Source organism: Lytechinus variegatus, chromosome 1, assembly GCF_018143015.1.
Source record: "Lytechinus variegatus isolate NC3 chromosome 1, Lvar_3.0, whole genome shotgun sequence".
In the NCBI taxonomy this organism is placed as follows: domain Eukaryota; kingdom Metazoa; phylum Echinodermata; class Echinoidea; order Temnopleuroida; family Toxopneustidae; genus Lytechinus; species Lytechinus variegatus.
Genome location: NC_054740.1, coordinates 31,709,306 through 31,781,394, shown reverse-complemented (window position 1 = coordinate 31,781,394; position 72,089 = coordinate 31,709,306). Strand labels below are relative to the sequence as shown.

General features: G+C 34.8%; 3 protein-coding genes across 5 annotated transcripts in view; all 3 read right to left on the bottom strand.

The window, feature by feature from the left end:
- Positions 1–4,731: 4,731 nt before the first annotated feature.
- LOC121406414 (somatostatin receptor type 5-like) lies at positions 4,732–7,572 on the bottom strand. Its single transcript, XM_041597440.1, has one exon. The coding sequence runs from the start codon at positions 6,491–6,493 to the stop codon at positions 5,327–5,329; it is 1,167 nt and encodes a 388-aa protein (XP_041453374.1). The 5' UTR covers positions 6,494–7,572; the 3' UTR covers positions 4,732–5,326.
- Positions 7,573–18,500: 10,928 nt separating this feature from the next.
- On the bottom strand, positions 18,501–50,925 carry LOC121411466 (cyclin-dependent kinase-like 5). 2 transcript variants are annotated; one of them, XM_041604221.1, is made up of 16 exons: positions 50,848–50,925; positions 45,878–45,959; positions 43,232–43,286; positions 41,992–42,047; positions 41,488–41,552; positions 40,594–40,653; positions 38,313–38,403; positions 36,228–36,417; positions 35,326–35,406; positions 34,671–34,837; positions 32,284–33,523; positions 31,356–31,491; positions 30,770–30,902; positions 27,765–27,843; positions 24,061–24,207; positions 18,501–23,467 (listed from the first exon to the last, which is right to left on the bottom strand). In XM_041604221.1, the coding sequence occupies exons 1-16, from the start codon at positions 50,876–50,878 to the stop codon at positions 23,123–23,125; spliced, it is 2,958 nt and encodes a 985-aa protein (XP_041460155.1). In that variant the 5' UTR covers positions 50,879–50,925; the 3' UTR covers positions 18,501–23,122. The 2 variants fall into 2 exon arrangements, with proteins under 2 accessions (XP_041460155.1, XP_041460163.1); XM_041604229.1 differs by having other exon boundaries at positions 31,356–31,488.
- Positions 50,926–64,441: 13,516 nt separating this feature from the next.
- Positions 64,442–72,089, bottom strand: part of LOC121411453 (myotubularin-related protein 8-like) — a 46,645-nt gene continuing 38,997 nt past the window's right edge. For both annotated transcript variants that reach the window (XM_041604203.1, XM_041604211.1), the window contains exon 15: positions 64,442–71,651. In XM_041604203.1, the coding sequence (XP_041460137.1) occupies positions 71,391–71,651 (261 nt within the window). In that variant the 3' untranslated portion in view covers positions 64,442–71,390. The remainder of the gene's footprint in view (positions 71,652–72,089) is intronic.

Sequence of the window (72,089 nt, the reverse complement as noted above, 5' to 3'; positions counted from 1 at the left end):
GCCCCCACCCCCGTTCTGTGACATCTGCCTGGAAGCGTTTAATGATTGTAAGTAGAGAATCGATCAGAGCTCAAAAACAATCATTCCATGAGCGTGCTGAGAGCTTCATGAAAGCATCCCAAGGCAAGACGGCGACATCTTCCAATAGACTTGCCGCTTCTACAAACTATCCAGTTATTGTTTGAATACCATCTAAACTAATTAAGTTTATGGGCGCCGCTACATTGCGAACTCATAATGCGCACCTGACCCATATTCCACTTTCAATAAATGTAACCAGAAAATGAACATTCTACCTTTCTCTTCTCCTCATCGATTATGGATGAGACCAATTGCTTTTTGCAATTAGTTTTTTTTTAATCGTTAAGGTTTAAGCGACATGCGTTTTTTTCAAAGATCAGTTTGTATGCATGTGGCTAAACTAATTCCATTTTGAAGATATCTTTAACTTCGCTTTCTTTGTCACTCCTTCGTCTGCAATTCAACAAGCCAAAACAAATCGCAAATTATACATCTATGGATCTCAAAGATAGAACTGTCGTGGAATAAAGAGATACCGGGATCAACCGAGAAAATGTATGAGATGAAAAGAGACGATAATACTCATTTTGTAATCCCCTTTCAAATCACGGCGTCATCATCAGTTCCACCCACATGACAATGTTCCCTCAACATGGTCGTGCTTTTACTATGTCACCCCTTAAAAAACGATGGTTGTCTCTCAAAAATCATGTGGCGTTTGGTTAATTCTGACTGCGCTTTCAATTTGAAAAGAGAATGACGACCATACCAAGACTACAATTTAAAAGAGAACATCGCAACTTATTTAGCATCATAAAGCTGCCGGTTACGAGTATGTATACTGAACTCAATTACTTACACCATGATTGTGTTTGCGCTATTAATTTTCACGCGACTGAAATATGCAGTACTAGTATTGTGAAGTCTCATTCATCGTTTCGACTTCGTGAGGTAAATTAATATTAGATCCATAATTGTGGTTTCATTATAGTCAGGAGTAGTCTGGCTGCATGTGAATAATAGAACGTTGATTTTAAGACCTTGGCTATTGTGTTATTTGAAAACGCCCAAGTACTTATATTTGAAGCAAGTTAACCTTGGCTCGATATAAGATGAAAATTCACCTTTTTCCTTTTAAACCTTAATCATATCAATTTTATCCAGGTGTATTTTGGCACACGCTTATTTAAAATAAAAGAAAGGATTGACGTTGTCATTGCTATAGGGATAGAGGTGTTAGTATAAAAAATCAAATTTTGAGCAACTGATTATTATCACATGCCAAGATAACAAAAACAACGTTTGTCTTTATTATGAGCTGTACGAGAAATGGCAAAAACAAATAATCAAGTTATTGATCGTAAAATAATAAAAACAGACTCTATATTCACCAACTTACAAACGACCAAAGCCGGTTAAAATTTGACAATATAGATTGATAATTTGATGTACGGTTGCATAAGTCATGATAAATCTTTTGGCCTTATGAACAAAATAATGTACAAAAAATATTTCGCAATATATAATTTCTGAAATTGGGTACAATAACCATTCACCATTTATGGTGAATGGTTATTGTGCTGCCCTGTCGACATTAATTCATCATTCAGCCAAATTATTTCCCTGATATCTCTCTAAGTTTTCTTTTCTAATTCAAGATTTAAAAAAATAGCAATGAAAAGAAGACAAAACGTAACAAAATTAGATTACAAAACGTGATGACGATTAAGAAATGATTACTCATCGCACAAACCGCTTTTATTTAATACTTATATGCATACAGTGGTTTTAATTCCAAACTGGGCGTTGTGGCGTGCGCCTGTAATCCAAGCTGTGGGGAAGTTACACATTGATGCAGAGGTTCGAGCCCTGGTCACGTCTTTCGGATGGTGACGTTAAAGGTCGGTCCCAGACGTAAATAATCATATCTGATTGATACACGTCTGACAAAACTAAAATACACACACACACTCATACAGACACAACATGTAACTGTGAATAATCATTAAAAAATTATTTCAATTAATTTGATACCATTCATCATAGTGAGTATTAATGGTTTGCTTTCATATCTGGTTAGAACTGAAACGAATTTAACATTACTCACAGGAAGTAAGTTCGTATACAAAACAATCCTTGCCTTACCGTTGTCATTTGAAACAGGTTTGCAGTTGATAACATTCAAGGTAAAGAGGTAAGAAAAGTAATTTTGAAGAGGATTAGTAACTATGAGTAACTATCTTAAACTTTTTTTTATTTGTAGGGGTAGATTTACTATAGTAAGACTTATAATAAGTGACGACAGCATAGAAGCCGGATACAAATACTTCCTCTTCCATTTTTAATAAGTAAAACTTTTTCTGTTTAATGAAAAATAATGATTTAAGAAACGCAGTACATCCTGATCTGCTTTTATAATAACACAGCTGAATAGTACATTCTTACTGTTTTATTCACACTATTTTTTTCAACAGACATGTTTTCCATCTGAATATCTCTGAAACCACAAATTCCTTCACGCCATCATGAAGTATATTTATCGTTTCATGAGTAGACTTGCCGAGATTATAATATATACCTGCTGAAAATAAGTTCACGACTTTTCGTTTCTATTTCTGAGTGGTATTTCAAAAGGAATCATCTATATCAAGATAAGTAAGATGACAAGATCTTTCGTAGATCGGCATACCAAGCACTTGAACAACTAGAATACCATATAAATATTCTGTTCATGATGTATCTGTTTGTGGCCATTAGCGTACCTAAGGGGGGGTAGACTGCTCCCCCCTGACGAGTCACAACAAATGCAAGGTATGTATCCCTGCCCCCCCCCCCCCCCGACGAGTCGAAACTGATCCCTGATCAGAAGAGTACCCCCCTCCTTTGAACTTGAAGACATATTTTTTTGCTTGTCAATTTTTTTATGGTGCGAAATTTCCTTTACTTGAGGTTGAAGTCCTTTTTTTTGCTTGTCATTTTTATTTCTGGTGCGAAATGTCCTTTACATGAGGTTGAAAATTTTTGGCGGAGAAATTAGCCCCCACCCCTTTGGAAAATATCCTACCTAAAAATCGTACCTAGGATTTTCCACACGGGAAGGGGGCAAAACCGTCCGCCGAAAAATTTGCCAAGCAAAAAAAAGGTCTTCAATCGTGCCAGAAAAAAAATTTGACAAGCAAAAAAAAGGTCTTCAATGATCGAACCAGAAAAAAATTTGATAAGCAAAAAGGAAACAAAAAACAAAAAATCAAAAAAAAAGGTCTTCAATCGTACCAGAAAAAAATTGACAAGCAAAAAAAGGTCTTCAATCGTACCAGAAAAAAATTGACAAGCAAAAAAAAAAAGTTCTTCAATGAAAAAGGTCTTCAATCGCAGGGGGGCACACTGCCCCCCCCCCGTAGGTACGCTAGTGAATTTGATAGATTCGGCTATACTTCAAACACCTCACTTCATATTTATGATTTCAGGAAGGAATATAATACGACCACACTTAACACGGTGATTATAATCATGGTAATGCAACATGAGCATAGAAATAGTGGTGGTGGTATTTATGAAGACTGAAATTTGAAATCTGTTTCTTGTGTGGGCGTTCGATTTGGCTCAGTATTAAACTTTAAACACTTTTTTTTACTCAAATGTATACATTTCGTTAAAATCTTAATACAGGAAATTTACATTATTGCACATATCCTTTCATTCCCAAAGTACGTATTGACTTCGGCGTTTTGTTTTATTTTTTAACATGTTATACCAATATTGGCATTTTTTTCATCGATTTCCGTCGATATCAAATCGAGTTTCTTTCTTTCTTTACATTTACGACAGCTCACGTGCAAATATTTCATGAATGAAAATCTGACATTTGCAATCAAGTTCGAGCAATATAAAGAATGGCGTAATCCAAGTAGCGTTAACGTTTGCGCCATTTCCATATTCCTACGACGACATTAATGTGAACAAAGCGGATTTTTTTTTCTCTCGTTTGTTCAGTTGCTAGTAATCACTAACACAATTGAGTGAGACATATATAATACACTGTATCCATGACATGAATTAAGGAAAATAAAAAAAATCACACTATGTTTCCCAGTATAATTATAACAGGATATAAGAAATGCACTGCATTCTTGCCGTTACTCACTTAAAATATTAGGCAACATACTGTCCACTGCGTTGGGTAATGTATGTTGGTAAAAAAAATATGTATATTCTGGGCAGTTATTATCCAATCGAGAAAATTTATTACCCAATTTTTAGTTTTCATTACCCAATTTGAACAGATTTTAACCAATAGTTGTGTGGAAACTATGTTGCCTAGTCATGATTAATTTTTTTTACCCAACCTTTTTAAGAGGGTATTTTAAAAGTATGGTGACAAATTGGATGGTAATAATTATGTGCACTCTCCAGTGCATAATAAATAACAAAATCATATTGATGATACTCATTTTAATTCCATTATATTTGTTCATTAACACTGTTCATGTATGGGGATTTCCTCCGCACAAATATAACCTACACTCTATAAAATGAAGTGCTAATTTAGCTCTTAAAGAGCGTATAGTGACTGCACTTCGGAGTGCTGATTTGTCTAGTTCAAATTTGAACTAGACAAATCAGCACTCCGAAGTGCAGTCACTATATGCTCTTTAAGAGCTAAATTAGCACTTCATTTTTTTAGAGTGTATAAACATTTCTGTTAATATAATCAAATATTATAGGCCCTATGTTACAGAGTGCCATATGAATATTTTTTAAACCCTCGAAAATAACAACGGGTTTTCGCCCCTTATTAGCATGAGCATTTCTGATAAAGAAAATAACGTATTTTGTTGCAGTTTAATCTTTGTGTAGTAGAACTACACGACAAGTTGTAAATGCTTTTACAAAGTATGGAAATCAAGTTAAATACACCGTGAAAATGTCCTGCATATCTGGTCGGTCGTTTGTTCGCTGTAATGGATTCGATAAAGAAATTTGTACAATGACGTCCATGCAACATTTGTTCGCATAATTTTTCGTCAGTTTCAAGTAAATCAAACATCGAAAATAATAGAGATATCCTCTAGTTTCGTGATGTAATTGTCTGAAATCCCGAACAAGGCGTTCACAAAATAAAACGTTCCTTTAAAATGGCGCTTGATATAGGCGAAGCGTTCAAAATATTCCGCGAGCTTCATCGGTATAAGCATGCGTTTATATTTTTTCTTTGGTATTGACTAACAAAATTGTGATATTCAAGAAACATAAAAACTCCTATGTGGCCACGGTGGCATGGTTTGATGTGTTTCTTAAGTGATATCTAGACTCTGGTGTCAAGGGAGACCCGAAGGTACTCATTAGTCGTGCTTCCCACGAACTTGGTTGCTGTTGATGTGCACACCGGACTTGCTGCAGCACCTAGGTGAAACGCTTGCTTGAAGGCCAGTCTATAACGGTGGCTCATCACTGTATATATGATGGGATTGATAACACAATTGATATAGGCTAAAGAACGACTGAAGTAGAGAAGTCCGGCCTGGGCATCGCTGGACATTGGGTACGCATCACCTCTTACACTCGATATCATATCCGCGAAGGAGATTATTTCAAAAGGTGCGAGACACACGAAGAACGCGACACCGTTGATGACAAGCATTCGTGCTATTCGATCACGCATGTGGGTATCGACCTCAGCCTCCCCTTCAGAGTGTGACTGCAAACGCTCTATGGATCGATTTAGACCTCGAACGATCAATACGAACATGGTGACATTGACAATGAGCGTGGAGAAAAACGGAATCGTCTGCATGCCGTTCGCATACGCTTTCATCCATGGCTTTGTAGGTGTGCATATGCCCCACCGGGTTGGCCAGTCCACAAAGACGCCACTATCTGAATGCACCAAACATACTTGAGTTAAATTCGTATTGGATGGGATGAGTGCTGAGGAAAGGCACATAGATGTCAACCATGATCCAACGGTCAACATAGTAGTCTTCGGTTTGCATTGAACGTACCGTTGACGAGGTCTGCAGACGGCACAGTATCGATCAATCGATACCAAACTTACAAAACAAAGTGAAGCGAAGTAAGCTGTATCCATGACAAGATAAACCCACACGCATCCCCCTTGTCCTAGCGGGTTATCATCTCCAAGGATAGGAGAACCGCGAAACCGCCAGATTTTCTCTCCGATACCTGATAGCAGAAAGACGATATCCGCAACTGCTAGGTTCAGAAGGTAGCAGTTGATGGAGGTCTGCATTCGAGGTACGCGGAACACTACATAAATAAATGCTGAGTTATCAAGAACTCCTAAGGTCAGAACCAGTGGGAGAAAGGCGGTTACGTAGAACGTCTCTCCTCGACTATAGCCGTACGACTCGGCATCATCTTCTTTGGTTAGATTGAGCACCTCTGTACATTGCATCTCACCATTCGATAGGTCGTCAGTTGATATGCTGATTTCAAGAGGTGGAAAACTCATCTTGATAACAATAACAATAATTGTATTTTAACCGCATTCACATAAAACTGTTAAAAAGGTCACGGAAGGTGTCATCTAATCAGTGAGTAATACTTAATACCCTCCTTTTTATGTATCGGTTCTAGAATGTTCACACTGAAATAGTTTCAGTGACGGACACTGTTCTTGTCTACCTCAAAATTTGGTAACCGTTTAATTGTCAAGATGAAAGCTCAAATTCCATGAAATTTTCACCGATCATCAAATCATTGACAAAGGAACGTCTATCGTCAAAAGAGGTCTTCGCAAATTTTACAATTAAATCAAAGCAGTGGAATTGATACTGCTCTTTCAAGTGGACGAATGTCATTTGCCTTTAAAAATAAAATGAAAGTTAAGGTTAAGATACATTCAGAAAATTTCTGACCACTAATAAGATGCTTTTGCACTTCAACTTCGCTGTTTCATGAGCAGCTTTGGAACGGTAAATGAAAAATCACCTCTAATGTCTAAAGTCCCGAAAGAAGAGCAGTCAAAACTCAGAGGTCATATCCAACACACATCAGATAAAAAATGAAATCCCATTAGTACCAAAGCTGTCAAAAGTGGCGAGCAAAAGCAATATTCTCCACAAAGCAAACCGAGAACTCCATCCGTCTGACGGCACCCGCCACTCAATCAAACCTTAATCACTGCAAACTCAGTTCTTATGAAATGCCGAGGAATACTTTCACTGCAGCTTAGATTCAATATTCCATCGCATTTAATATGTAGCACCTGACACCATAACAGATCCCTCTGCTAGCTCAGGTTATTCGATAGTTCACCTGTCAAATGTTAACATTGAAGTGAAGTCGTCTTATTTTTCACTCTTGATTTAGTTGTCATTAACAAGGTAAATGAAATTTACGAACCTGCGAATATCTTGATATCGAATCCTGCAATTGCGATATAAAACATTATTCTGCTGTCGCCTGCTCGTTGTTGTTTTCGATGAAACTTAATGTTGTTCTCTCCCCAATCCTTGCTAGATGCAGCGTTTATCGACACAGCGTGCTACATTCGTCTTTCGTTTGTGTCAATCCTAAACTCTACCTCGATTGACTGATGAGTCCGATGTTTCGCGCGCAGATTTATACACATTTTGTTGAGTGCTCGCGAGTGATTCTGCGCATCTTCGAGACCCTCAACGGCTGAGGGGCAAATCTATTCCACAGTTAATGTATTGATGCGAGTGATTGAATAGTATAAAACCTCCTTAAATTCTAATCAACTCACTTCATCTGAAGTAACCTGAATTTACAGAATGTCGTTGTTGTTCTATTTTTATAACTAGTAACCAACGTATCCGCAGGGCGTTTCATAATCATTGTTTACAATCCTCTATTGGAATAGATCAGGTTTCATTCATACAAGGATAATGGAGAGTCTTACCCAGAAAAAAGTTTTTATTATCCTTGCTCTATCACCTATCCTTTGAATTAAATATGGATTTGTGATAGTTTGATATTATCAAAAAATGCTGTCAATCTTAATAAGTACTTGCACTCGATTCTACACCGCTGGCTCCGAATATGCACAACAAAATGGTGATATCCGTGCAAGATAGATATCTGACGCTTCCTTTTTGGCACTCACTGACCAGGGGCGGCGGAGCGAAGTTTAAAGGGGGCACAGGGGAAAAACACCTTTTTTCGAAAAGGGCACTTTCTTCAAACAAAGAAAAAATGACTCATGTACAGTGGTGTACTGAGCAAAAAATCTTGAGGGGGCTAAATATATCGCATCACGTAAAATTTATTAGCTGCAAGCGAGCGAGCAAAAATGTCGACATTTTTCAAACGAAAATCCAATTTTGTGATAGATTTCAACGAAATATTCAGAATAATAATTTCACAGTTTACCCCTTTCTCTAACCTTACAGAACACGTTCGTAAGGGACACTTTTCTTGGGGTAAAAAGGGGCACTGTTTCGAGAAAGGACACTTACAAGAAGGCAGGGGGCAATTTCTTACACATAAAACGGGCCTTCTCAGGTGAAAGGGGCACAGAAGAGGTTCGTGGGGGCACTTTTCTTGGATTAAAATGGGTACTGATTCGAGAAAGGGCACTTGCAAAACGGCAAGGGGGCACTTGCTCACACATAAAACGGGTCCTCCTCAGGTGAAAGGGGCACAGAAGAACTTCGTGAGGGGCATTTTTGCGAAAAGTGATACTTTTCAGTGCTTCAAAAAGTGGTGGGGGGCACTGTGCCCCCGGCCCCCAGGATCGCCGCCCCTGTCCCTGACCACTTGTTTGTCAGCAAATTAATCTTCGTCAATTTATGAGATTCGTAAAAGCATTGTCAGTCCATATCACAAGAAAGTCAGAGAGGAATATGGCAGGGAAGCTTTTTTCTTCAATTGATTTGTCTGAAAGTCCATTAGCTGATACAGTTGAATCACGGTAAAATGTAACAAGTAGATATTGAATTGAAGGTTGGCGAATATGGTAAATAATCTTATTACAAAATTTAAAAATCGGGTTAACAGTAAATGGGTTTCAAGAAAGATGTTGATTGACATAGGCGGATCCAGGGGGAGGGCCCCCCCCCCCATTGGCGGAGCAAAAAAAAAACGGGGAAAGAAAGAAAAAAACGAAAGAAAAGGGGAAGAAAGGAGGAAAAAGGTAGAGCGAAACAAGAGGAGGGAGACGAATGAATAAAATAAGGTCAGGGGAAGACTTGAAAAATTATTTAAAAATATATATTTCATGTGACTTTGTTGAATTTTCGCTCGCGCTTCGCGCTCGCATAGCCTGTTCGATGATTATCTTGCTGATATGTAGCTTAAAATATCAGCAATAGGCTGATATATAGCTTCAAATATCAAGTTTTGAAGTCAATGTACAAAACATATTTCAGCTCGAACATCGAGCTTTTATCATTTTATTTGATTTACCAATTGATTTCTGAAGAGCTCTGTAAAATGTTCGTTTTATGGTGAGAATATCAATTGCAGCTTTTTGCGCTGTGCGCTTGCATTGTTTGAATTGCCAGGTAGGCCTAAATATTGTATTTGTTTATTCCATAAGATTCTTTATTCTTTAACAAACTACTTAAAATCCCCCTTTTATGAAAGTTTATCAATAATTTCGTCTCGTACTACGAAAGACCATTAGTGCCACGAAGAAAAAAAAACACTATTTCTACTAATCTGTATATACAGATTTAGCAGAACTACCGTAATCTGTATATACAGATTAGCAGAAATGCCGTAATCTGTATATACAGATTAGTAGAAATAGTGTGTTTTTTCTTCGTGGCACTAAAAGTCTTTCGTCATATGCCGTATCAAGCGCCCTCAAAATTTGTTGGCTCATTACGCCACTGAGACAACACCCCTTTAAATAAACAAACAAAAAAATCAACTTTGAGCGGCCGATCGGGTAAAATATGGGTGAAAAAATCGACCCCCCCCCCCATTGGCGGGAGCTGGATCCGCCCCTGATTGATATGTTATAGGCATAAAAAGAAATCTTGATTAAAATCAAGTACAGTACATGATGGAACATAATCACAATGAAACGTTATCATGCCGTTTAGTTCGGTTAATTCGGTATTGAAAATATATATCTAATTAATGTTAATATTAAGCTTGCATTAATATCATTATATCAAAAGCAATTATAATGTACATATTATGACATTTTGATAATTCAAAGACAAGTCCTTGTAGTTGCAACCTACTGATGATGGTTCTCATCAAAGTTTGTTCAGTAACTAGATTAGGATAATGATCGATTTTACATAGTCTACTGAGAAATCAAAGAAAATCTAATGGAGATATGAAGTTCGGTTGTTTTATACCATAATACAATGTTTGTAAGGAGTTTTGTCAAATGAGGTGTCACAAAAATATAATATGAAATATTGTTAATATAGTTATTGATATCAATAAGTACTTTATGGTTATCTAGGACCATCTCAAAGTCGGATATGGTGGGAGCGGAACCCTAGCCCCGGAGATCTCTACCGTGCATTCGCAACGTCACCCACTTCGTAATCTACGAAGCTGTGCAGTTAACCAATGAAGGGTCTTAAAGCATCAAAAAGGCTCTTCTGCGTTTCGAGACTACATGTTAGATTCTTATACAATTGTCTTCATTTCATTTTCATTTGTGTGTGTGTATGCGTGTGTGTGCGTGTGGGAGGGTGTGTGTGTATACTTCTTTGATATTCGACCATTTTTTCGTGAAAATCGTCGCGACGCGTCACGCTAGAAACTCTATTTCAATCAACATGAAATTGATTAACTTTAATCAGCAAAGGTGAAAGTAATTATACAGTTTTGAAATTATGGTTAGAAACACAACCTGGATTTGGTCACAAAACCACATTTATGAGTGATTTTGGGGTCTGACATGCACTAACGAAATATTGCACAACTCGGGGAGCGTTTCCTGAAAGGACTTATCGGACGTTATCAACAAGACTTATTTTATCCGAAAGTAGCTCTTGCCGCCAATCAAATCCAAGGAAAGTTGTAACATCTGACAGCTTGTCGGATGAAAAAATTTGTGCAGTCTTGCTAAAAAAAGTTATGAAACGAGGTATGTTTTTCGAATTGCGAACAAATTTATTGAAACGTTGAGAAGGCGTGGAATCTGCCCCATACTAGGTCCTTTTAAGGATCAATTTCGATGAGTAGAAAACTCTTGTGGAAATTTCGTAAACACTTATATCTATCGATTGATTATGAAGCACAATATTGATTGATTTTTTTTTGCATTAAATTGTGTAGAAGAGATGGCGTTTGATTTATATACATAGCTGATTACAATGCATCAATAAGAAATCAAATGTTAACATGAATTTACTGTGTGAAGTAAAAAATAAAATCAATTAATAATTATTGAAATGACCAGGTATATCAATTGCTTCTCTTTCTCTCTCTCTCTCTCTTTCTCTCTCTTGCCATCATTTCTTGAATTAAGAATTTATATTACATCATGTTCAGTCATTTAAATTTTGCTATGTATTTAAAAGTTAGATTATTAGGTTAATATTTCCATCACAAAGGAATAAAATTATAGGTATTTCGATGAAATAAGGTATACTATGCGAATACAGATATACACAACATAAGCAAAGTCACACCTCATTGTGTTTTCACTCAATAGCATCAATGTTTAATATATCTAGACAATGTCAATGTACAAAGGTATACAAAAAATATGTGAATAATACAGGACTGTTCAAATTAAATACGAAACATCAAAGTCATCAATAATAAACATCAATAAACATGTTTAGACATATTGTGAAGACAAAATGGACGGATGTTGTCAAGAGTTATAGAATGCTGTCAGTGGGTAGCGAGGTGAGGTATTATAAAATATCCAATATATACAAGGGCAATACCATTCACAGGAGACTGTTACATAAATAATGATTACAAAGATGTGTCCATATATTTATAATTCAATTAGACAAACAATATGATTATGCATGGATAAGTTTCTATATTCTTTTCACATTACTTCATTTAATTCAGACATGTTAATTGTGTACAGACAAAACATTAAAGAATGTGCTCTATTCATCTAAGGTTGTCTTTGTTCAATCATATTTGAAGCACTGTCATTCAATTTTTGTGACATATCAGAATTTACTCCTACATTGTTTCATCCAAGTTCATCAATCAAGGATACTTTGCAAAAGAAAGCAAATCATGCACTTTATTTTCATCACTGACTCAATCAGGATAACCAAACTTTTAAAGCCCAGTTGGAAATTGATGAAGTTGAATGAAAAGGTGACAAATATTGGTGTGAAAAGGATCATTTCAAAATGAAATAACACAAGATACTAACATTACTAAAATGGAGAAACATACAAAAACACCCTGCATGGGAAAGCAACATAATATATCAATACCATGATAAATATTTTCCTAAATCATTCGCCCTTTCCAATATTTGGTGAATTCTATTTTGATTAAACTGCAAGTTATCAGAAAATGTTTATTCAAAAAATGACGCGTGCTATAATTCCCCCCCCCCCAAAAAAAAAAAGAAGAAAAGAAGCCTTTGTACTCTACAAAAGTACTAATCGTGCCACAACCAATGTTTGCAATATAATATTACATATTAAATTCAATTCAAGGTAGAATGAATACTGAACATTCCTCTAAATCCTCTAAAAAGTGAGTGGCGCAAAAAAATAGGCATTAAAAATATACACATTCCTTGTTCATTAATCTAGTAAAGAAATTGTGCAGGTTGAGCTTAGATATAAATGTCAAGATCTATAATAAACTTTTATTCTCATTTCAGGGAGGATAATCATAACCTATTTTTTTACAGCGTCAGACTCCACGCTATATGGTTATTTGTAAAAAAAAAAAACATTCATTCCATGTTTATAAATTGAGCAAATTGTAATTTCTCTGCTACACTAATGCTTGGCAATAATGCTTTCTGTATTCATCCACCCATTACCTGAAATTATTATTTCTGTGCAATTTAGATGAGAAGTGATGGCATATAATGAAATTATTTGGGAACCAAAGTGAAATTATAGAACACACCTACTCAGAATTTTAATATTCTGACTGTGTCATCAAAATAATAATTCCTCAGAGGGAAATACAGATAAGGTCATGCTAAATACAAGATCTTTCACATTAATGCCTCCACCCACTCTTGAGGTAAAAAAAATTGTTGAACTCTTAAGAATATAAGTCAAGGAAAATGAAAAGTCTAATTATAAAAAATATTTAAATTTGGATATGAACATTGTGAGAGATAGAAATCTTATGAACATTGTGATAGTATGGTTAGATCAGTATGATTTCTTACAATGTCTAAAATTCCATGAACACTGTAATACATCATTCTTACTGCATAAATCAATACCAGAATTGCCAAACTTTAAGGCCAGAATTCACAAAGGTGGTTTTGAAAACCCACGGTTGAGTCCATGGTTTATGCAAATTTCCTGTATAAATTACGCTTGATTTAGAGCGTATCAGGCGCGTGTATAAAATAATCCAATTCTGATGCACGCTGAACTGACGCCCGTTACCATGGTTAGATACGCTATTTCATTCATGAGTCCACTGTTTTTTCTTCACGAGTCCACTCTTCAAACAAAGGACTCATGAATAAAATAGCGTATCTAACCATGGCAACAGGCATTAATTTGGCGCACTGTGACAAAAGCGCGCATCAGAATTGGACATTTTTTATACATGCGCCCGATACACGCTAAAATAAGCGTAATTTATACAGGAAATCTGCATAAACCATGGATTCACCGGTGGGTTTTCAAAACAACCTTTGTGAATTCGGGCCTAAAAGTAAAAAGTAGTATTCCAGAAGCTAAAAAGTCATGATTTTTAGATAAAAGTAGTAATTTCATATGCACAGTACAGTAATTGAAATTAATTTTAAGAGGTAATAGAACAGCATCCAATGTGCGGAGATGCCTACAGGATTATCGTCAGGAACATTTACCTAGGGTGCTACATAACTTTTTGAAGCACTTGCAAAGTCGAGAAGTAAATTTTCAAATTGGAAAAAATATATGTCAAGAAAATATTGAGCATGTCATAACTTGCCCAGGGATGAAAACAAAGATACATGATCGTGCATGAAATGAACATTATCACCAACCCTACGGATGAGTTTGCCACTGTGCAATGTATTTAAATGTGTGTAGTAAATATGTTCAAAGACATGATAATAAAGGTCAAAAGTGTTATTTGACATAAAAATCATAGTAATTATGACCTTTTTTTAATAGTTGGCAGCTTTGCAATATTCTTATAAATTACTTTGTGCAATGAGCACCACAAGAACACCTTCACTTATCCTATCAGTCTATGTAAATTAAAATCAGTCAATTCTTGGTATTGTGTCCAGCTTGCCAATTTCTTCAACTGAGGAGAGGCTTCCGCTTTACAGCCAATAAGTATCAAGTGCAAGGAGTCTGATCCTGAATGTATTTGGTTTCTCAAATTAGGGACTAATGGGTTGACGTCACTTTCGTTTCTTCGATTTAAACAGGAAAGGCAAGCTGAGTAAATGAGAAGAGGCCATGAAGATTTCAATTATCTCAATTGCAGATGGAGAAAAACACTTATTGTTGTTCAGTTGTCATGCAGAATTCACGTTCACAGGGATGAGTGACACATCATTTCCTTTACTACTTTTGATTCTTTTCTCTCTCTTTCTTTGGCTCTTCGTTCTTTTACCTATTCTATTTGTTCTTTTCTATCTTCTATCAAACTTAAAGGACCCGAGTTATCAATTCAAGAAAGTGATCAAAATCCTTCAGAGTGAAGATGTAGACATACACACAATTTTTTTAAACACATTCAAGAGATCCTGAATTGATTTTAACATGGACTCAAGCATAGATTATATAAATACATAAAGCGACACTCATTGCCATGAGAAGTCAAATGCTGGCACATTTCCATGATGAACATCCAAGGATGTGGTAAAGGTCTTAATGACGGAGTCTAAAGCAGGCCTGCCAACCTTCTACAACTAAAAAGAGTATTCTTAGAAGGAAAATACGAATTTTTGACTAACTCAACGTAACAATCGCCAGCCTGTTGTAGTGAGATCGGTGAAAAAACATGTGAAATGACTCTACTTGAAAACTTGACAATTCACCCTTTTAAACATGTGCTCATAGGCGAGAATTTACTTGTTCTTTACATACAACAATTTACTGGCCTGACAGTGATTTTTACTGGTCTGAGACTGTCGGACCGGAGCTAGTGTCACGTGCTTTATATAGGTGGTTTCAAACCGCCTCCATCATAAGAATCCCTGTTAGATTACAAGAACTTTTATAGGCTAAAAAATACCCATTAATTATTCCTGCATTCACATCGCCGTGAAACATACATACCCTTCGGGATAAGTTCCTGAAGTTGCGAGCATGCGCAGTTATGGTCTGATAAGCAAGCGAGGAGCGAGATTCAAAATCACTAGCCCAGCAGCCACCCAATTTGTTTTCACATTGCCAAAATACCTGCGACCTTGGAAAAATTCCCGCGAAATTTCTCGTAATTTCGCCAACTACCTACTATTTAGCGGGTATTATCTCTCGGGGAAATTACGCGTAGTTTGCTTTCACATTACCAAAATACCTGGTATTTTCTGATCGGGTAAATTTCCTGATCAAAGAATACCTGGAACTGACAAACTTCGAGGCAGTCTGAATCCACCTTATGATACATAATCCATGATCAGAAATTTAACAAAAAAAGTAACAAATCATACAAAAAAGTATTGTGTATTCATAGCAAAAAAAGAGGAAGAAATAATCTAAAAAGGGAACGGTTGGCATGTCTGCTGAAGCCAAATCAAAATTTTGCCAAGCTCTCAATATCCTTCACACCCTCTTGGTGAATACGACTGACAGCTTCCCAAACAAATGATATCTCTAATTTCAAACAGCAGAACCTCTGATGAAAATGATTTTCAAAACCTGACAGCCCTTTATACATGGGTATGCTTGGAAGTATAAAGACACAACTTGCTCTGGTGACTAGGCCTACTGCAATACTGCCTATCCATTTTTACACAGAATGTGACTTGTCATGACATCCTTCAAACCTTTACAGCTTTGATTTGAAGATTATTATATTTCTATTTTTATCTGGCCAATGTTTGTCATAATGTTTGATGTCTCTAATCCTATCTTGTGTAGTCAACTCAAATCACAATATCTCTGAACAGTTACATGAAAAAAAATAAGAAAGCTGCTCATTTCTCATAAACTGGAAAGATTCATTTCATGTGGCCTATAATGCTTCAAGAATGTTGCTTCATCAGACTTTACTTTTTAAATTGGCTAATTTCCATATTTATGACTTGTCTGATTGCCGAATTAAGCACAAATCCAAACTGAAAGTGGCATTATAATAATAATACCAACATACTGTGTAGCATTCAGAAAGTGCAAATTATCTAGTTACCAGGCAGTAGCTCCAACTGAGTGATCAAGTTATATAATTCATGACCATACAGTACGTAACCAAATTACATTTTAATCATGGAAATAATAAGGATGTGAATGGAGGTTGAAACCCCCCCCCCCCCCCTTATCAAAATTAGCCTTATTTTTCAAGTTGAAATAGTATCCATTAATTTTTTTTTTCAATGAATAGAATGAACAGAAGTAGAAGAAATTCCCTCAAACAGATTTGTTGTCTTGCTCCCAGCACTAGTTTTTCCTCATAATGATTCATTCCAAGAACTACAATATATACTTCCATCAAAAATTTTTTCAGTCATCCCCCACCCCATCCTCGTCTTCCATTCATCAATGTCCTTACCCCACCCCCATCAACATCAATTATTAAGGTATCGCAGGGAGAGACCATTTGAAACATTTACTCGATAGCTGCAAAGCAAAGTACTCTATCTGAAAAAAGGTCTGTTAATTTAACCGATGGCAACATGGTCTTGTTTGACAGGCAAATACCGCAGCAGAGGAAACATCAAAAGCACTTCCCTGGGCACACATTTACATCCTGAGATTTTTTTTAAGAGGAATAGCCTGGTTTGAATGAGCAGAACAGGTAAATGCTCCGAAACTTCAATCTCCTGATTAAATATTTCATTAGAAGAGGGAAAAGGTGGATAGATTAGAAAAAAATATGATATATCACACATTATAATAGTCAACATGGTAGCATTCAGTAAATGTAGGGAAATATTAAATTTGATTTTTTTTCCAAACCCTTAGTATATCCAAGAGCTTGCATTTCAAGATTTGAGTTGGTTCCACTATGAGCAGGAGAATTATCAAGACTGAATTTTTGAGCACATTATAAACTAGAAATAAAGGTGATCTCAAGCATTTACAATTGACAGGTCTAATGTGTCTTATTTGCTGTGAACTTCACGTGCTTTACAAATGGATTTTGCTTTCGATCCCAATAAATGTTCAATCTTTTCTTACAGTCAGTGAGAGGTAAGGGAATGCAGGAACAGAAGGATGGATGAGAAATGATAATGTGAACATCTGTGAAGAGATAATTAAAATGTATTTCAAAATGATGGATAATGAAATAAAAATACATAAAATAAATGTAGTTGCAAACGTCAGAAAAGGAAAATGAGAAACCAAAATTGAGATATGGTGACTCTGAGAGTATAAAAGACGGTAGAGAGAATGAAGAAGATCAAATGGGACAAAAACGGAGATGAATGATGTCCACAGAAACAGCCTTTTGACAGATAGATTCCCTTATTCACAGTGCATGCAATGTTTATGAGGACTGGGCCATTGGATTGTCTCAATCGTGACGTGATGTCTTGCCATAACACAACTATAAATCTGAGGTTGATCATACGAATGTGAAATATATCATCATTTAGGAAACATCACTTCCTATTCATATTTCATTTCCAATATTCTATCAATGATATACCATAAATCTTATTTCTTCTGTAATGAAAATAGAACTTGAATTTTTTTCAACCAGTCTGGCATTCGATACCCCTATTACAATAATTGTCATGACAGTTTTGATTATTTTTGTTAATATTATTATCATTATTGTCATCTTCATCATGAACAACAAATTGAATATTAATGTTCTAGCTACCATTAATTTACTACAATTACAATTATTACAAATTTCATGGCAGTTTTTATTATTGTTATTAGTATTGTCATCATCATCATAATCATTATTAACATTGCTGATGTTAATGTTCAGGCCACCATTAATATTCCACTACTTTATCTTTCAAATTACTTTAGTCCTCATTACCATTTACTTTAGTACCATTACTACAGGTATTACTTTATCCCACATCCTAATAAAAATGGAAGAGCTGAAGTGTTTTGTTTATGTTGACTCCTTGATTTATGGTGTTGCTAAAAAAGACAAACTAGTGTTACATCTCAAGGGTAAATCTTCTACTTAAATAATTCATGAAAAAATTCCATCTCCAATTCAGTTGACCTTTCGATTTGGATTGTTAAAGAGAGGGCCTACCAGTGACAATTTTTTTATGGGGGGGGTCAGAATCACCCATAATAATTTGGGGAATTAGTCCAGTTAAGCACTGAGAAACTCATGAACAATTGACCTCTTAGTTTGAAGAGAGTCACACTTCAATATAGAAACAACAAAATATCACACCATTCAATACGGGCCAATATTCAGTGCTTGACATTGTCTCATTCCAGTCTACCTTTCTCATGACAAAATCACAAATCAGGAAATAAAGTTTGCTAGCAACTACATGAATGATAATTTCACAGTTCCAGAGGAAATTCGGTAAAAATTTAGGTTGCCGACAACGATTGCTTACTTAACTCCAGACCATTAAAAAAGTTGAATACAACTGTTTATTACATGCTAATACAGCCAGATTAAAAATTTAATTGCTTGACTTGGTGCGACTTTTGATTGCCCAGGCAAGGAGAACAATAGATATACAGCATCCTACGGTAAATTTTAAACATTTAAGAGAGTACATGGATTGATTGGAACAAATGCGGAGCATCAGCCTGATTAATGAATCTACATTTTGAATTTGTTCTGATGATCAAAATGCCTAGAAGTAAAAAGCATAACAGAGCAGGAGACATTGAAAAGAAAAATGAAAGTAACAAAAAACGGAAATTCAGCGAGTGTTCAAGTGAGGAAGCAAACATCATGAGTCTAATACCAATACTAGCTAAACCATCTACATCCTAAGGCCCTGGTCAGCCCTGCCAGGGGTGTGGTTAGAATTCACACCACCACCATGGTTTTCTGCAGAAGAGAAATGTTCAGACCTTCATTTCACTACAATGCAGGAGTCTTTATGAGTGCAAGTGTAAAGAAATTGTAACAAAGACATAGGAGATTGGGGGAGAAGTTAAAAGAGTCCTGCATGGATACAATTGACGACCTGGAAAATCGATCTTGAAGATCTAATCTGGTCCTTAATGTTTCCGAGGGAACTGAAGGGAATGCCCATCTTCTGTGCTGTTGAAAGTCAAATTCAACCTGAAGATTATTCTTCAAAGAGTCCATCCAATACACCATGCCTTTGGGATGTACCAAGGCCTTCAACACCTTGTTTTATAAAGGTGAGTTTCTTATGACCAAAAAAAATCTAAATCTTTCCCTTCATTCTTTATTCTTTGCTACAAGATACTCCATTAATCAAATTCCTATTACACTCAGCCACCTGCATAACTATCGGTTATCAAATTGCAGCCAACCCATGTCAGAACTGCAGAAACATTACTCCCACATGCCTCTGGGAATACTACTTTATATTCTTACAGTTGAAAGCAGAATCTTGCACGTTCATCAATCTTTCCCAAAGAAACAAAAGAAACTGAAGCGGGGGGTTAAGAGCACATGAATTTACATTAGTTATCCCCCATGGCTTGAGGCATTATTGTTGTTATGGAAGACCTCTGGTAACCTCTTACTAAGGATCAAGAGAGGCGTGAAAAAGCCATGAACTACAGACTAATTCAACAGACACCATGGAAGCCACCTTAGGATACTAGCTTCATTTTGGATGCTATAAAAAGGTTAATACTATAACTAGGAGGAAGAAAAGGATCTGATTGAATGATTAAAACATGAAAGCGTGGAGGGATACAAAGATATGCATCTGATGAAAGCATTTTGAATCCCGTATGTATCACAATTTACATTCAAAATGGGCTATCCCTGAATGGGATTGGGATTATTAAACCTCCACCTACATTGCAAATATTACAAGATTCCTAATTTACACAAGGGAAACGGGAAAATCTATATACCATTCATACCATTATCTTGGAAAAACAAATTGGCACGTATCAAGGTCTCAACAAATTTACTCATAGATTGAGTAACAGAATATAAGCACGTAGATCTGGTACAAACCCTGTTATCTATAAAATTCATGTAATTCACCACTTAGAGAATAATTGTTCTAGATTGGATGAGGGGTGTTTTTAACTGGGAAAGAATAATAAATATTTTAGCGCAACAATTTGAGCAAACACAACCAGCTCCGTTCCACCTACTATAGCAATCTCTGTCAGAGGTCTATTAAAGTGTACATGTTTTCGTATTAGAATGGTCATGAAAATTTACTGTATGCTTTCATACTAGGTAATCAAAATGACAATGATTACCTGAAAGTGTGAATATTGAAAGAGCCATTGCAGTGGAGAAGCCGCAAGACAGTAATCTTACCCACACCCATATCAGAATGAGCTGGATCATTTCAAGCCTGTACCATCCCATCTAGTGCCCTCAAGGTACCCAAGAACATATAGAGTTACTGAAAAACTTTGCAAGAAGGTTGGAATTAAGTACAGGATGAGAAACTATGTACCACCATAATCTGTGATTATGCTTTATAATGATATTCTTCGACCACACTTAAATTATGAAGTTTTGGTTCGTGCCAGTATCTCATACATTCATGAATAGATTTTCTATTATGCAGAAGACGGCTGTGAGGGCAATCTAATTTAACAAATTCGAAACACATTCTAGTCTTTTATTTAAGATACTGAATATACATTGAATATTTAAGGTACAAGTGTTTTGTAAATTACAATTCTTAATTTCTAAAATATATTAATAGGACACACACCCATTCTGTGACTGATTATCTTCAGTACATCACTAAAAATGATGGGGCTAAGCATAAAATAATAACACTTTGGTACTCCCAATGTACACACAGAACAAGTTCAATGACATTCTGGGAATCTGAAATGTAGAATGCTCAATCTGAAAAAAATCAACTGTCAAACATGTTGATTACTTTTAAATAGCACTGGAGAAGAAAGTTTACTATCAATTTAATGAAGATGAATGAAGAAATAAAAACATGTAAACAATACTTTGCCTACATCAAGTCTACTTATTTCATTCTTATTTAATTTGTATGTTTATTGAATGTGTAGACTCACATAGACCACTGAGAAGTATCCCTAACATGTTTACTTGAATGATTATTATTTCAAGCAAGAATACCACATTTAATTACCAGCAATTACTATTTTGTGATCTTCTTTTAAGAAAAGATATAAGTGCTAATTTGTACACTGATAACTTTGTATGTATAATGCTTGGTAAAGAATTTCAAATTAACATCAACATTGCTTTCTCATGCAGAGCATTTTGTTCATGTAGAAATGAGGGCATAAAGGTATTCTGATTAAAGAATTCCCAATTAAAAATTGATTACGAAAAGGGGAAACGATCCTGGTAAAATTGACTTACTGTATCTGAAAAAGTTTACAATCGCCAATAAGTAAATATGCTTTTCAGAATCTATCATATCAAACCTTCTTAGGATGTTACACACCAACATAATTTTGATCTAATCTATAAATGTTTTCTTTCAAATTGAACTGTCACAATGTTAAACTTTACAAGGCACGATACGGCAAATAAGACACCTGCAAAAATGCACAATGAAAATATATTACATCAATATAAAACATAAAAATTGTCAGGACATAAATATTGTTCTTGAGAAAGATTGGGCAAGTCAGTGAAATCACTAAACTACAAGTTCATTAATTACATGCACATACATGTAAACATACATTTACCCATGAATTCCGCAATGTAACATCGCTACACTGCACTATGGTCTAGAGCTCTTTAACTTATATGGAGCATTGTTCAAACTTGATTGAATCTTCTTGGCACTCAATTATTGTTGTTGTTTTTTTTAACTGTACAGAAAAATATCTTCTTAAAAAATAATATTCTTGTCAGCTGCATATTATTTGTAAGACATAATATCTACAAAATATGCTGAATAGCGTGTTGTTTCACTTCAAAAAGGCAATTTACTTTGAAAACACACGAGTCAATGACTCATTATTACAAACTTTAGTAAGGGTTTTTCAAGATATACAGAATTGAAGAAAAATATGTATAGATCTTTTTTTCTCAATTCAAGTGAAAAAAAATTCACAATATCTTTTTTTACAGAATTATACCAGAGAGTTGTCAATTCTTTCTAGATGCAAACAAAACAAAGAACATCAACTCACTTTCACAGAACAATTTGGCTTGCCAGAATGTCTACTACATCATCTACTCATATATGTTCAGTAGTTCTAGAAGAAAGCATCAAACAAAATATTGAGGTTAAATTCAGCTCTGGAGCAGTCTCTTTGGTACATGTAGGTTGACCAATTTGTGGAAGTATAAATACCATTTTTTGACAAAGTATTTTATAGTTGAGTGAGGACAATAGATGGTACTTCATTTCAGCTGGAGGTCATGTAAACACAAACACTTATTGGTAATTGATGAAAGTCAAAACCAGCTGATATCCCCCTCCAATGAGAGTGTGAAAGGAAAAAATACTTTCCAATACATTACATTTGCAAGATAACAATCTGGTTTACAAAGGCACTTGACACCAGTTATACATTACCTCCAAGAGAGCCTGGAAAACTGTACAAAGGTTCATACTCACATAAGGTTGCTGACATTTCGCTTATACTGACCTTTAACTCGGTCTCTGTGTGAATGGAACATAGCACATGTATGTATTCACAGTTGTATTAGAATACTCAATGGCGACCCAGCTTACGCCATCCTTTTAATAGTGTGAATGGGTCAATGAAGTATCTATACAAACACATAGACACAAAAGAAGAGCTCATATTGATGTCTCCTTAACAACACGAAACTCTGACCCCCTTGTGCTCGGTCTATTACCCCTACTGATTGCCTGGCTGTACGTGGGTAGCTCCGATGGCCCAGCAGGGTGGGGCATATCAAGGGCATTCCCTGGGGTGATAGGTCTGAGGGGGGCATGTGAGGTGAAGACGTCTACCCTGGAATCCGGCTCAGATTTGGAATGATGGTGGTGGGTGTGGTGATGATGCCTGTGATTATCCATCTCATCTCCATGGATACGAGATGATGGGTTCAGAGTAGGAGGAGATAACCTTTGCTGAGAGAGCTGAGGCAGTTGTTTGGTAATTGGCTGGAGCCGTGATACCTGTTATACAAGCAAATGATAACAATTATTACAAATAAGCAAATGAAAAAATCACAGGGAGAATTTGCAATTCACCCCCAATATTTAAAAAAATAACCAGCATACATATATATGTACATGTACATTGAAAAAAGTCCTCACACAAACATCAGACATTATTCCTCTGTTGCAAAAATAAAACAAAGAAAATATGGAGAAGGAATTTACACTTCATTATAACAACTGCATATTGCTTTGTTTTCTATAGGCAATAATTCTTTACAAAACAATAACAGGTAAAAAGTGATTACAATGCTCAAAGAATATACTAGTACACACAATAAACTACTGCATGTGGTACTGCACATATGTTGTAATGGGAAAGTTATTTCAATCCTGTCTGCAACCACATTTTTTAATGTTGAATTTTCTCTCACTCCACACCCGGAACAGGTGGCCATCTCACTCCTCATTTCTTCCAAATTCTTACAAATCAAAAGAGAAAACATAAAGTCAATTAACTGGCAATGACAATTCAGCATTACATGGAAATTATGATAAGTGTACAGTCAGAGATTTTTAATTTCCTAGATTGAAATCTTAAAGAGCCTCACCTTATCAGAGCTGGGTGTTTGTGATAGTTTCCGGAGTGATTTCTGGGACTTGACATATTCAGGAGGGGCGCGGTTATCCCATTCTCTGTTACCATAGATAGCTCTCTGCACCCCTATCCGATCCTGAGTGTCCGTATTCAGAAAGGACTGTAATGATATACAATGAATACATTATTTTATATCATACAAAGTCAAATTGTAGGCAACATGCTGGAATGCTCCACAAGGGGTCAATAATCAAATTCCAATTTAATAATTAAAGGCCTTGTCACATCGCCTAAGCGTTGTTGGAGCGGTCATGGAGCGGAGAGAAAAAATCATCACCACTCGCTACCGTTCACCATTTTCGATTGTTTTTTTTTTCGATTTTTTCCCAAATTTTGTGAGCGAAATTCGACCCTCTCTCCCTACCGCTCCACGACCGCTCCAACAACGCTCGGGCGGTGTGACCAGGCCTTTATCTGTAAAGTGCATAGAGATGTTCCGTAAGTGATAAGTGCTATATTCATGTGAAATATTAATATCAGAATGCCACTGGAAAGTAACTTAATATATAACAATATACTAGTAAGATTCTTATAGATCTACAAACAATTATCATCAGGCGTGGATCCAGTAGAGGGGCAAACTGGTAGCCTTCCAAGCCTTCACACCCCTTCCCCACCACCAGAATAACCCTCCCTTTAACCAAAATTGACATTGTAGTATTTAGTTCTTCTTTTTTTTTTGTCAGAGTGTTTGAAAGCAACTGAGTCCTTTTTTTTCGCTAGTGAAAACTTTTGAAATCCTGGATTTGCCTGCAATCATCACTATCATTAGATAGTGATAATACACTCAATAATGTAAACAAGGGTACTACGCTAATCAGCATGAGATTGATGGGATAACGAGTGAACTAACAGCATCATCTACTCAGCTGTATAAACAGGTTGGGAGTTCAATATCCCATTATAAAGTTTTCTTCTACATGTACATGTATGTTCAAACTTTCTCTGCGTACCTTTTTTGTTTTTGTTTCTTTGAAAAAAAGGAATATGATATTCATTTTTTTTTGGTTTGCGTTTAAACGCAAACCAAAAAAAAAAGGAATATCATACATATATATATATACATGTACATGTATATGAGCAACCATCATCTTGAAATATGTTACCTACATGTAGCTTTTTGCCAAAATCATACATAAAGAGGGAAGATAGAAATTCATTTTTCTACAATAATTTTTCTAATTGGTAATTTTTCGCTATATCAAAAAAAAACATTCTAAACTATTGAATCTGAATGGTAAAAAAAAAATTAATGTTAAAAAATAGATTCCATCACCAAAAAATAAATCAAAAGGAAGATGATGAAAATACAATATGTTTACAAGGGTGAAGAATTCAGCCTTACCACTTAATACATGTATAGTGTGGTTGAATGGGGGTAAAAACATGCAAATTCTCTAAAAACTACAACAATTTAGCTTACATATCAAAGAAACACATGATGGTTATCTTGTTATGCTAGAGCACAATTGATGATCATTCTAGAATTATAATAAACTCTCTCCGTTATCTCTTCAAACCTTTTCTCACACTGTCAATTTTCTGTTTTATGTTTATTTTCTCTTTTATTCTATTTAGGCCCTTTTTACTACATCTTACAGTCTTCCTTCTCCCAATCTTTACTGTTATTAAACTATTTCATGCCTGAAATATGTCATTTTCACTTGGTAAGAATGCTACAATTCCATAAAGATAAACTCTGGTATTGGTTTTAACAACATAATATAAAATGTTCACAGAATTGAAAAACTTGCAAACATAAAATCATTAAAATTACAAATAAATGATATCTGCAGGAAAAAATACTGAAAATGCCCATCCATATATAGTGTGATCCCACATGTTGTTTCCTGTATTAGCTACACCAGAAAAGTATGTGGTACTGAAATAAATATAATTTCAGAGGCAAGCCTCAATTATTTCAATTAAACTTTGTTGTTCTACATTTAGCATTCTGGCATATGATTAGCACTTTGAGATTGCTTCTAACCAGTTCCTATCGAAATTACATTTCTAGATCAGAATGTATTCAGTTTCCCTCATCATAACATGATTATTAAAATATTTCACTCATAATCCTATAAGAGCCTCCAACTTTCACTCATTATTGCCTGCAGTGTATGATACATTTTTTTTTCATAGCACACACACACACACATAATCAAATTCATATATTCAGGGTTTCGACCAATTACACAGCAACAAATTCACATGATTCTTTATTGTATCCCCAATACCTGATAATTTGGTTGGCACATTATTTTGTTGTGTCTTTGCCACTGAAACAGTCCCAATACTAACATATGCCTTAATACTTTTCCTAGGGTATCTAGAACAATCTCTGTCCCCCTGAAGCATCAACGATGCCAATATCATAAATTGGCAAGGTACAAACACCTAAAAAATGTATTTACCATATCCTGATATAAAGCCATATATCTAGATTTATGGGTCAAATATGTGGAAATTTCAATAACATATGTGACATGCACTTCACAATGCCTACAGGCGATAGATGACAGAGAAGAAGCAGAAACATGATCAGACTTATCAGGAGGTATACGACTATCTCGTAACAGTGCTGCCAGCATTAAAGCTTGGGTAAGTAGACAGGTATAAAGAGTGGTAAAAGTCAACAAGGAATTGACTCAGGGCTTTGCAACTCAATCATAATGAATAGATCTACAAAACAACATCCCAAGTGCATGCATACATGTACATGTTTATCATGCATTTTCATTCAATTAAAGATGTTACAATTTTAAACAAAAATATGTTTATACCAAATTTGCTTATAGCAATTAACTAAGTTATCAGGTGATAAAAGTGAGACAATTTGTTCTTATCTGAATATCATTAAGCCAATATATTTTGGGTGCGGAGGGGGGGTCCTTTTCAGGACAACATATGCCCACGAAAGATACATGGTGAAACCACTATACTCTTCTTCCTTGCAATGGAAACTTTCAGAACTTACACCAACATATTTTGCTTTCACAGTATTTTTACAAACAATTTTCTAATAATGTTGAGATTATTGATTTGAATGGTTAATTCTATTCAAGTCATTCATAAAGTTATGCATAATTTTATTGATTGTTATAATAACCCCCCCCCCCTTCACTTTAATAAATTCAATTGGGAATTTTTCCTCATTATTTGAACTTCTTTTTTCTTTTAACAAGCAGCATCACTCCTGTTTTGCCGATCAGTGATCCCTCTCCTACTTTTGGTAAATTGTTTTGTATTATTTTTCATATAAATGAGTGGATCATATCAAATCATTTATCCTTTGAAACAAATAAAATCAGAATCAACATTATGTGGTTCCTGTGGTAATTTTGGAAGGAATAGAGAGCATATTTGAATATAGATTTTAATTTTGGTATGTCACAGTAGTGGCTTAATGTTGATAAAAATATATCATCTAAATTCTATTTCTTTAAAAAAATCTATAGTACAAATGCATGTATTTAATCTTCATTTATCATAACTTTACAAGTTTGAAGCTTTTGCAGTTTTTCTGGTACAAGATTGAAAGAGAAAACAATATTCATCATGATAATCAAATCAATTTGTACTTTAAGAACACAAGTCAAAATCAATTCAAAGCTCATATTTAAAGCTGGGATTTTAAGTCATGAAAATTATACTTACTGAAGCTTTTTTCTTCTTCTTTCTTTTCTGCACCTCCTTCCATTGTTGATCTGTTGGGAATGTGTTTCCCTTGTTTTTCCTGCAAAAAAAGCAAAATACATGTACATATTGACAATTAATTAGGCATTTTACTTTTAACATAATAACATAGATATAAGTTGAGATAGAGAAGAGTATTCATCCAGCCTAACATATGTCTGATTCCAACTAGAAATATCACTGAATGTGATTAATATTAATACCCTCACCCTATGTTGTTACCATGGCAACCCATTTTCCAACACACTTGGAGAGTGAATCTTGCATGTCCTTACCCAAGATGAATGTTTGTGTCAAATTTCAGGAGCAACTGTTTAAAATAAACAAGTATTTTTTTAAAATACTTTTTCCAGGGTCTGGGGCAATAATATGCTGTAACTATGGCAACAATTTAAAACAATTCAGATTTCCAACAAATGCAAAAATATACCTTGCACTTCTAGACCAATGTGTGTTCCAAATTTTATGAGAATTGCTTAGAAATTGAGGAAGTAGTTCGAAACGTAAGATTTTTACCAAATTTTTGCCATATCATACCATTACAATGGCAACACAATTTCCAAAAAATAAAAAAAATGTGTCTTGCACATCTTTACCCCAAGACCAATGTGTGTTCCATATGTCATGAGAATTGGTTAAAAATTAAAGAAGTTTGAATTACAAGACTTTTACCTAATTTTTGCCATTAATATGTTGTTACCATGGCAACATTATTTTTCTGATACATACAAAAAATGTGTCTCCCACATCTTTACCTCAAAACCAGTGTTTGAGCCAAATTTCATGAGAATTGGTTTAAAACTGATGAAGTAGTTTGAACTGAAAGATTTTTGCCCAATTTTCACCATAACTTGTTACCATGGCAACACATATTTCATTTCATTTATTTAATTTTCAACAAAATATAAATCAAATAAATACAATCATAACAAGTCAACATCATAAAAAAATATATCAATGTCATAAAATCAACTTGAGAAAGACATGTAAAAACAGTTACATATAAAATAATCATGTGTAAAGAAATTGTGATTTATAATATTTATATTCTGAAATATGCAAAAACTATGTCTTGCACATCTTTACCTCAAGACCAATGTGTGTGCCAAATTTCATGACAATTGATAAAAAATTGAGGAAGTATTTCGAAACGTAAGATTTTTACCTAATTCTTGACACTATATGCCGTTACCGTGGCAACACCATTTCCAAAGCATGCGAAAAAAGTGTCTTGCACATCTTGACCCCAAGACCAATGTGTGTTCTAAGTTTCATGAAAATCACTTAAAAATTGAGGAAGTAGTTCAAAGCGCAAGATTTGCAACGGACCGATCATACACTGATTCCTATATACCCCCTTCAAACTTTGTTTGGCGGGGGTATAAAGAATAGAATACTACAAAAATTCAACTTACTACATTTTTTCACTGTTCTTTGAAACACCAAGGTACATGATATATTTAACTATACTTCCCTTTACTTATATTTTCTCCTCACTCCTTTTGCACAAAAACCCTTGTTAAATGATGTGATGCTTCAATTGCTACAATGATAGACTCACAAGGGTTTAAAAAAGTTGATGCATACAAGCCCTTTAGAAAGACATGTTTCTCAATATCAGGTCCCATAGATACAACATAAATCCATCAGTCCTCTGTAGATCAACAAGCATTCTCAGCACTTAAATAAAATAACCTACACGTAATACTTAACTTACTTAATAACTACAACGGTACTTGAAAGATGTATTCTGACCCAAACATTGAAAAATCAAAGTTTACTTATATAACAATGACATGTAACAAGTTCAGGGGTTTATGATTATATTATCTCTCCACTATTCAACCATAGGTGGCAGCATTTACTTATGTGTGACAAACTGACTTGCATCTACAAACAATAATTATGAATCCAGTACCTTGTAAGATACATGGGCATGTGCTATATCTCAGAAAAGATCCCTCTTACAATCTTTTAAAGCGCTCAGCAATTACTAATTTTCTCCCACTCATTTTTTTTATGTAATATCTAATTACATGCGCATGTACCAAGAAGAGTTTTGTTTGGTTCTTTTGAAATTCATCGACTTCATCTTGTTCTTACAACACCTTTGTGAATAAATATAGAGCAATTTAGTATACAAATGATGCATGGGTTAGATTGGGTCAGTAGGAACTGTGTGCACAAGCTAACTTTGGCATGGTTTGGTTTAGACCATAATGCCAAAGTTACCGCGTGCACACAGTTTCACTGACCAACGAAAGAAACCCATGCATCATCTGTTTTTATAGAATGGAAAAAAATTATGGAATAAACCACAAAAATTAATGATTTACCGGACGCATGAATTTTTTTACCGGACGCATGATTTATTTACCGGTTGCATGAAAATTCCAAAATGTAATGCAGACACTTTGATAACCCTAGACAACATAAATATGGGCTAAACTGGATAATATGTTGCCACAAAGGCATTATTATACCCAAAATGCCAGATACAGCTTTGCATTGACAAGATCTTAAGGCAATAGCTGTGTGTGTATGCCCGGGCCGCGCCGGGGGCCAGCGCCTGCCTGGGCCTGCAATGGAGATTTGGCTGTGCACAGCCAGCCCAGGGCAGTAACATTACATGTAGATCGTATGTCTGGACTTCTCAACTGACGAATATGCATGCAGTTTTAATCCCTATGACAATTACGGTACCGTATTTGTACTTACAGATCATTTTGTATCCTTTATTTGATTCATTCTGCCTTTACAAAAATTCAAAATTTTGACTTAAACAAGCGTAACAGTACATGCGCGATGACATCACAATGACCTTTTCGCGCGATAGCTTGTTTACAGTGGATATCGTTTTGATTATCGGGATATCGTTCATGCAGCCCAGTAAAAATTCTTGCATAGCTCTCAACCAATCAGACTGCAGGGATTTTCTCATCTATTCTATAATAACTAATACTCACCATGTGTGTGTCTCTACAAGACTGACAGGTTTCTGTTCAAAGGGACCATCCTTCTTGAACTGGGACTGCTTGCTTGTAGGACCTGGAACCAATTCAGGGCCTGGTACTGGTGCTTCCATTACAGCATCAAATTCTAGTAACACAAAAATAATTTTATATAATGAAAAACAATATCAATATTCTGCTTTTGCATTGGCTTAATCTATCAGAAGAAAGGTCTCTGAGTGCTTTACCGATATAAAGAAGCATTATTATGTTGGGAACATTTGCAACTAAACGTTCAGGTCAGATACAGAAGAAGTATTACATGTATTGGAAATCCTTATTTTCATGCCTTTTTCCAAATGGATACCAACATAATTTCTACATTTTTTTTTAACTAGTACTCCAAACTTTAACATCTTAAATCTGAAAGTCTTTATTAGCCAACTTTAATCTCTTATAATAATGAATGGGACTTGTATTGCACCAAATCAAAAGTACTCAAGGTGTTTTTTAAGAAAATCACAAGAAAATCTTTAGTCATATACTAAAAATGCATCATGTAGTATCTTTAGTCATATACTAATAGTGCTGAAAATATTACCTATTGTTTGAATCTGTTGAGGAAGGTTTATCTTCCCCCGTCTTTCCCTGGGTGCAGGAGATGAATGGCGCCCTCTATCACCATACTGTGGAGGATTTGATCTATTATGGTTGGTTCTTGGGGTGTCTTCATGCTGCTGTGGGAAGTCAAAAACATTTAATGTAAATTGCTTTTAGATGAAATGTCATTGCCAAGAGATGTGTAATATCTTTTAACAAATCCCTAGGTTTTGCTTCAGTTTAAGATTTCATATTTGTCTCCGCTCACGGGCACCTTCAAATATCGCTTTCAGTCAATATCAAGTTCTGCAGAGTGTATTTCTTGGAAATATTTTCAAGAAATGTCAAATGTTATTGGATTTGGAAAAGAAGACATTTTGGCAAAGTGATATTTGAAGATGTGGGGGCATTGTGATCTAGTGGATTTGGCTCTCAATCTTTCAATGTGAGAGACGTGGGTTCGATTCCCAGCCAGTTATCATTCTGCGAGAAATTTATTCACACTACCCTGTACCCATCCCGGGTGAGAAGGGTACCCGGTAAGGAGAAATTCCTCCAATGCTTAATCGTCAGACGGCAGTAAGGCTAAAGCCGGAGTAATAATAATATTATCATATATGTGCCTCTAGCATTCCTCGCAGCGTAGTGCGCATTGTAAATGTGGTTATTTTTATGGTTAAAACCATGAAGAACAAGCAATCATATGATGTCCCATTAAAACAGTTTTCTCTAATTAAAATAAAGGCAAAGAAATTTGGTCTTGAATTCTTAGAAATTTCTATAATATTTTGTCAGCAAATAAAAAGCAATGACAATTGCATCATATTCATTAGATTGTATTAACATGACCTGGTCCAATGCATGCAAACTAAGCACCAAGACCACTATATTCCTGATGAATGAACTTCAAATACAATAAAACTACACACCTTTTCATCTTGTTCCATCCCTGTTCTCTCATCGCCTCTCTCACCAGGATCACCCGTAACCTGATAGTCCATACCCCGGTCCTGGTCAACATGGCCTTCTGAGGAAACCAATGGTTTGGTCTGGTTGGGAAGCACTGTCCGAGGTGTTTCAGCCGTTATTGAAAGTGGATGCTTACCGCCCTCAATGTTGGATACCCTACCCCCAAAACCCTGTGAGTCCGTAGTGTCCTTAGCACCAAATGGATTTGTATTACCAGGGATCTCAGTACCCTTCTTGTCTGTCCTGTGTGGTAAAGGAAGTCTACTGTGATCATTACTAACTGTCCGGGTGTCCACACACTGGTGGGATTCAGAGCCCCTATCATCAGAATGGTCATTCCCAGAAGTTCTTGAGTCTTTATGGCTAGTTTTGTTTGCGTCATGTTTACTCTGCAAGACATCCTGATTGTGAGTCTCTCTACGTGATTTCTCTGAATCCTTGTTTTGTTTCTTGTAGGCACTTTTGAGGTATTTTCCGAAGGGATTCACCCCCTCATTTTCCTGTTGTCCTGTAGTAGTTTGGTCCTGTGATGAACCAGCATGGCTGCCATTCATGCTCCAGTGTGATATGACCCTACTTTGACCGTCATCACTGTCATCCATGTCCCATTTTTTCTTGTTCAAGGTATTCTTTGTGCTATTCAAGTATTCTGTCCTATTAGATGTCTCATTGTACGGTAATGATTCATCATCAACTGAATACTGTTTTTTGTGTTGTTCATGTTTCTGAGATGTTCCATGGTGGCTACTTTCTTCTCCTTGATTCTGTTCAGACATTGCAAGAATGGCTCCTTTCTTATACTGCGAGTACTTAGCTTGTCTGCTTGACCCAGACATATCAATCATGTGTTCTTTTCGCTCTCCAAGGGTGTAACTCTTTAAGAACCCTGCCACGTTTTTCCCAGACGGTTGCAATGGAGCATGATGTCCTGAGGAGTCAGTCCGTGGCTCTACCTCTGCTCGGTTCTCTTTGGAACTCTTTTTGGACTTGGACTTGAGAAACTTGAGTTGCGGTGTTTGTATCTGTGAGAGGACATCTGATCTGTTTGAGGGTCTCATGTCCATGTCTGCTTCTGACCTGGTCTCTGAGATGTGGAGCTTGGACTGAAGATGTTGCTGGTATCTTCCAGTCACATCATTCCTGGACTGAGGGGATTCATTATTTTCAATGAAGCCGATTTTAGCTTTACGCTTACTCTCCCTGAAAGAAGATAAATCAAGTTCACATTTAAATCACAATAGTAGTGATTTCAGATTTCAGATGAGATGTGTTGCTAATATTTGGGGACAAAATTTATTCCTCTTCAATAATTATCAAGTAGTGGAGAGTTAATCCAAATATTTAAATCCATGTTAGTCCCCATAAACAGAGATTACCAGCATCACCACAAACTTATGGTAACAGTCCTTATCCCCTACTCCACTAAGCATATTCAGTGCATTCTTCATCCTCAATCAAACAACCTCCTTTCCCCTTTCATCTGCTCTTTCATTTTCTTTGATCATCCCCTCTGCACTGAACCATCCACCTCACACTCAAAATACCTCTGGAAATATGCTCATCATCTATTAAATCATATAATGATGGTAAATAAACAACAACAAAAAAACACTCAGGTTGTACATCCCCCAAAAAAATTAAAGCATAAACAAATTATTTCCCAAAATACATAATATGCCATTTTCAGGGAGTGATGTAAATTTGGATTTCTTTGATTAATTCTAAATCTCATCTTCATAAATGAAAATATATTTTCATTTTACAGAGAGATAAGGATCCAAGCAAACATCAAAATAAATAACATGTAAAAAGAGTTTGAAATAGAAAGTCGTGAATTGTTACCATGCCACCCATAGCCTGGCTTTTTTCTCAATACAACTAAAGGATCAATATCTGTAATAAAATTAAGGACAAGGACCTTTCATTTTCTCATTGGTTATTAAAATCATGGAAATGGCCACTCTGAATTTCAAATATCCCATCACTGACTAGCTTGGTGAGATCAATCAAATCACAGGCCACACAAAGAATAAATGAAAGCAAACTGATTACAGCCTTCCCCCACTTCAACATCTCAGCAGGTGCTCTATGCCTGAAAACACCTGCATATCCTGGGGAAGAGTCACCAACAGCTAAAATCAATTCTAATTTTAGATAGAAATCAATTTTGTGAGAACTTGATTGGGCTACAGTTTCAATAATTTATTTCAACTCTTGTAAATACCTGAATCTCCTTGGGGGAGAGTAACCAACAGCTAAAATCAATTCTATTTTCAGATGGAATTAATATAGTTAGAACTTGATTGGTCAACAGCCTTAAATAATTCATTTCAACTCTTGTACATACCTAGGTGAGAGCTCGTCTGTACCATCGCTATCGGCTTCCTGTCGCCTGGTGGTGAATGCAGACTTAGGCCGGATCTCGTTCCGGAGCAACCTCTCAGTGTGAAAGGCCCTATGGTCAAGACACTGGTCTATGGTGAAGCGCTCAGATGGGTCTAATCTTAGTGTGTGCTGTACAAGGTGAATAACATAAAGATTTTGTAATCGATTGAAGCATGAGAAAATGTACAATGCATTTCAAAGAAAGGAGTTCATTACCAACCTAAAAAAAAAATTGTGACCATACTTTATCTGTAATATACAGATAATTAAACAAGTTATGTGGTCACATGATAAAATTTTTGAAGCATGGAATACAGTAGACAAGGTAGTTGCACAAGTTGCATCTTCAAAATGAGCATTTTATCTTCATCTTTATCACTATCTTGATTATGATCATCACTATCTTCATCATCTTCACCAATATCACCACCAACAATTAATCATTGTGACCAATCTTACGATAATCACCACCTTCTCCATTAAAAAAAACCCATCAAGCAAAATCATCCAATGAGTATACGAATCAAGAAAGTTGATAATGATGTGCTAACTGCATGAAAAAAATTGCTAATCAATGTTCTTCATCAAATTATTTAAAACAGATCAAATTTATTTACCGCTAGGAAATCTAGCATGACTCCATTGATGATGCCAGCATACTTTTTCTCAATTGGCTCTATGACTGAAATGCTAGGAAACTGGGGAAATAAGAGACAGCAGGGATAAACTAGTTACTGTTTTTAAGAAACATGTTAAATTAAACATTTCAGATAAGAGATCCATGTTAGTTTTTAAATTAATTAAACACAAGTATGACTTTTCATTACTCAAGGTAATGCATTTGAAGTAACAAAAGATTATTCAATACATGTTACAATTACACAAAAAAACTCAAAATTTATAATGATTTTGGCATGTATTCATAATTAAGTATAAGATTTTGAAACAAATCATGCGCAAAGTGGGTTTTCATTTTATACTGAGATGTTAATTGACCTAATTCTTCTGCAGTTGGTAAAAAATATAAATAACAAAAGTCCTTCATTTACACCAGTAAATTTATAGGTGACTACGTCACATTTTCAAAAGATATCTAACTATCTTTCAATAAACAAAATTAATTCTACTTTGGTGTACACGTTTTCATAGTTTAGCTAGATTGTTTCGATCATACTTTTCTTAAGAGGGGTCCCAAGTCTGTAGAGACAAATATCAATATGTCAGAAAAGTTGACTAAACATGGGACCTGCAACACAAAGTTAATTAACTCTACTTATAATTTAACACTTTGTTGCAAACTGAGTTCAATGCCGTTAATCATAAAAATTATTTTCTACCGTTATAGAGGGCCCAGGGCCATGTATAACAAAGATTAGCGATCAATCACTAATTTGAAAGAATACTGTTTTGTTCATTGTCAGTGAATTAAGCACGTATAACGATGGTATTGATAGGCAATTTCATTTGGCAATCAACCGCTATTCCCTTTGTGCTACTGGGCCAAGGATAGATCATTTACCTTTAAGCCAGAGAACCTAGGACTATTGTTGAAGATAGCCATCTGATAGTGTGGTAGCGGACCTAGGATCTTCTGAATCATGTAGAGTTGATCTATCTCACTCTCACCAGGAAACACAGCATTACCATCACTAAGTTCACCTAAGATACAACCTATGGCCCATACATCAACCGCTTTACCATAGGCACATCTAGAATACAAACAAAACAGTGTTGAGAGATTACATTGCTGAACTTCTTTCAAAACACACTCTAGTATGATGCATTCCATGCAACTTGAAATTAATTTATTACCCACCTTCATGCAATAATATAGACAGATAAATGAAGATATTTGATAAAAAGATTTAAATAGTCTAAAAATTATTTGGTTTTAAATTGCATTTGGCAAGTAATTTTGTAATGATGGTTTATAAAGGCATTCAACAACCTTTAATAATCACATACATTGTAGAAAAAAAGGGAAATTTAAATGTCATCTCAGCATTGAAATTATCTTTAATTGGCCAATTTGGGTAATTTATTTAGTTCTAACAATATCCCCTGATACATACAGTGGTTATTGTTAAATTGTTAATTTCCAAAGTGGGGGAGGGGGCTGACCATATAAAAAATCACAATTATATGATCAATTTTAAGTTTTTGTACACGGTTACAGGGGCCACTTCCGCGGCCCCTGTAAAGTAAATGCTTTTCATAAACATGAAACTTGGAAAGAGTTCATGGCTTATCATTTGGTTACTGGAGTGTCAGTTTTGAGAGATGAAGTGTAAAGAATGAAGACATTGTTTGGCAAAAAAGACAGCTTTAGACAGAATCAGAAAAAAATTACACAGGAGCTTGGGACAAAGCACTGGAAAATAAAAAAAACAACTGGGGAAAAGCTCCATACTGTAATTTCAAAGCTTATCCTATGATGTGGATTTGCAAGAAATATTTGCTACCAATCGCAAATATCACTTTCAAATTTTCAAGGGATAGATCAATTTCAACTAAAGTAGATCAATACATACTTGTTGATACAAGAAGCTGACCATCAATCAATTACAAATTTGCAATTAAAGGCAAGGCTAATGATTGATTTGCAATCGATTTCAAATTTCTCCATCAGGCAGTGGTTTGTGAAAAGTAATGTGGCCCCAAAGATTTTTGCCTGGACAAAATATTCATTCTGAAACTGGGTCCATTCCTGGTGGGTGTTTCATATAGCTGTTCTTAAGATAAGAATGACTTTACGCACGACTGGTGATCCTTTCTTATGCTAAGTGACATCCCTGTATAATTGATTTATGACCTAAGAACATGTTCCAGTCGTACATACAAAAGTTGTGCGTAACTTTACCAACAGCTTTATGAAACACCCACCAGGATGGACAATAAACCAGATGAGAAGTGAAGGTTTAGAGCAAGAGAAGAGGTTCTAAGATATTCTAGGCAGCTTCTTTCTCGCCACTTCCCCCCCCCCCCCTCTTTCTTTCTTGCCTCTTGATTTCATTCCTGTTCTTTTCACTTTGTCTCTATCGAACCCAACCATACCAACCACACAATGAACAATAATTAGTATCTATAAACTATTCTTTTTATGTCAGAGTCATCGCTACCATGGTCACATACATTTAATTTACACAAGGGGGCAATAATAAGATGAAATATAACAGCTACAATAGGGGGTATTCATAAAGTGAATTTACTTTATAATGGACATACATGTAATAAACCAACATTCTATGCATCTAAATGGACCTATTATTCTTATCATGACAGCAGGGACTAAAACAATGCAGCAAATTGTGTTTCTTTAAAGTGGGTCATTACTCAAAACATTTAAACAATAGTTTACTTCTCAATAATGATATCAATGATATATGTGAAGGATGATAATGTATCGCTTTGTTGATGATCATTTTGTGCTTAATACCGTTTCACTATGCTGAAACAATTCAGCACAGTGGTAATTGATACAAAAGCATTACTCAAAACATCTATAAAGAATAGTTTACTTCTCAATAGTACTTTCCTATCAATGCTACATGTAAAGGATGATAGTGTACTATTTTGTTATTAAAGGTTCATTACTAATACTCACCCTAGCAACAGTTCAGGAGATCGATACCATCTTGTGGCTACATAGTCAGTATAGTTGGCTGAGCTATTCCCATCAAGGTTTCGTGCAAAACCTAATCAAAGAACAGTAAGATATGCCATGTTTACAAAATTCTTATTTTAACAAATCCTTTTTTTTACCTGTACATTTTTTAAAAAGTATTTAACTTGATATAAATCAATGCTTTGCAATGAGTTGGTGATAATGTGATGTGGTATTGTATATTGAAAGGTACTAGCATACCTGAAGAAAAGGGTAGAGTGCCCCTCTCCCCCCCCACACACACACACACACAAAAAAAAAAAATTGATGACCTTTGACTGGCAAGTGCTTTTTTTATTTAATACTTTTTTTTCTGTAGCTGTCAGAAAATAGAAAATAATGGAGAGGGAAATTGCTTTTGGAAATGGTGGTGATCTTTGATCGCTTTTTTTTTAGCTGACAGATAATTTTTGCCTCTCCTGACAATGTTTCCAAGGTATGCCTCGGCTGATAGGTCTTCAGTTTTGGTTGATATTATCATGACACACAGCTATCAAACAAAACACATCTATGGTAGATGTGAAATGATAGAGAAAACAAGGAATTAAAACCTGATGATCAAAAAGCTATTGATAATATTCTTGTGATGACAGAAAATGAAGAGATATGGTAGTACATTACATTTTAATAGACAGTCAAGCTCATGTCTACTCTATAAAAATAGCAATGCAGAGAGTGGATAATTTCATGCCATATTTTTGCCATATCATCTGAAATTCGAACAATTTTGGTTATATTTTTGTCATGTCACACACATCAAATTCAAAGAATTTAGGTCATGTTTTTGTCATGTCACATATTAAATTCTGAAGTCAACCTTGACCAGGGAAAAATAATATGCCCTAATGCATTCCTTGTCAACTTAAAATTTAAAGAAAATGAATTTTAATGTTAATAGAATCCTATTGTCTACTGTACAAGCTCGTTTTGGAAAAAAAATCAATCATTTTTATATTATTGCTGATTCTATAATCATAACCACTTAAATATTTGAATAGGCTGAGAATTGATATTTACATGTAGTGTAACAACAGAAGCCAGCAGTACATTTAAAAATTATATACCTAGCATGATACAGAATGCAAGGGAATATTGTCCTCTAATTAAAGATGGATACATATACATGAACCATAAAAGGCAGAAACTACAACACTGCATTTTCATTCTAAAGATGTTTACATGTAAGGCCATGTCCTGTATATCCTATGCTATTCATTATCTAAAACCAATTCATGCCTAAATGTCAAGATGGCAGAAATATGAAACAGAGGCTGATGGTCATGTAAAAAAACAATCTTAAAGGAACAAAAGCAATGCACATTAATATTATATTATTGTACTAATTTGGTTTATTATTAGCTCAAGAAATGACAAGCAAACTTTAACCCTCAGTGCACTATTTCACAAAAATTGTGATCATTGACCACTGGTGTAATCCTTGTGACACAACTATTGTTCAGGGGTGGGGGATAGTTTATCCCCCCCTCCCCCCCCCCATGGATTTATGCCCATGTCATTGACAATTAAGTCATATCCAAGGTATTGACTGGATTAGAGGCATTGGTCAAGCATGTACTGTAGTAACCACCAGAGGATGAAAAAAAAAATACTGTTACTATACTTCACTTCTCCTTTAAGCTACATGGGAGGGTATGTAGGCATTGAAGCGGAGCTACATTTCACCATTTTTACACAAATAATTACATGCCATGATTCTGAGAAAATTATATTCAGGTAAAAAATGTACTTCCCTTGTCACATCTATACATCATGTGAAATGCAATAACAAAAAAGGTCATCAAGTCAATGAATTAACCCTTTACATGCTGATATTGCAATTTTGGGCATTCGTACAAACAATCGTAATAATTAGTTTTCTCCCCTACCTTCAAATTAGTTAAGGTAATAAAGAGCAATAGTTCTTCAATAACATCTACATAATAATTATAATTATCAGAGGTGCAATATATGGAAATCCTGAATTAAAGAAATTAAAAACATAGAAACAATTACCATAATTTTAAAAGAAAAAATAAATTCAGCGTGCAAAGAGTTAAATGCTTTGTATATGTAAATAAATGGAATCTCAATGATAAATTCTTTTGCTTTTTTTCTAGTTTATTGGACAATGAGAATTGTGGTATCATGATGTACATGTACATTATATGAACACAAGAGTTGGCAATGATATTTCTCATTACAAAATACGTCCAGTACTTACCGAAATCACAAAGTTTTAGAGTGTCATTTGAGCTGATGAGTAAGTTTTCAGGCTTGATATCTACAAAGATGAAATTACAAAAAGTGTTCCAAAATAAAAAATGGGGTCCCGAAATAAAAGATTAGAAAATGTACAGGTATGTTGTTTAAAAAATTACATTGATTAATGACAATAATATTAGATATCTCAAAATACAGCAAAATATTGGTTCTGTCTCTCTTGATCCATTGATTGATCAATTGAACTATGAATCATGTTCCAGAATACAAACAATTTATGGTGCAATTTTTTTTTTTCAAATAAGAAGTGATACAGTATCAAGGAGAACTGTTTCCCCTTCTACTTAGTTTACATCTGGGCCCCGTCTTGCAAAGAGTTACGATTGATCCCATCATCCTCAACTGTAAGGAAATCCATCAGTGTCATAATTGTTCCTATGTACAGGAAATTTACAAAATGTCCTTTTAAACAAAGAGAAGCACAATAAATCTTCAAGAAAACAATAAATGTATGAATATACATATCTAAAAAAGTATTTTGAGCAAACATGCATTTTAGATGTTGAAGCTTCTGGCTGTCCATTGTTGTGGTTGATCAGATTGATTGCATCTCTTTGTAAAATGGGGCCCTGAGCTCCAAACCATAAATTAGCACCAAGAAAATGGACAATGACCAATCAACATCATTAATGCCTACATATTTTATTCAAAAGATTGACCAGTATTAAGCAATAATTCCTTCTTTTTCTGCAAATGTGCAACTGATTACAATCTCTGTGTCACAAAGTCCCAGTGTGATGTATATAGCCCTTATTTACAGAACCCAAACACAAAATGTAAAAGATTGTCATAACAGGGTTTCTCATTAAAGACATATATATATGTTTCTCCTTACCTCTATGTATGACATCATTCCTATGGCACCAATGAATAGCCTTGATCAACTGATAGATATAACTCCTATTCAAGGAGGATGGGAAAAAAATTAGATTTAATTATTGGCACATAAATATTTCAATAGGGCATGGATAAATAAATCCTAGTTGGTACTGTAGCCACAATTTATTGACTGAATCATCTATCTGACATTTAAACATTTGCAGCGATTCTGATTGAGGGGGGTTTCACCATTCCGTATGTTTTTTTCTTAATTTCTTTTATTCTATTTTTTAGGGGGTTCTGGATAATTTATTTCATTATAACAGTAATTTCCTATTAAAATCTAAAGAGAAATTAAAAGAATGACCTAAACATGTAAGTATATTACACTGGTCTGGATTCAAGGTTTTGTTTCAAACACAACAGATAAATTTCAATACATGACAAAAAAAAACTTGTCAGCATTCATTACCAGACATTTTTTTAGGGGGCTGTACGTAGATCTCTCTCTCTCACTAACCTGACTTTTTCTGGTGATACTCCCTTCGGATTCTCCTCTAAAAGTTCAAGCATATTCTAATAAATTGGAAAGACAAAGGTTAAGAAATAAATGATCATCTATACATGCATTCCCATGCCCCTAATTAGCTGTAACATATGATGTACATGTAAGTTGCTCAGGGGCCTGTTGCAGAAAGAGTTGCAATCAAACGAAACTGAAAAAAAATCTCGCGCAACTTGATTTTCAGCCAATGAAGCACCCGCATTCGGGACTTGCGCTTCACATTTTGACTTGTGTTTAAACAGGCCCCTGTTCGTATTGAAGTTTCTCAGAAGCTTGAATTACCCCAGAAATTCTACATTTGAAGGACCATACGAGAAACAATGGAACAGTGCAATATATATTGTCTAATCATCACAAGTAAATACATGATGCATATCATTGTCATCAAATTTGCTTAACCTGTAGAATTTCTAGACTAAAAAACAACTGGTAAGAAGACATCAATATTCATTTTCCAAAAGAAATTCCAAAGTACAATACCAGCGAAGTTGTGGGGCATTCTAACAGGTTGCCCGACAAGCATGAAGATGGAAAAAATCAACTGGACTTGGAGATTCATGTGTTTACGTGTTTACACTTAATCGGCTTTGGCATCGGCTAGCGGCTCTGAACCACGAGCAGATGCAGCATCGATCGGCTTTTTCATAGCATGTAAACGCGAGTAACTTGCATCGGCTGGCAGTTCAGAACCGGCATTTCGCACCACCAAAGTAGTAGGTTCTGAACCGCAAGCCGATACAGAATCGGCTTTTTTACTACGTGTAAACAGAAAGCCAATTCTGCATCGGCAAAATTGTTTACCGTTGTGACGTAAGTGTAAGCGCAAGGATCCAACGTTGTCTTTATTATGATGTATATTGTTGGTGTGCGTATCATTTCAGGTTTTTGCATCGGCTCGCGGTTCTGAACCGCGAGCTGGAACAGCGTGTGACGCAGTGCAAGATGAACCAAAAGCCGATCAAGTGTATACACGGTAACAATTAAAAAAGTTCTGGGTGGGGTACAAACAATGAAGAAAATATTGCTACCACAAAAAGTGCATACAATGTGGTTATAACAGGGCCATCAAGACACTGACTTCTGGTTGAATCTAAATGGGATCAGTGATTGATTCTTCTTAAATAATTCAGAAAGTGCAAGCTGACATCACCTGGCATCTGCTTCTAATTAGCTCATACAACAAAGATCAACTTACCTTCTCTACGTATTCAAAGACAAGATAGAGCTTCCCACGCCGTCTAAAGGCTTCCCTGTACAGATCAGAATAAAAACAAGTATGAAAACATATAAAAGTATAAAGCATGCACGTAGTGGGGATGTCTGTATTCAATAACATGATGTACTGTACATCTGATCATCATCACATCATAATTCAATGTTCTTTAGTCTTTATATTTCTTTAGTGCTGAAAACATTGTTTCTATTGTTCTTAAATTATTGACAAAGAAAAAAAAGGACAATCAAACCAGACAGAAAGAAAGAAAAAAAAATGGGAAAGGAAGATGAATAGCAACTTTGATAAAACTTGAAAGTACCTAAACTAAGAATTAAAGTGACTATGACCCCCCCCCCCCCCCCCCGGAAAGAGAAATTGTCCTTTCCTTTGTCTCTTGTCTACCACTCACTAAAAAAACCACATGTGTACTGAAATTTATACTGAACCAGAAATTCCTGCATGTATCTTCATGTACAAGAGGAGTGCTGTATGCCATTGATGTTTCTAATCATTAATAATTGATCATTCCCATCACAAGGTGAATCAATTTCAGAATATATGAATACTTTTTTCAATTTATACATCCCGATCCAATAATTACTTCTTGATTATTGTTGTCATATAGATAAATGTCATTGAAACTTTCAGGGGCATCAGACATTCATAGCTGGCATATGGCTTTTATTGGTAATAAACTCAGCCTCCTCGATATTAATAAGCAGCCATAGTTAATGTGCTGCAGGAATAGAGGTGATATTATTAATGCCCTGTCACCTTATTGTATCTAACCATTCATCTGTAGTTTATCTTCATAACAAGTATTGATGTACATCAGACAGTGTTTTATAGCAATTTCCTCCATGGCCACATTGCACAAATCTATTATATTTTCAAAATTTAGAAAATCATGAAATTATCATGGACATGCAATATAAGATTAGCATAACTTGGTTGATGTTATTTGTGTGTGTTTGTTATTTACTATGTATACTATAATATTTCCTTCCTTAAAATGTTTGTGTTATGATTAAGATTTTGAACTTTTTTAAGATCATGTTCATTATTTTCAATTATCATTCTTTGATACATGAAGTGTATATATACATGTACATGTAATTGTCAACTACTTTATTTGTAATATATATAATCTAAATTACTACATACATGTTGTTGCAATAAATGAAGATCAATAGCAATCAAACAAAACATGTCTTACTATTAAATATTAACTTTAGAACATATTACTAATTGCAATGTTTCATATCAAAATGTTAATACATGAACATTGTTTTCCCGTTGAAACAAATAATTATGTTTGCTAAACCACAGAAAGCATGTTTTGTTTGTTTTTTAATTCAGTACAGTGTGAACATTAATCATGATAAACAAAAACCAAATTCCAAATTGAAACTTTCACTATAGCTTTATAGCTACTATCTCTATAATGAAGCCACTGGAGAGGGAATTTATTCTCGATATGAAACTATAAAGGAAAATATTGTTGCCTAGGTAACAAGCAAAATTTACAGTGCATAGCATGCACATGTACACTGCATAATTTCCTCACACAATATTCTTTCTAGAGAGATTGTACTCAATAATAAGATGATGTTTCTTAGGCCTATCAAACTAAAAACAATACCATGCTTTTACATGAATGCAGGTTGTGATCTTAAATGACTGTAAACAGGTACGTGTATGTTACATGTATGTTGTTATTGTAGATTTTTTTGCAGGAGTTCTTGCATTTATTGTAAAGTCAAAATAAATATGATCGCAGTATGACATTAAAGTACATTGCAGTGTGACAAATTTATAACAGTGTCATAACAAAATTTAGACATGAATACAATATAAGGATAAGACAAAGTAGTGAAAACAAATGCAGTGGCAAACTATATATTAAGCAGAATAATAGCAGCCAATTTGAAGTTTTGGTAGCGATATCTTCATGTGGTATTTGTGGTGGCTATAGTGGTACTAACACGGAAGGGTTTGGAAAAATGTGTGGGTTTGGCCAGACACATACAGACCCACATGTTCCTACTCTATGCTATAAAGCAATAATCATAACTGCAATGGTAAACAGTCAATAACAACAACAATAAACAATAATGATAACATACATGTAATAATAATGATAATAACAATAATCATTATAACAAAAAAATAACGATAATAACTATGAGAAAACTAGTACGTAAACTATACTATATCAATACTGATACTACATGTAATAATAAAAATAATAATCATAATAACTAGTACTAGTAATGATATAATAATAATGATATAATAATAGTAATAATAATAATAACAATAATTCAAATAACAATAATAGAGGTAATATTTTATTTATAATCTCATAGTGCTATCTAAGAATGGCACATTGCGAGATAAAGAACATTAACAAAATGTATTTAAAAACAAAATGGGAATGAAAATGAAAGACCAATAACCTTGGCCCAAATCAAAGTTTAGCAATAGATCACTAATCTGAAAGAACAATTCTGATTGGTTCCTAAACAGTCTACTGAGAAAAACATGCAAGCAACAATGATTTTGATAATCATTAGCAATTAATCACTATCTTTGTGTAATGGGCTCCTGGATGGAGAAACCTACCTGAGTTCTACAATGTTTTCTTGTTTAAGCTGTCGTAGAAGTTTGAGTTCCCTAAGAACGGTTCTTCTTACATCTTCATTGTCTGCAAGTTAATCAAACATGTATGATATTAAATAATATCTTTACTAAAGTCCCTAAAGTTTTCAAGTTTTTTTCAAAATTCTGTGTCCTTTGGTGTCCTAAAAATCTATTCATTGTCTTCAGTAACAAACATAGTATAATTAAATTGTTCATAGTCAAAAATATAAGTTGTACATTGTACAAGCAATCATGCAGATAAACTACATGTAGGCAAACACATGCTTACCACAACAAAATATGTTTTATCTACAATATTCCATTTCAATGCATTTTTGTTTTAATAAATTTGAATTTGCTTTGGTTTTCATTATATTTCATGATCTTCACAAATTCTGTGAATGTTTATTGTTATCTGTTGTGTAATAAACTGAGGACTTTGACCTGGATACCTGTGTATTTCACAACCATAGGCCTACAGAAAAGGGCTAGTGTCTGTCAATGAGAAACAGCCCCCCAAAATTTAAAAAGTCTATCAAAACTTATCTTATCCTTTTCCTATATATATATAGTAATAATACGGTAATAGCTGGATTGATAAAGCACTTTTTGCCTGAGAATACAGAGGGCTTGCTTTTAATACCTCGGCTTTGGCTAGAGCTTAATTCCTTGAAGGAATTAATCTTGCTGGGTACCCATTAACCTCACCTGGGTCGAGTGCACCACAGTGTGGATAAATTTCTTGCTGAAGGAAAACATGCCATGGCTAGGATTCGAACCCACGACCCTCTGTTGAAAGGCAAGAGTCAGAACTACTAGACCAGGACGCACCCACAATAAGTAAAGTATCAGTAAAGTATCACTTTACTGATGTAACCTTACAATGGCTTTGAATAATGAAGCACTGTTCAGTGTTCACAACCTCTGCTTTAGATGTATCAATTACAAGCAGGTGCTCATTTCACATCAGTGTCATAAAGGGTGTGTAAAATAACAAGCAATACATGTACATGTAGGGCCCCTGATCTCAATAACAGTTTGCAAATAATTTCAAATCAAGATCATCAATCACATTACAGTACATGTATATATCTTTATAATTCAATCATTGCAAACAAAAATAAAAACACAGAAAGTAGAAGAAATGTCATCACTTTTCATTTGACTTCAAATTAAACATTAATATAATCATCGATCTCTGTGAATATGCCTTCTTTTGAATTTTACTGAACATTCATAGGAACTGTAGCTCTAGAAATTACAGCTCTAGCTTTATACAATACCATAGGCCTACGCTTGCAAAAACTGCAGTAAAACTTTGTAACACAGGTACCTCTCTGATATCTAATCTTGGAGGTACATGTAGTGAGACAATTACATTTCATTGATAAATTATGCAAATAGCAAAGCAGAAGATAGTGACAGATAAAATGGGGATACACCTAAAGATGATGTCCGTTACTTACATGCATATTGGATTGAATTATCTTGTTTTGATATGCGTTCTTAATGCAAATATTAACAAATTATTCTATTTGTCACTCGAATCTTCATTTAAAGGAGGCAATTTTGCATATTGCATTGATTTTTTTTATTTGGACTACTGGATTATACATTTAGGAGGCCCTTCTCATTACGCTTTCTAAAACTAGTTTACTAGAAACCGATTCAGGAAACCAGTTTGGAAGATCGCTTTGCTAGCGTTCCAAATTGATCACACGAAAGTGCTTTTCAAAATCACTTCACGTAAAGCCATCTTGTTGCTATGTAAACGCTCTCAGTGGGGTGACACGTTTCGCACGAAATTCGAAACTGCAGCGTAGACATCCTACACCTGTCATGTGGAGTAGCGCGCTCAAAATGTGCAAAGATCGCTTCCAGAAGAATGGTCGTGTCCTCACTTACGCTAAAGCCAGTTAATCAAGGCAAAGCAATCTTGAAAACTACATTGCGAGGTGGTTTTCCAAACTACGGTAGTTTGGAAAATTGCTTCCAAGACCACTTCGACCGTTCTCACTACGCATTAAACTAGTTTCCACTAAACTAGTTTTAGGTGTCTTGGAACCTTTTTCTATGCAATTTACTATTTAAGGCCCTTCAAACCAATTTTTCACAATAAAAAGCTAGCATACATGTAAAGAATGTATCCTATTCTTTTATCTGGTCTTCCTGATGCACAAATTAACAAATTGCAGAGAGTACAAAATTCAGCTGTTAGACTTTATATATTGCAAATCGTTGTTCAAGTGAGTCTGTCACTCCACTGCTAAGGGAGCTTCACATGCTAAAGATCTGGAAATGAATTGATTTTAAGATCCTCTTGCAGACCTTCCAATATTTGAAGAGATCAGCTCCAGTCTATCTTCAAATATCAGAATACATATTCACCCTCCCATAACTTGCGCTCAATTAAACAAATCACTCTTAATAGTTCCTGCGACCGATACCCAGTCTCATATGGTCTTTTTATTCCACATCCCCTCAACTCTGGAACAATCTACATGTATGTACCACAAAGTATAAAACAAGCAGATTCAACAGAGAAATTCAAATTCATGTTAGAAGTCTACTTTTTTGTTAAATAGCCTTTCCCTTTACATATGAAGCCCCTCATCTACTGTGAACTATATAATTTTTGGCTGAAATTCCTTCTCTCTTTCTATTCTTTCCTAAGTGCTTAGGGGCGCTATTAAAAGAGACATGTTTTGTGATAAGCGCTATACAAATAATATCAATTATTATTATTATTATCCTTCAAACCAATTTCGTACAACAGAAAGCTGGAAAGCATAACATAATATATCCTAGGTTCTTGTTTTTTCCTTCTTAACAATTTAATTATGTTTGAGAAGTTCTGTTTATGATATACCTAAAGGAAAAAAAATAAAGAAAATTTCAGGGACCATTTTTTTTTTTAGACACCTTATATGCAGCTGTGTGTTTTTAGAAAGAATCTTTGACATAACATGATTTTGATTTTTATCACTCAATGAATTCAATATTTTAAAACAATAATCTTTTATGTAAATTTACTTAAATGGGATGTGGCCAGTACTGAACCACAAAGTCTGAGCACTCTGCTACAGTTGTCTTGATAATTACAATTTGCATTTTGTACCCAAACGAAGCCAACACTGTAATGATTTTGCATTGCAATAAGCTGTAGCCTGCAGGCATCCTTTAGCACCTCATAATTATAATGTTTATAGCATGGCTAACAGGCACATAATATCAAAATCAAACACCTCGTACCATGGGAAGTCCATTATTGGCATTCTTTCATATAATAACATAGCTATCTGAATCAAAATGATTGTAGATCAGATCACCTTGGTGTCATGAGCTGATAAAATGCGAGGGTTTTTATATCATTTGTAACTCATGATCATGCCAAGTCAAAGACCACTTCATATATAATCCATTTATAGATCTAGTACAAACAGATCTGGAAAATATTTTCCTTGTGTAAATGACCCACAACCCACTGTCCCTATCAATTAAAAGGGGTTGTCCAGGCTGAAAATGTTCATAGCTTAGTAGATAGAGTAGAATTCACTGAGCAAAATACTGAAAATTTCATCAAAATCGGTCAACAAATAACAAAGTTACTAAAGTTTTAAGTTTAGCAATATTTTGTGAAAACAGTCGTCATGAATATTCATTAGGTGGGCTGACGATGTCACATCTCCACTTTCCGTTTTCTTATGTTATTACATAAAATCATAATTTTGTCATTATTTCATACTTGTGTGAATAATATGTCTCCCTCATAATAAAATAAGTTGCAGCAATAAATATCTAATGCACTAAATCAGTTGTCAATCCAATTTTTCTCGTTCTTGGAGGGAAAAAATTTGAATAAACCTATTTTCATGTAATAAAATACAAAAGAAAAAATGGAGATGTGATATCATCAGCCCACCTAATGAATATTCATGACGACTGTTTTCACAAAATATAGCTTAACTTTAAAATTCAATATCTTTGTTATTTGTTATCCGATTTTGATGAAATTTTCGGCATTTTGCTCAGTGAATTTTACTCTATCTACTAGGCTATGAACATTTTCAGCCTGGACAACCCCTTTAAGAACATTGTGATATCATTCAGAGAAGTGTCTCTGTAAAAGAAGCAAGACTGTATTGATATGTGTGAATACTAACCAGTGAAACACATCACTAAATTGTATGTGACAAAAAGATTTCAACAACTCACTTTACATACTTTGTAAACTTACATGTAATTTCAATGTTTGTTATCAGGGTTTCACATTGGACCCATCTTCCGTCTATTCAATATTGACTTAAAATGAAAAATGCAATCAAGTGCATGGCAAATATGCATTGGAGGAGTAAGGAATGTCGGATGTGTGCTCTCAGTCACGCAGTTTCTTTGAAATATTATTTTAGACCATGTACCATTGCGAAGTTTGATGTTTTTGAATAAGCTTTTACAAAAGTGGGTTACCAAGTGATATTTTTTAGCGTTATACTTCAAGCGCATGTGCCATATTAAAAAAATAAATGCAGTGTACATACATGTACATGTATGCATGACAATGAATATCAAAAGGTAAATAAAAAAAAGAGCTGCACACTATTCTAGATTCTTTTGAAATACTTTATACAGTACACCCTGTACCTGCCCAAATTTTTGCTTTTAATGAACTGTGGTTTTCCTCGTCTATTTGTATCTTATATAAGTTTTTATATAAAAATACAATAGACAAGACAAACCAGTTCATTATTAGAGAGCAAAAACTTGGGCAGGTATATAATACATGTACGTATTTCAAAAGAATCCAAAATACTGGGTACCATAGGTATTTTCTAACCCATTGCTACAATATGCAGCAATGAAAGTGACCCAAAACAATTCAATGGGTACTTTTAATAAGAGAGATTAAAATATATCTACATGTAGGTTTAAAGATCTCCTTCAATATACAGTACCTTCACTATCCTTGAATTTTTTGATGGCCATCACTTCTTTGGATTCCTGCAGAAAAAAAAACACAAATTATTTGGAAAAGAAATTCATAGTAGCAATTATAAACTTTACAAGTAAGTCTTGATTTTTTAATAGTGACTTTATTGTAACATAAACGTAGGTAGATAAAAATTGAAAATACATGTAGGTGCACATTTTACAGCACATGCACTTGCAGCACTATACTTGAAACTCAAGACTACATTATTGCTACATGTAAAGTACTTTGGGGGGGATGTGGATGTATGTGGACATACTTGCTTTGTTTGGTTAAATGCATCTACATGTACATGTATCTGTAAAAATAAAACTTTGAATAACTACAGTGTACGTACATGTAGGCCTATATAAAACTGAAAACATCTATTCACTATCATATTGTTGACTATGAAAAATATGCATACATGTAGGAGTACAGCCTACTTCTGAAAATCACTTGCAAATCTGGCTTCTTTACAGGCTTAATACATAAAATGTTTAATATGCATCAATAAAAAGTAAAGGACTTTGACAGCATTTGATGCAACTAAAGCTCGCATAAAATCAATAACTCTATTTTGTCTGATCTTGAAATTAATTTATTTATGAAAGATACATATTCATTTTATTAGCATGAAAAGTTTAAATTATTTATTAAAACAAAACACACTACATGTACATATGAAATTATCACATAGATCTACTCTTGAACCATTATCCACAATGACAACGTACAGACTACAGAGCTACATTTGAAAAATACCTGTACAGCTACCAAAATCTAGGTCAGACTCATTTCATATCTGGTTCTACGCAACACCCTGTGCTAGTATAGTGAATATGCACACGTTATAAAATATCAACTCCATGGCAACAATGAACACATCTCGCCTAATCCCCAGTGACCCTTAAACTAATTTGGGAAAAATGAAATTAATGCACTTTGGAAATGGACACAAGATGTGTACCTCTATGCATGGGTTATCCCATTATGACCCTATCTTATTCAGTTTGGTTCACAGATGAGCAAAGCTTTATAAATTGGTAGATAAGTAGATTTCTGGATAGGAATTATCAAGCATGAAGAGACAGCATTTATAATTAAACTCTTCAGAGAGACATACATGCAAACAATGGACTGTTAAATCACTTTAATTGCCAAGATAACCATAGCTAGCAACCTGCTATAGTGTTGTGGCTAGGCAACTTCATTTAATATCTTTTTAAGAATTTCACAGTGGGCATATACATGTACACATGTACATGTATGTATCATTTGCAATATTTTGCACCTTACATAACAGTTAGGTGTTAATTGCAACCAATCGAGATTTTAAATAAAATACACCCATAAACAAGATCAAAAGTCACTGGATTTCAAAGAATAACAGTGTACATCACTATTTCACTGTTCCATTGCTCTTTGGTTTGAATTTGAGTTTGAGGCAGTTTTCCCTAGATTTTAATGTTCTTGGAATATAAAAAGGATATGAAAGTATTTGAGAGTACTCTAAATTGTTATTACTGTAAACAAGTATATTGTACACTTGTATTATTTGCATCAACGTGATAAACTAAAAAATACAATATTTTGGCACAGATTCACATAGCATGTAGTTTTGTAATTATTCAGCATATTCATGACTTATTAATTTCAGAATTCTGATTCTGATTTAATATGAAGCAAATTTACATTTTGGCAACATAGGCATGAGAAATTGGTAGAACAAAAAAAACATGAATTTTAATACCACCTAGAACCAGGCATGGATATTATTTTTTAAACATGACTGCTTATACTGCAGTGTATACCATACAGGAAAATGAAGGAGTCTAGACTTTCATTAATTCTCACCCTTTTCCAAGCAATTCTTTATGATTTTCATCCTTACTTTATTACAAAGTCAGACAGTTGACTTTTTAGTTCAGATTATATTTACAATCGACTCCATGCCTTGATGGTCTTATGTAATCCAAACTCTTTCAGTAAAAGTGCCGAACTGGTAAATAGAACTCTAATAATAGTAACCAAAGTCCACCCCAAGTTTTGTATCTAACTTGCTCTCTTTGTATACACATGGGAAGCATCCATGCATTATGTTTGTCAATTGTACTCTGACCAATGGGTAAAGCAGTCTATTCCTTCATCCCTTCCTGAGTTACTTCCACATTCAATAATCAGGCAGTGTCTTCTGTTAATCCCTGGACCCACAATCTTCTTATGCTGACTCGGTTCATTTAAATTTGAATCATCTTGCAAAGTTCAATCACATTTTGCAAAGATATACATGTAATTTGAAATCATAGCTTCCTGAACCAAACCTAGCCATCTTCAAGTTGTCTCATCATAAATATAAGGCATATTATTCTATTATCATAGTTGCAGTTCAACAGCATGTCTTGCAGATTTGTGAGAAATGATTAAAAAGAAGGAATGACAGCAGTTGTCTCCACATACATACACATGTAACTATACAATTAAGCATATTTGCATGCAAATGTTTGCAAGTATGCAAACCTCCCATTGACATCACATCTCAATGTTATGCAAGGGAATATTTGGAGAACTTTATTTAAATTTTATAAATTGGGAGTTCATGGTGCTGACTTAATTTATATCTCTGAAATATCTGAATAAATTCACACTGGATGTATTTTTCCTCAGATTTTTTAAGTATTTTTCAAACGTTTGTAACAATAATCTGCTCTACATGACTTTGTGGGAAGTACATGTATGTGGGTTTTATAAATCACCATTCATGATTTCTGAGCATTTTCTAGGCACTATACCAAAAGATCACTGAGTTATCCCTCCTTCCCAATGAAATTGAAAGGATAGGGAAAAAAAAGTATTTCAATCCGCAATAATGAACCTATTTAGTATGTAAAATCTAATTTAGCCTTTTGAGATAATCTAAACTTCTCTAAAGTTTTATTCTTTGAGCAAGGGCAAATCCATTTTATAAGCCAATTATCTAATCAAGACTCATCAATGCTATTGCTAAATGAAGCACAATAGGCTTCATATAATACAATTTATCAAATAAGTACCATGTATCATTTTTTTTTGTATGTTAAATAATTTCCCACTTATAATCGCTGTAAAGGAAAGTTTGGAGAGGCGAATTCTGAAACTCATACAAACAAGATTTCCATTCAAAACTATAAAAGGTAAACAGAATAATTCTTACCTTATGCCTGCATTTCATTACTACACCATAAGCTCCTGTAATAAAGAAAAGCATTTCACAAAATAAGTTACATAAATAAATTAATCAACATTAAAAAACAAGCAGTTTATCCTGGTCTCCATCTTTCCATTGAATAATAGTGGAAAAAACAACAAATGCCTGACTGTATAGGCACATGTGTTTACATCTTTACCCTATTCCATGATAGTGATACATACAAATTATATTTTATAAGCCCCCCCCAAAAAAAAAATGAATTAACAAGTAAAACAGACAAAATATTAATTAACAAATGAATAAATTAACAAATAAATACTCTAATAAATTAATGAATGAATAAATAATAAATAAATAAAAATAAATCAATTAATTAATTAATTAATAAACATAAATGAATAAACAAATTTTCAGATGTATTCCAAAGACATTTTTCTTAATCTTTCAAAAGGTGATTTGTTTTGATTCAAAAAGGGATGATTATGCTACATACATGAAGTATGTATAAAACTTCCACATCTTGATAACAACTTTCCCTTATTCCTCCCCATCTAAATCAACTCTTCACATAGCTCAGACATGCCATACAAATGAATGGGTTTGACTTCCCACCTTGTAAACCACAATGATCACTTAATCCTCTAAACTCATTGAGAAGAGCACCCACCCATGGACACTCTGTGCCAATCAATAAGTGCAGTATTGCACCCATGGTTTCTAAAGACCATCTCCTTTAATCTAATTCAGTGTACAGTTTGCTTTGTGCACACCTTTCATGTAGAACAATGACATGAGCAAGATGGGGTTCTGCAGCTATGGCCTTTGAGATTTTGGGAAATATCAATATGTTCAGTATTTTAAGCCAATTTGATCTGGCAGATATCGTACAAAGTATGCGCGTATCACCTACATGTATTCCCCTGGGACAGTATCAAAATATAACTACATGTAAGTTACTGTGTTATATTACATCCTCATTCTATGAAAGAAAAATATAACTTGAAGTGAAACTTTTGAAAAATTTTAGCCGTTTCATATATATAATTAGGCCTATTGGAGTGAATGAAAGATTTAGTCAGTGACATCACTGTGACATCACAAATTGAGCCAATTTGAAAACTCCATCCATGGGTATAGTGATTACCAATTTTCACAAGTTTGAAAGAAAAAAACAAACTTTTTTTTATATCATTTGTCCGATATCATTCAGAGTTTCACCTAATCATTTTTCTGATTTTATTCTTTTTCCTCTACATTTTTTTTTGTTTCATTGAATTTTAATAGCAGCGGGTTATGATATGGCCCAGAAGTGCATAACTTTTTTTTTGTATTTGGATGATTAAAGCCTGTCTAAAGCTTTGGGGTAAAGGGTCCATATTGTGACCTATACAAACCAATCAAGTGTAGAGGGCTAGAAGCCATTCGATCTTCTTCCAACTGCCACTTCTCTGTGAAAATTTCAAATATTCAAATCTCAGATATCTAGCACTCTGTCTCAGATTTTTTTTTCTATTTAAAATTGGTATTTGAGCACTTATCATATAATTTAGTGATTAGATATCTGAAAGCTCCACTAATCCTAAAATTCTTAGCCTATAGGCCTACCATGCTTTATAATAGGTTTTCATAGAGAAAATGAAAAAAACACAGATTTCATTTTGATTGGGCTAGGATCGGGCACCCAATCAAATGAGATTATTATATAATACATTTATTTTTTAAGGAATACACATTTAACCTTGAAGAAAATAACATACTGTTAGCTAAAAAGCACATTAAACAGTAGAAATGAGAAATTTGCTCAATAGTCACAGTTTACTAGTATTTGGTGCAAATGTACTTTAGCAGTTTGGGGCATATTGTACTTCACAAAGGTCTCTGAATATCTTGGAGATAATCTCCATGTTTCTTCTTCTCTTAATCTTCTTCTTGGGTAGGCCTCTACTGCCTAACGCCCCACAGTGGGAGCCAATCGGGCAGGGAGTGCGCAGATGTTGACGGCACCATGATGGCACGGAGAGAGAAGATGCTGTTTAGTCTTTGATTTGCTTTGTAGTACGTTTCACTTGTTTGGGAAGAAGTATCTTTAATAATAATGGAAATAATATCAATCTAATATCTTGATACTAATTACTTAACAGTAAACAACCTTTATCTTTAATATGGATCACCCTACAAGTTATTGTAGACATTAAAAGATCAAGTTCACCACAATAAAAAGTTTATCGTAAAATCAGCAAAGTAATAACAAATAATTGGTAAAGGTTTTATGAAAATCTATCAAACTGAATTCAAAGGGTTTTTTTATTTGCGCCGTCATATGTGAGCAGCTTCAACATAGCAAGTAGGGCCTACATGTAGTAACAAAAACAATAAAATGTAATTTTCTCAAAAATTAAGTGGTTCTTACTGTACCATCAGTAACAGACAAATCATTTCACATGGTCCGCTCCAAAAGTAGTCATCATGAAGCAGTATTCTGAAAACTCAATTAGCGCTCAATAAGCATTTTGGTATTCTGAATTTAAGTCACTTAAGTGCCCCTTTCCTTATTTGGCAGGGTTGCGTTGCGCGCACTGCAATAGTATGCGTTATGACTGCTTGAAAACTTGAGTAGTTACGAGACAACGAACGTAGAGGGCAACAACACACAGCAGTGTTGCCATGTGTTGCTGCCCTCTACGTTCATTGTTACAAGACTTTCGGTATTCTGAAAAGTCTCATAGGGCACATCAGTGTAATTCGTGCGCAAAGCATGTTGGACAGGCATAAGTAGAGATCACATGACTTTATTGATTAAAGTAATTCATTAAAACTAGATCAAATGTCTGCATATCAAAAGAAAAACGATAGAGATAATGCTATGTCCATACTCTTTCATAATTAAGGCGTTTGGGGAGGCTAGACTGCATTTTTGCATTTCATTTTAATTATTACCCAAAATGCAGTTCTCATTTTTCTGGCAATGAACTGTGTGTGTGTGTATTTGAGTTTTGTCAGACGTGTATCAATCAGATATGATTATTTACGTCTGGGACCGACCTTTAACGTCATCATCCGAAAACCGTGACCAGGGCTCGAACCTCGAACCTCTGCATCAATTTGTAACTTACCACAGCTTGGATTACAGGCGCACGCCACAATGCCCAGAAATTATGGTTAGTCTTATTTCAGCCCATTTAACTTTTGATTGAGCTAGGCAAGTACATGTACCTGATTAACATATCGAGTCTTAATGTACTGTTAACTGTGACTTACATGTATGTCAGTGAATTAAAGCAAAATCTATTGAGGGATTGATTTTTAATGAATTTTTGATGAGCTATGATATAACACGTGAGTGAATGGGGGTCTGTAATACTTATGTGAGCCCCATAGCGCTCAATTATCAGACTTTCCAGTGGGGAAAGATAAGGTAATACATGTATGAGGTCCATTAAGTCTAATCATCTCTTGCCAAATGTGACTTTCATTTCGTTTATATAAGTATCATAAAATCGGTTTAATACTGCGTCCAAAATTAGGAGGAAGAAAGAGAATAAAGGAAAAAGTATAAAAAGGGAATAAAATAAAAGGATAGAAGGTGGTATATAGAAACAAGTACGGTAATTTAAATTAGAAAAGAGGGAAAAAGAAAACAGAAAATGTGTTCTTATAGGGGAATTATGACTCTTATTTTTTCTTTATTTTCTTTTATCATTAGCATCATAAAGTGTTTTGTTTTTGCACATTATTTTGACAATAAGTTTGCCAATTCACGGTAGGTGCAGCAATGTTCAGGGTGAATCAAACCTTGTTTCCGACAACAAGCATAGACCCCTTTAGTATTTAAATGAATATTCTCTCATAGAATAAAATACAAAAGGAAAAAAATATGGTGAGTGATGCCATCGTTTTCCCCACCTATAACATCTTATGTCATAAAATGTGTACATCCAATATTAATAAAATTTCAGTTTTTTTTTTTAAATAATACTAATTTGTTTGATTTTCACATTTTTTTAAATTCAAATCAGCATTTTTGTTGGAAAAGATTTCTCTGTTATAAATGAAAAGTATGTTATTTTTAGAATAAGTAGGAATTAAGTTTAAGAAGAACCCCCCCCCCCCCTCCCCCCCCCCCCCCCCCGATCAGGGCCCCGAGACAGAGGCAAATAAAATATTGTTCAAAAATAAAAAATAAAAATAAAGTTACAAATGGATTCATAGGTGGAATTGAAAATCAAAACACATTCGAAAAAAGAGAAAAAGAGCACAAAGGTATAATAAATGAGAAAGAAAGGGACAAGACAAGAGTAAATTTCAACAACATACCGTAATGAACCTCTAATGTCCGATGCAAATAATTTTAACATTGTTTTTCAGCAAAAATTCTTTGTATTAAGATCTTGGTGCAGTGCAGCTGGGTGCTGTGCTGCAAGCCACCAAAGTAAAGAAACACTGCGCGCTAGGAGAAAATTTTACATTGTAATCTGAGCAAATTTGATTGGCTAATTCGGCTCAGTAGGGGAGTGGCCTAAAGGGAGTTAATTGAGCGCTAATAGAGTTTTCAGAATACGAATTCGGAGTTACATGTATATTAGCGCTACATTAAATGGATAACTTATGAGGAAACTTACGAGACTTTTCAGAATACCCCCATGGTCCATTTAATATAAAATTTATGCATACCGTACATATTACAAGACATACCATACCCAACCTTGTTCATTGAATGAGTGACCGTACCGGTACATGTATGAGACAGCTGCTCGTTTATGAAGTCACAAATCAAAAACTTAAAATTCTGATAAATTCATTAAACGTTGCTGGGTTTTCCTCAATCCCTATCTCAATATTTTTTTATATATATATATATATATATATATATATATGGTTTTTTCTGGTATTTTACAACAAAGTTTTCATCAGGGTGAACTTCCCCTTTAACAAAAAATGAAATTGCTTATTATTCATTATAGGCAATGCTGTTTATTTTAGTATTAAAACAACAAAGATCTATTATGGTGGGCCCCAAGTCTGCGCACCTAACAATTTGAGTTAAGATTTAACATGAATTTCTTCTTATTTCACAAAATCTTTCAGTTGATAATGTTCCTTACATCATGATAAGTGTGCCAAATATCTCATAAAAATTTGAAAGAAATATATAATTTTCTTGGAAAAAATCTCGGGCAGTCATTTTCAGATTGAAAAAAAAAATGGTACCCCATGTCTGCGCACTCATTCACTTTGCACACGATTCGAGGATTTTGATGACAAAAGCTGTATTTTGAGGCTGTCACATAAAATGCCCTGAATTCATTATTTTTCCACCATTTTGAGTCGGATTTTTTATGAATACCTGTCTATGTAGTGCATGTGTAAAGTTTGTGCTCGTTGCGTATCTTCTGTAACTAAAATCGCGCAGATACGCGGTTGCGCAGACTTGGGAGACCGCGCAGACATGGGGGAACTGACCATACATGTAACAGGGTCTAACTGTCTAACATCATGTACTTAGATCTACTCGACTATAGATTTCAGTGCTAGTGGAGAAGACAGCAAAAATGTATTCACCTTCCCCAACGATACCCAGCACCTCGTATTTATTCATCTTTCTGGTCTATAACTGGAGCCCTGGAGCTGGATGGCGAGTGTTTTCTTGAATGATCATCTAAAATTTGACGTTGTGCAACAGCCAACAAGAGCCTGAACATCAATGTCTAACGTTTTCTAAAACTTAGAAGTCACAGCGCTAAAATTGTAGAAATCGGGATTGGTAGACCGGTCCTACTCCTAGCAAGATAACTGCACAGTTGGTTGCCATTCCATTCCATCTTAAATTTTCCAAAAAACAATTTGTTAACTTCAACGTCAAAGAGAATGAGCAGTACAATTGAGTCAAAACAGGAAGTTTAAGTTAGGCCTAGAAATAGAATCTAGGCCTAGGCCTAATAATGAAAAATGATTTTAACTTTTCTTAACGTTTATAGAAGAATTTGCAAACAAAAAAATTAATTTGTTTTGGTGCAATGCAATATCCGGATCCAACAACAACATCCACAAGCTAAAAACTCTGGAAAATGATCATTCCAAAATTTTCTTGCATTTTCGTTCTTTTAAGTCTTGAGTTTTCATTTACAAGAACAAAATAATACGCCGAAGGCCTAATAACTATGAGACTTTAACGGGGTAGGATCTAGCTACGCGTATGGAACCAGCTACCAGCGAGTTTCTCGGCCTCCACCAATTTGCTGTGATTTCCACCCCGCTGCTTCTGGCTGACAGATAATGCAACGACCGGCGAGAAGGCAGATTTTCGATTCAAATCATTCAAAAAGGCTGCCGGTTTCGCTCTGTAAACTTTGCGTCATAAGATTCCAGTCACTTTCTAAATTCAATCCATATTCAAAGTGAAATTCGTTTGATCTCCATTTTACAAGAATCCTTAAAATGTCCATTTCGTTAAATCATTTACGCCTCATTCACATCCTGATGATGGTCCGCGGCAGCTGAATGCGTATACGGTATATCGCCCCGATATATCGCATCGTCGTCGTCGTCGAATTAGCGTATGCGCTTGCCATGCCAACAAATTATACATTGATCCGCCTCAAGATGGCGTGTTTAACATTCGTGTTTTAAACATTACCGTACGGTACCGTACTCAATTTCATATAAGAGAGACCCCTGTGCAGTACCACCAACCGGGACCCCCAATTTTCAAATAGATCTCAGGGAACCAGAAAGATCCAACTATGCAGGGGACAAGGAACCTGAGGGGGGGGGGGGGGCAGGATTTAGCCCCTACTTTTTTCAGTAATCATATGGACTGGTGCCGTGGCCGAGTGGTCAGGCGTCTGAAAGCGGGGTTCGATCCCGTCCACTGTACTTATGAGCAAGCCATAATTGAAAGTGCTTTTATCCTGCATTCATATAAATGAAAAATGCTATATGCATTCTTGGTAACTAGTAATGCTAAGAATTTCCCCCACCATTTCAAAATAATCTTGTACCACCCTTGCATAATTATTATGTTAAAGGATTTGGATAAATACACGAGGCACATTAAACAATTATGCACCCAAAAAAATGCTCCTATTCATGTTATCCTGTTAATGTCAAGAATTTTCTTTTCTTTCTTACATTCATAGCGCCTTTCTGAAAAACCAAACCCAAGAATTATTGACATTTCCACATAACTTACTTGATAATTGACACACATTAAGTTTTGAAAAGATAAGATCCTCCTCGATCTAATCAATAAAGTGCATGTACTTCATGCCGATCAGTGAAAAGAGATGAATAAAAATTTATTTGGCAGGTGGTATCTGAGTTTGAAACAGACTGAAGAAATCATTGTTCGAATCTGAATTTTAGTTCTTGGATAATATGACACCTAAATCGCTTCAGTGTAAAGGTAAAAAATTTACCTCTCCCATTTCTATTTCTTCTTTCTTTCTTTTTTTTGCCTCTGTCATTTTATACCTCTACCAGATGGCCATTTATACCTCTGCAATTTTTACCTGGCATCTCATAAGTTAAAGCACAATTGTTTGAAATAGGCCTAATAATTGCTCTTTCCAGACATTTTCATAGTAGGTTTGCCTGTCATAGCAGCATAGTGGGTTCAAAATTTTCCTTTTCATTAACCACTCAGCTTTGTTGATAAGCAGCAAGGATCTTTCTCTTTTTTTTATTAGAAATGCTAGAATTAACAAAACTCCATTGTTTTCCCCTTTTCCTGAAACTGAGGTATACTATTTCAGAAAAGGAAGAAACTTTCTAAAAATTTAATTTTCTATTTGAAAATTAAGATGTTGCCTGCCAAATTATTTTGGTTATACCTTCTCTTTCGGTTGATTTACTCACTCAAATGTTAAGTTCTCCCATTATAAATTGCAGGAGAAGGGTCCAATCTTCATAATGTCATTCATGTGATTAAGTTATGAAAAATATCTATAGTCCTTGGTTTCGTAAATTTCCAGGATAAACTTTGTTAAGCCCCCTTCCCCCCAAAAAAAAAAATGAATAAATAAATAAATATGCGACACAAATCATCACGTGTGGATATATTGTCACTGGAAAGCGTAATTATTACTTTTTAAATTATATGTCATTTGCTATGCTAATGTAATCATGGAATGCGTAGTCCTGATAAATATGCAGCAAGGTTAAGTTGTGAATTCCTAATTGTTCGGAGAATGTGCAAAATTCCACCACATTTGCATGATGTATTCTCATTTGCACAGTGGATTAATTATGCTATTACAGACAACTATCAGAAAAACTCACATGAGAACAAATTTCATTTTCCAAGGAAGAGCATAAACGGGCATAATTCATGTCTTTATTTTAAATTCCACCAACATCCACCTGAACAGTATTAAAACATATTTCAGTCTTTATAAAGAAAGTACCATTCTTGACAATATTTTGTGCAAAACATTCAATGCCATCCTGATCCTATAGCAAAATACAAATCATAAATGCCGCATATCAAAGTGACCGGACAATATAGACTTCAGCTATAAAGCAATGCATTTTGCAACATTTCGCTTCCGACTTAGCATAATATTCAGGGTAACTGCACACTCCATGATTACATAATCACAACAGATGGCACACCATTGCACAGAGGAATAAGGAAGCTTAAAAATTCAACTTTTCAGAATTAATTCAATTTTTTAACAAGTGCCTCTGGTAGTCTCAAATGCATTACGCAATTCAATATAGCAGCAGTGCTGACTTTGAAAACTACTATGAGATAATTATTCACAAGAAACACCATTCATATAATGATACAATACGTTTATTGACCCTAAATGACATTAGACCTTGATCATGTGACCTAAGACTTGTCAGTGATACTTGATTACCCCTATGTCCACATTTCATAAACTATATCCATAAAGTTTGAAAGTTATGACAGCAATTTAATGATTACCTCCAACATGGCCAAATTCATTGACCTTAAATGACCTTTGACTAATAGGTAAAGTGACCTGAAACTTGCATGAGATACTCAGTGATACTTGATTACTCTTTTGTCCAAGTTTTATGAATCAGATCCATAAACTTTTAAAGTTATGATGGTAATTAAAAAAATACTCCCAACTTGGCCAAAGTTCATTGACCCTCAATGACCTTTGACCTTGGTCATGTGACTGGAAACTCAGGCAGGATGTTCTATAATATTTGTTTTACTCTTATGGCCAAGTTTCATGAACTAGGTCCACTATACTTTCAAAGTTATGACGGGGTTCAAACCCCGGCCGCATCAGACCAAAAGACGTTAAAAGATGGGAGTTGCTGCTACCCTGTTTGGCGTTCAACAATTAAAGGAATAGAGCCTCGTCGATCTGGTGCTGCACAGCAGCTGCTGGGCCCACGATCAATTGGGCAAAACAAATTTTCAGAGTATTTTATTTCTGGTGTCTATTTCGAACAATAAAGAATGGATTTTAAGATTTTTAAAGCTTGTGTATAGTAAATCCACCAAAAATGCACCTATCACTATTCCAATTCATTGCTAGCTAATATGAATGGATATACCCGATAACAGTTATGATGTGGAGGATATGAACTGAAAATGTGTTTTACAGGATAAATTTTGCGATTTTACATGGAAATTTAACTTGATCGGGTCACCCGATCAAATTAAAATATCTGTGTGTTTTTGTCTTTCAATTAAATCCTATTCCAAACCATGGAATGGGCTGAAACTTTCAAGATATGTTCTTTGTCTGTAACCTTTGGATATCTAATCACTAAATTTATAAGATAAGTGCTTGAATGCCCATGTTTTAATTTAAAACAATCATCGCCGAGAGAGGGCGCTATATATCCAAGATTTGAATATTTGAAATTTTCTCAGAAAAGTGCAGTTGGAAAAATATCTAACGGTCTCTACGCTCTAGTAAGACTGTCATATTAAATGATATTCGATTATCAATCACATTATTGACCCTTTACCAAAGCTATACACAGGCTTTAAGATTTTGATGTTGATTCTCCAAACATGGTCTAAGTTCATTGAACCTACATGATCTTTGACCTTGGTCAGGTGACCTGGAACTCAGGCAGGATGTTCAGTAATACTTAATTAACCTAATGTCCAAGTTTCATGTACTAGGTCCACACACTTTCTTATGCTGTCATTTAAAAATTTAACCTTTGGTTAAGATTTTTATGTTGACACCGCCGCCATCAGAAAAAGTGGCGGCTATAGTCTCACTCTGCTATGCAGGCGAGACAAAAAGTGCTTTGTTTAGAGCGCCCCTATATTTTTTTCTCTCTCATCTTGTCTTACTATACAATCATGAACATTCTTTCAATCACTCAACATTCATATATCTCTTCATGAATTTTTAACAATAAAAGCAAATTTGACAAATAACAAATGACATTTGTGGTATTTTGGATTTATAAGCTATACTATACATATATATTATCACATATTCCATTTAATTTCTGTAAACTCTTTGATTTGATAAACTAAGGAATTTCATTGAACATATACATTTATACTTTCTTTTTTCATTTTTTATGTACAAGCATACATACACAAAGGCGCTCATACTGCTTTGCAAGTGATGCTAGAAATTTCTTTTAAAAAACAATGACAGTGCTCCAAGGAAAATACATTCCATCAGTGTTCTTATATTGACAACATTATGCACATTCTAGCACATCTTTAAAATACAGTTTAACATATATTTCATTTACTAAATCATGAAAAATAAAAATCATATCCATCAATTTACAAGGAATAAATAATTAACATTTAGTAAGGAAATATTTTTTTTCCATGTTTGATAATTGTTCATTTACTTGCTGTAGATTTCATTATCACTTTAAATGATACAATGGGTGATTTCAAGTCCAGTGTTGGCCTTGGTGTTGAAATTTGGATTGCTTCCCCAAGCTCCAAAACTTATTCTGAGTTTGTAAAACTGATACAGATCGCATCAGTGACATCTCAACGACTGGTGAGTGACTTTTGGGGACCATCATCATTTTATGTTTAGTGTTATAATCATGTAAAAATTGACCTAACACCAACACCAATAGGTCAACACTGAACTTGAAATCACCCAATTTATGGACACTGAATAGTGTACAACAACTATTCAAATATTATATAAAAGAGCCAACCAAAATTTTTTTCACCAATAGCATTTTCTTTGTTGATAGGTGATATATCTTCAAAATTGGCATGGCACACATATAAAAAAGGGGATAAAGGGTTTAAAAATATATATATTCAAATAACACAATAGGCTAAAATAAAATAAACCAGAAAAAGTGGGTTCTGGCATAAAAGACATGACATAATCACTATCAAATACAGTTTGTTTGATTCATGGTTTCTATCTAAATCTTCAATCATTTTGGCTGACAATGGTACAGATAACATTTTGTCAGTTTTGACAGTAATAGGTTTGAGATTGAAAATGCCAACACTTTAAAGATCTGAGTCAAGATAACCAGAAAAGGAGAGGTCAGAGAAAGAGTAAACAATATATTGCAAGAGAATGACAAGAATAAACAAGCAATGAGTTATTTTTTTACATGATGATTAGTGGCATAGTTATCATTAAAAATCTTTACTTAAATGTATTTGTCAAATGCCATCGTACAAGTAATTTGAAGTAATATAGATGGTATGTTATTCATTTCTGTCTGATTATTTTTACTTTTTTTTCATTGAAAAATAAATAGTAATGTTGGTGTTGACATTAACCATAATCTTTGCTGTTATCATTATTACGATTATGGCTATCATTATCACCATGCTATAATTTTCTTTAACAGGAAAAGTTGTGATTGCATACATGATATACCCACCACAACTTTTCTCAGTAGTAGAGTGATACTAAAGTTTGTATGAAGGGGGTAGAGAGTGACATGTGCATCACTCAGGTAAATTAATCCATCTAAGAATAAAAGAGGGGGATAACTTGTGTGTCTTATAATACATGTGCCTCCAACTTTCATATTCATAAGGCCTACTTTTCATTGAAAGTTGACAACTTTTTCTGGATAGCATGTACCGCAAGTAAGAACTGAAAAAATACAGAAACAATCGGTAGAACTAGCAGTGAGATCCAAGGAAAGCTGTAGTGTTTGAATAAGGTTTGTGATCACATTGAAAGAGAAACAGTCATCAATGCATAGTGTTTGGTACACTGTGGATGCATCATGGTCTAGTGGTTACGACTATTGTCTTTCAATCAGAGGGACATGGGTTCGAATACCAGCCATGGCATGTTTTCCTTCAGCAAGAAATTCACCAACACTGTGATGCACTCGACCCAGGTGAGGTGAATGGGTACCCGGTAAGATTTATTCCTTGACGCTTTAGCGACGAGAACAGCGGCTCAGCTACGGCCGGGATACTAATATGATACCAAGTATCATAAAGCACAGTTGAGTATATGCACATAGTAACTGCGCTATATAAATGGACATATTATTATCATTACACTGATATTTACGAATCTCACAGGATAACAAGGGGTGACAACTGACATAAAAAGAGAGGCCCAATTTGCATGCATGTATTATGAAACACACAAATTAAACACAACGCTGTTTTCTACAATGTATGCATCTGCATTTCAAAGAAAGCAATATGGACATTTGTAATGCATCAATATAAATCACAAGAAGATGCTCATGGTATAGTAAAGAAAGGAAGGGAAATGGTGAAATACTAAAGAGGAGTGAGAGTTACATTTCCTTCATGAGCTAATCGACCACTGCAAGTTCATTTGTGTTGAATGCTATTTATTACAAAATCTACATAGTTAATCATCAAAAACTCTTTACATAGGTCATCAATGTATTTTTCTTTTGTCTAAAGAAATTACTGTTCTAAACTTTTCATATCATGTATTTTAATAGGACATAATACGTAGTGTAAAGGATGAGAAAATATGTAAAACATTTACAAGTACGGCAAATAAAATTCAAATTGACAGTTAAATAAAGTTAATTTCCTAGAGAAAAGGAAATGAGAAATATGAAGAGAAATATGAAGCCACACTAATGAATACACTGAATTGGGAAAAAAAATGTCTTCACAATAGAAATGCCTTCTATAAATTTGATAAATAAAATCTATCTACATTGCACTGTGTCTACCCAAACTTCAAAATTGGGTGTTTGATGCCGAGTGGTCTAAACTGAAAGCAGATGGCATAAATTGGGGGTAAATTGCTTTGAAATATAGAAAAGGTCCCAATTGGAAAGTTGGAAAAATTACCTGCAGTTAAAATGTTGTCAGTAAAATGATCTTGAGAACTATATCACAGGTAGCTGGCTGGTGATGAGTGAGAAATGTCTTTCAAAATACGCCAGCCTTTTGTATAAGCCACCCAAGTTAAATATCTGACCAGGCTTGCTAGCAATGAATGGCTTCCATATTGCTGAGAGGTCTTACAGCTTTTTCATCAAGGAGTCAACAGCTTAATAATGAACTCCTCCAGAAAAGTTGGAAAATCTGTTAAATTTTGCTTCATTATGCATGCTTGGAACTGGAATACTACTACCGGTAATGTTCACAACAGAAATACTGCATCATTTTCAAAACTTGGTCCTTCGAAATGTTTGCCTCGTTACAATATTAAAGCAGGATTTCATCAGGAAAATGATTAAATTTACTTTAAACTATACACAACTTGAAATGATCATGACTTACATGGGGGTTGATTGCTTTGAATGATGAAAAGATCAATATTGGTAAGTTTGAAAAATAACCTCAGTTCCGTAAATCATTTGGTGGCTGACAAGCCTGACCTAAGTTTTCCGCTTTGCGGATTTTCCGCGGAAATCACGGAAACCTGGGGTAGAAAGTGGAAAACAGTTTTGAAAAAAGGGGTAAAAAAAACCCATAAACAGTGAATTTGATGAGAAATCTTAATTTTAAAGTATAAAAAAAAATTGGTTCCAAAAGCATCCTAATTGATAATACAGTCTATAAAATCCAGTCTAGGAACTGCACATATTAAGCTCTGTGAAACCAGCCTACCAATCGCGATTGCAAACCTTACCAGATTTGACCCACAATAAAAGTACAGCACTACGTACTACTTACGCAATGCAGCTATCCCAGCAGCCTTTGTGCGCGATTCGTTCTGGAAATTTCCATGCATAGCGAAAGCAATGTTCACGTGCACATGTACCACGTTACTACGGTGATGGAACGCTTGGTCACCCGTACTAGTAGCATGTATGCATGATCATTCATGCAATATGCACATGTACCGTGACGTGCGCTGTTGTTGTTTTTCACTCACTCTGGGGGTTTTCCAATAATTTTCGACCATACTGTTATTTTCAATAAAAAAAGTAAAGTATCATTATGAAGAGGAATAGGAATTTGTTCTGATGGCACAAAGGATACATTGCTTCTTTCTGAGAGAAGAAAGAAACAATCAAACTGGTTTCAAAACCCTTTATATGATGTTTCAGCATGACTGACTGCTTAGCTTGGGATTTTTAATCTGAAAACCTGCATCCGTGTAGGATCATGCTCTGAACCTGTGTGGCATTTTATCTATCCTATAGCACACTTTATCATAGCTATATTCATTACTGTATTAAGCCCTAAAACACCTTTCACTGAACCCGAAATGAAATTGGTGGATATAAATCATTTTCATGTTGTTTGTCTATGGGCCTACACCCTTCTACTATGTGCATGATGGAAGTGATAGTGATAGATTAAAAAGTGACTTCATGAACAATATAACATTTCTATTACATTTCATCACACATAGACCAAAATAAGAATTATTACTAAGCAATTATGCAAGGAATCAAAGTTAATACAGACTACATACTTACTCATTTGTAAAAAGGGAATGTTCATTCATATCAATAGTCACATATATATCATACATTCACACTACACAATTTTTATACAAGACTTGGCAAGCGCTTTTAATTCAGATTCATATAAAAATATCCTTAGAATTGACCCAATCTATATTAAATGTTGTTCCAACCTGTAACTCCCAAATCAGCACCCAGTCTCATGAAAACTTCTATAATTATGATAAATCTGCTTTAAACCTATCAAACAGCAGGATTTCAGTAGCTTACAACAGCAGCTAATAATTTGTGATTGATGAAAAGCCTCATGAAATAAGGCCAAGAACCAAAAATATTCTCTTCAATGCAAGAAAAGGATGATTGTATTTAATTTTACAATTACAATCGTATTTCTATACAAACATTGAGGCACACTGAAAATAGTGCATTCATTTCAGAAAAAAAATAGGAATTAAAATTTCTCATTTTTGCCAACACATTGGTCTTCAGGCACGCCAGCATTTCAAATTATGTTCTCACACTGATCAGGAGATGAAACATAATATTGTCTTGAAGTATTGAAATTGTTGCAGAGAATTATTAAACCAATTCATGATTCTCTTACTGTTTTCGTATGTTGTGTCTGGTAATTGAACAGGTAATAGAAAATTGCGGATATTGGTTAGGGGGGACGAGGCTAAATAAACTTCCGGGATGTATATTTTTAGAGGAAATATAAAAACTGTCAGATTACTCTTGAATTACAATGAGAATTGTTCAACAGAAATTCTATACTACTGTATTTCATGGTTGGGTAAGTAATAAAATGCCTATTACTTGACCTTAGAAAGATTATAGATTCAATCCCTAGCCCTGCCAGGTCAATGATATCATACCAATGACCTGAAAATGGGACTTTCTGCCTGATCACTGTGTGCTTGGCGTATTCAATCCGAGGAGAGTAATAACATGTTGTATTACGCAGGGCTCACTTGAAGACCACATCATGACGACTTTTAATGGTAAATGAGGACTATCATTGGTACTATCACCTTCATTATTATTTCAGGTGCCTCAAGGCAATCTTAAAGTTGCTTCACCAAGTCCTATAACATCATCATCTACATTGAAATATTTGTAATAGTCATGAGACACTGAGTTTGACAAGCTATGCAAGCTGTAGGTTACCCTATTGCTTTCCCCTTCCAATCAATACATTGATATAAGCTAGAACACTTGCAAACATTGACTGCTTTGCCTGTGACGAATTCATTGTTTTGGCAGATGTTAGAATGATGAAGAGTTGCTTGGTTGACTACTTACTACAGGGTTGAGCACCAAAAATCAAATTCATACCTCTGAATTCAATAAAAATAAAGAAATTTGATGTTTGTGACGCATACACATCTACCAATGACGGTAGGAAAGATTGCTACCATGCTGCTTAGCACAGCTACGCACCTGATTTTGGCACTCTAGGAGGAGCGGTGTTTCACAATGAGGTAAGTGGGACCTTGGGTCTGTTTTGCAAAGAATTACAACTATTTCAACTTTGCCATTTACACAACTACCATGGTAACAGGGCTCAGCAGCCAATCACAATCAAGCTTTCCATGGTAGGTAGTTACAACATTGGCAAGGTAACTACAGTTCTAATTCTTTCTGAAACGGGCCATTTATGTCACACTTGAATTCCTAGTGGTGCGTGGTATGGAATGATATCGAACTGGACAGAGCACACTCTATACAGGCCTATATGCACTGCTAGAGAGTCATCAATCAGAATATGCATTACAAACATGTGCACTGGGGTGTAAACATGACTTTGAATCATACCAACCTCTTTGTAAAACACTTTACCCCAGGAACCCCTTCCTGGCAGCACTCATCCACACCTGGGTAGAGAGTGGCAAAACATAGATTCATGTTGTGCCCAATGGATATCTATGCTGTGGCACAGCCACAAATTTGACAAAGTCAGGTACTATCACATATTCAGTGGGCAAAACATCTCTACATAATTATTATTTAAAAATAAACATTTGAAAAAAAACTCTGGCAATACCGAATTCCTGTACATATCCATTGAAATAAAGATGTCCCAGAAATATAAAATTAGATCTAGGCATCATGTTGGATGGAAAATGAATTCTCTATATATCACTCAGATGTAATAAGAGTGAAAACACTGAGCCACACATCAAGAAGCAAACTTTAAGTAGAGGTAATAGAAAATGAATGAAAAATAATGACACCAGACTGTTGAGGAGATTAAAATGCAAGAATGAAAAACAGAGAAAAAAAATATATTTAATTTACTCTTCGTTATATTCTATAGACAACACTGGCTAAGCAACAGCAGACATCGTCCTATCCTTGAAGTGCGTGTGACCCAGTTACATATACATCACAAAAAACAGAATGTGTACCAAACAATTACCAAGGAAACCTTGAAATTGAGGGTGATGTGACACTTGGTTCAGAAGTTTTCAGACTGATATCCATTCTAGCAATGTAACTGGGTCATCAGTCTCTCATTATTCTTGAATCTGCATGGTCCCTAATGAGTTTGTGATGGGTGATGTCGGTGATAATGGACCACTGGCTAAGATGTGCGTTGGGGACAGACCCACGGACGGTGAGCGTGAGGGCGTGCTAGGCTCGGAACAACCCGCTTTGAGTTCCCTGTAGCAGGGCCGACAGACTGGGACAGGACGCTGGGATTCATGACCCGGTAACAGAGTTTGCTTATCTATACATCGGATACAGAAGACTTCCCCACACTTCCAACAATGGTACTGTTAGGAAAAAGCAGGTGTATAAGATGGAAGAAATGTCAATACAAGGTTTGCATATAGACATACAAAACCACATAGAGTAACCAATCTAGATGAGTTGCATATGCAGTAAAATGTCTTTCTTGTCTGTAAACATACTGCATAGGGTCTAGAACCTTAGATCTCAAAGTTTACTGTCCAGGGCCAGTATTCAATTCAATCTTCTTGGTCCATAATTTCACCAACTTTTTTCTTAATTAGCACACTATATCATATTTGGTATTGAACCAAAACTGGTTATTTTTATATCGCTTGGAAGGCTAACCGCCTGGCATATTTGGTTTATGTAAAAGCTATATTACTGTGCAGAGGTGAACTTTCATTTTACTGCATGTGACAGTAACTTTTTCTTGTCTAAGTGTAAGCTTACTAAAATAAATACTTGCATGCAATATCAAG

Bases quoted from the DNA above. Each gene is read 5' to 3' on its own strand.
- LOC121406414 (XM_041597440.1), bottom strand. From the start codon at position 6,493: ATGAGTTTTCCACCTCTTGAAATCAGCATATCAACTGACGACCTATCG.
- LOC121411466 (XM_041604221.1), bottom strand. From the start codon at position 50,878: ATGGCCATCAAAAAATTCAAGGATAGTGAAG. The intron at 33,524-34,670 runs GTATGTACAAGA...ATCTTCTTTCAG, and splicing joins ACAGACGAGCTCTCACCTAG to GGAGAGTAAGCGTAAAGCTA. The intron at 24,208-27,764 runs GTAAGTATAATT...ATATCATTACAG, and splicing joins AGAAGAAGAAAAAAGCTTCA to TCCTTTCTGAATACGGACAC.